This window comes from Mugil cephalus, chromosome 2 (assembly GCF_022458985.1).
Source record: "Mugil cephalus isolate CIBA_MC_2020 chromosome 2, CIBA_Mcephalus_1.1, whole genome shotgun sequence".
NCBI lineage: Eukaryota > Metazoa > Chordata > Actinopteri > Mugiliformes > Mugilidae > Mugil > Mugil cephalus.
Genome location: NC_061771.1, coordinates 22,939,119 through 22,996,521, shown reverse-complemented (window position 1 = coordinate 22,996,521; position 57,403 = coordinate 22,939,119). Strand labels below are relative to the sequence as shown.

General features: G+C 41.5%; 6 protein-coding genes across 7 annotated transcripts; 2 read left to right on the top strand and 4 right to left on the bottom strand.

Moving 5' to 3' along the window:
* Window positions 1–1,708: 1,708 nt before the first annotated feature.
* On the bottom strand, window positions 1,709–13,476 carry stim2a (tromal interaction molecule 2a). Its single transcript, XM_047579694.1, has 12 exons — window positions 12,677–13,476; window positions 10,577–10,716; window positions 9,398–9,509; window positions 9,194–9,305; window positions 8,971–9,086; window positions 7,350–7,527; window positions 7,089–7,266; window positions 5,923–6,084; window positions 5,714–5,814; window positions 5,367–5,620; window positions 4,939–5,131; window positions 1,709–4,835 (listed from the first exon to the last, which is right to left on the bottom strand). The coding sequence occupies exons 1-12, from the start codon at window positions 12,795–12,797 to the stop codon at window positions 3,416–3,418; spliced, it is 3,087 nt and encodes a 1,028-aa protein (XP_047435650.1). The 5' UTR covers window positions 12,798–13,476; the 3' UTR covers window positions 1,709–3,415.
* Window positions 13,477–15,875: 2,399 nt separating this feature from the next.
* Window positions 15,876–23,357, bottom strand: rbpja (recombination signal binding protein for immunoglobulin kappa J region a). Its single transcript, XM_047579570.1, has 11 exons — window positions 23,292–23,357; window positions 22,556–22,594; window positions 22,349–22,444; window positions 22,091–22,256; window positions 21,156–21,330; window positions 20,886–21,023; window positions 20,668–20,780; window positions 20,437–20,577; window positions 17,875–18,030; window positions 17,682–17,785; window positions 15,876–17,595 (listed from the first exon to the last, which is right to left on the bottom strand). The coding sequence occupies exons 1-11, from the start codon at window positions 23,309–23,311 to the stop codon at window positions 17,253–17,255; spliced, it is 1,491 nt and encodes a 496-aa protein (XP_047435526.1). The 5' UTR covers window positions 23,312–23,357; the 3' UTR covers window positions 15,876–17,252.
* Window positions 23,358–24,003: 646 nt separating this feature from the next.
* Window positions 24,004–36,292, bottom strand: hgsnat (heparan-alpha-glucosaminide N-acetyltransferase). 2 transcript variants are annotated; one of them, XM_047577988.1, is made up of 18 exons: window positions 35,705–36,292; window positions 34,826–34,941; window positions 34,592–34,728; window positions 33,608–33,726; window positions 33,429–33,498; window positions 33,103–33,172; window positions 32,696–32,796; window positions 32,245–32,321; window positions 32,103–32,133; window positions 30,877–31,037; window positions 28,022–28,137; window positions 27,780–27,901; window positions 27,385–27,511; window positions 27,155–27,241; window positions 26,985–27,062; window positions 26,758–26,828; window positions 26,093–26,205; window positions 24,004–25,486 (listed from the first exon to the last, which is right to left on the bottom strand). In XM_047577988.1, the coding sequence occupies exons 1-18, from the start codon at window positions 35,877–35,879 to the stop codon at window positions 25,305–25,307; spliced, it is 1,953 nt and encodes a 650-aa protein (XP_047433944.1). In that variant the 5' UTR covers window positions 35,880–36,292; the 3' UTR covers window positions 24,004–25,304. The 2 variants fall into 2 exon arrangements, with proteins under 2 accessions (XP_047433944.1, XP_047433945.1); XM_047577989.1 differs by having other exon boundaries at window positions 35,265–35,844.
* A 142-nt stretch (window positions 36,293–36,434) lies between these two features.
* LOC125003801 (dynactin subunit 6-like) lies at window positions 36,435–38,852 on the top strand. Its single transcript, XM_047577991.1, has 7 exons — window positions 36,435–36,564; window positions 36,751–36,815; window positions 36,942–37,047; window positions 37,181–37,266; window positions 37,378–37,425; window positions 37,525–37,667; window positions 38,516–38,852. The coding sequence occupies exons 1-7, from the start codon at window positions 36,536–36,538 to the stop codon at window positions 38,606–38,608; spliced, it is 570 nt and encodes a 189-aa protein (XP_047433947.1). The 5' UTR covers window positions 36,435–36,535; the 3' UTR covers window positions 38,609–38,852.
* Window positions 38,853–39,552: 700 nt separating this feature from the next.
* Window positions 39,553–49,835, bottom strand: gtf2e2 (general transcription factor IIE, polypeptide 2, beta). The gene is made up of 8 exons (XM_047577990.1): window positions 49,452–49,835; window positions 48,427–48,587; window positions 42,937–43,019; window positions 42,177–42,284; window positions 41,207–41,389; window positions 41,012–41,105; window positions 40,370–40,485; window positions 39,553–40,245 (listed from the first exon to the last, which is right to left on the bottom strand). Exons 2-8 carry the CDS (start codon window positions 48,584–48,586, stop codon window positions 40,126–40,128), a joined length of 864 nt encoding a protein of 287 aa, XP_047433946.1. The 5' UTR covers window position 48,587; window positions 49,452–49,835; the 3' UTR covers window positions 39,553–40,125.
* On the top strand, window positions 44,305–47,829 carry smim18 (small integral membrane protein 18). Its single transcript, XM_047577992.1, has 2 exons — window positions 44,305–44,505; window positions 46,650–47,829. The coding sequence occupies exon 2, from the start codon at window positions 46,655–46,657 to the stop codon at window positions 46,976–46,978; it is 324 nt and encodes a 107-aa protein (XP_047433948.1). The 5' UTR covers window positions 44,305–44,505; window positions 46,650–46,654; the 3' UTR covers window positions 46,979–47,829.
* Window positions 49,836–57,403: the final 7,568 nt, after the last annotated feature.

The following is a 57,403-nucleotide window of genomic DNA, read 5'->3' as shown; positions in this document are numbered from 1 at the left end:
GAAGATTTACAGACACCCCTGTAGTTTTTTTTTTTTTTTTTAAACCTTGTCAGCCCTCAGGGGCCCTCTAGTGGCCTGGGGCCCAAATGCCTGCCTTGCTCGAGGAGAACATCTCCCTCTGAATGAAGCTGTGATGCACCATGGGAAAATTGCTGTTGACAAAAAATTATCTATGCATATGTAGGTATTTAAGCAATCAATTACAAATTTAAAAAATATTACATCTGAAGTTGCTAATGAAGGATTTTTGTCACATTAATGCATCATCAGTCAGGATTAAATAACATATACAGTAAGTCTTGATGTAGAAAGCACACGAAAAACAGTCCTCTAGATTTTTTTTTTGACAAGTTTTATTCAAAGCAATTCTTTTTTTCCAATCAAATTCCAAATAAAGGAAAGTTGCTTCACCAAAATTCTTATATTACACGCTGCAAGATTTAAGTGCATTAGCTGTCGCACCGTACAAACAACACTGAGCATCGTTTTAACCATCAGACACGACTTCACACAAATTACTCTCTTCTGCTAAATCTTAAAAAGCAGCACTTGCGTTTCTAAAACACGGGACATGTTGCAGCTTAATGACACTGTATTCTGGGACCTGTTTCTTGGAGCCAAGATCAGATATCTGGGTCAGTCCTGGAGGTGACAGCCAAGCCAGACGAGGAGACAACATGACTCTACCGCGGCTGAAAAACATCAGCTGGAGCATACATGAGAAGCAGCCTTCTCTTGTTATTCGAACACGATGCCCACACGAGGAACTGATGGATGACACTAACAGAGAAAACATTACGAATCCTTTCTCCTGGAGTTCTCTGTACGTTATGACCTGCTGACTCTGATGAGGGCCTCTGCTACACCTAAAATGTGGCAAGAATGAATCCTTTTCAGTATGTTTCTGTCTGACCAGCTGATGACTACATGTTAGAGCAATGTGACCTAAGTGTGACAATAATGCATTGAAAGTTAAAATATACGAGGTTAAAATATACTTCATATTCTATTTAAAAATGTGCTTGTTTGCAAACATTGTATAAGGTCTATGTTGGTGATGTTGAATTTAGAGATGTTGGGCTAATTTGCAGAAATCAGATGCCAATTGTATGAAGGATTTAAAAGCTGTTTAAAGACATCCAGTTTTTATCTTACCATTTTTTGAATAGTTAACTTCACCAAATGCACTTGTACAGCAAAGATTCTTAACTGAACGTACAGTTTTGACACTGTCTAATTAAATACAATGGAATAAACTGAATGATCACAGTGTTTCCCAACCTGGAAGCCTGAAAATTAAAGGGGGGTCACAGTTTTGACCTCTTGACTTTGCTGTATAAAACCAGCAGTGTTCTCATTAATGCTGCAAATTAAAAGTCACATCTTTCAAAATGATAGAACATGCCGGTTCTGTTTAGGGTTCTGTTTCTGTTTTATTTCATTGTTGTACCATTTTTTTTATTATTACATCTGTCATCAAATAACAGCCTATTAAGTTTTGTGTCCATACCACAAAGTATGAACAAAAGTAAATAAATGAATATAAACATCTACAAGTCATTTCACAGTAAGAATAATAATAAGAATAATTACTGAATTATTAGCATTTGGAGAAAGGACTGACATTATCCCTGTAAACAATAAAAGAAAAAGAAATCCTCCAAATACTATTATAATTCAGGCAACAACAAAAAAGAAAAAAAAAATATTGGAGATTTTTTTTTAATTAAATGGGCGATAGATCTGAAACATTTCAAAACCTTTTCCTAGTGCACAGCCGTCAAAAATGCAGAAGGCATCACTACAAAGCTGTGACCAAAATAAAATAAATTAAAAGCAATTTAATTTGGGACAGCACGTGCATCAGGGAACAGTAATTATGATGCATTTGTCTACTTCACTTTACCTCAAAAGTGCTCATGTTGACCGAAAATAGTATTTTGCCTTTTGACTATTAAGGAGATTAAAAAATAAATAAATAAATCTCTACGCTCTGTCAAAGTCCTTAATCGCACGCTAACCACTTTCCATAAATACAAAACCAATTTTTCATTAAAATATTACTGCACAATACAAAATGATATAATAATAAATCATGGAGAAAATGTATCTTAAAATAAACTCTTCTCTGTTCCGGGATGTTTTATTACTAGTCAACTGTCAAACATATTTAAGAACCTTTAAAATTTGATTTCAAACCTGAGTAAAAATCAGTAGTCAAGCCTATTAAGAAACATGATACGATCATAAATAGCAGAGGAGCAAACACGTCTAAACTCGTCTAATCTGTCTCATTGGGACAATCAACATGTGGTTTGATTATTTGAAAATCAAAGCAAAGAAACAAAAACATATCACTAATTAGAATTTAAATTGCTTTACATTATACTCTCCACAAATAAAAATAAAAACCCAGAAAGATTATTACTTTTGTGATTGTATGACTCCCTATTACTTTATTCTATTTCGCAGGAGGTTTGAGGTTGAGGTTTGCTAAATCCTGTAAAACCATGTGAGGATCCCTCTGGCCAGCCTTCAGATTATGCATTTGGAACTACTGGAAGTTATGAGTGTATTTTATGTGTGACAACAGTCTTCAGTGACAACAACAAGAAGCGACATTTGGTATTTTGCTGCATTGTATGTGTGCATTTTCCCTGTAAATATGACGAGCTCTAATGATTCTTGTCTTATTTTTGAAGCTGTCTTCATTGCCTCACATAAAACATGCCAAAAGCTGAAAATAGTGACTCACAGGACACTGATTGCTCTGTATCTACGTGCATCGGCCAAAGACACATAGCTCGCATAGCACGAAGCATGGTAATAGGGCTAGTCATGTGATGTTGTGACCACTGGAGCTGGAGTCCAGCTGCCACATATAGTAAGTACAAAATAACAGAACTCAGATCAGATCAACAATTCTCTTTGAAGTGAATGCATTAGTTTTTCACTGTAGCAAATGTCTTAATTCGCAATTCAAGTTCAATTCAAGCATTACCTCTGTTGTAAAGAAGAGCAGCATCTGTAAAAACACAATTTAATCCTTCAACCATAGGCAAAGCATAAAAATATCAGCATCTAAAATAAATATATGGCATCGACCATGTGTATGTAAGACTTAATAAGAGAAAGTAAGTTATGTAAAACCTATTGAATACTATATGTCTAACTTAAGTGTTCAGATTGAGATGTCATGAATCTGTCAGTGCTTTAAAAAGAGTAAGAGAATGGAAACTAAAAGATGTTATTAGTTTATCTCCTTAATTTAGTTTTACTTTTGACTCTGGAAGATTATGATTTCTAAAACCTTGTGCTTTATCACTGCCAGATCTCATTAAAGAGTGTCTAAAGCTACTTTCTGGTTCAACAAAACCTCAAAAGGAAAACAAACTAAAACATTCTCAGCTGACTGTCAAAGTTTCTGAAGTCCACTTTGAACCTTCTCTGGAGATGAATCATGTTTCTTTTTAAAAAGATTTTTCAGCTTTAAAGATTTCTTGCTCTTCTCCTTGATCTTCTCATCTCCAGTGTCAGGGGGTGATAGGAAGACAACCGTTCTCGCCGGCCTTGGTGGCTCCACCTCTGCTAGTAGCCTGCTCTGAGGCAAGTTAGGTGTCGAAGCAGAAAGGCCGGACGTGGAGTCGCATGACTTTTCAAGGATGCCGTCATACACAAGCTTGCTCAGTGGGCCAGCGGAGTAAAGCTCTGATGAGGACTGCCACGGCACCTGGGAGGTTAACATAAGGTCTGGCTGTTCGGTTTTACCTGGAGATGAATTTGATTCAGATGCTGCAAAGTCTTCCCTTAGTGTTGCTTGTTGAGATGTTTCCATTTGAACATCAACCCAGGAGAGTTTTCCAGTAGGAGTGTCTATGGAACTGTCAATGTCATCTCTTGGCATTCTTGGTATTCTCCTTCTGAGAGCGCCAGAAGACATCTCAAGTTCATTTCTTGGCATCCTTCTACTTGCTGGCTCCAAACCAAACTCTTGCTTCTCTGTAGAGGATGAAGTATCCCTAAGTGCTTCAAATTTCTCTCTGGGTAGCATCTTTATAGTAGCAGAATCTGTATAATACTCCAGCTCATCTTTAGATATCTTTCTTGTTGGTGTTCTGGCAGTCTCGTTCATCGGGTCTGCCCTCACTGAGCAATCCAGCTGGCATTCCCCTTTATTCCAAGAAGACATCCTAGAACCTGTGTCTTGTGAAATTCCCATGGAATCTCTTGTAATCCTTCTACTCTCAAATAAATACTCGCTGTCATCTCTTGTCATCTTTCTTGAGGCACTGTCAATTGAAACCCCCATCATATCTCTTGATATCTTCCTTCGTGCTACATCTGATGATTCATTCCAAAGAATCTTTCTCATATCCAGAGGCATATCACTTCGTTCTCTGTACATATTCCTTGTGGGAACGTCCACCAGGTCTACGACTGAATCTTTCTCCACTTTTCTGGACAAAAACTCTACGTCTGACTCAGAATCTGAAATCCCTTTCCTAGGTGCAAGATCCATAGGAAGTTCACTCTTGTCACGAGAAGTCTTCCTTGAGTCTGGGAAAGACTCTTCTGTAGACATCTTCAAAGGAGAGGTTTCCATCTTCCTGCAGGTGGCTACATCTACAGAAGCTCCAAGCTCATCCACAGTCATTTTGCGAACCGGAGATTCAAGAACGGCTTCTGCATCTTTACACAAGATTGAGGTGTCTGTGAGCAAATAGGTTTCCTCGTGATAGAGCTTTCGAGAAGGAGCATCGGTGGGTGAGCTAGCGAACATTTTGCCAGGTGAGGAAGTCACATATTCTGAGTCTGAGTACCTTTCTTGGGAATCTCTATTCGTGAAAGGGAAAACAAAGGAAAATAAGGATAAGGAGTGAATAGCTGCTTAAAATTAGCAGATTCTAAAAATTCTCTAAAAGTTGTATGAAGACATACTGCTTTTTGAGAGTTTTCCGGTAGAGCCCCTCTTCCTCATCATAGCAAGGGTAAGGGGCCCGGATGGGGATAAGAAGATCCGGGTCCTGGGAGATCATAGCTGCTGGTGGCTGAGTGATGACACCCGGACGACGTGGCCGACATAAGGTGGAGCCGCGTGTTTGAGGAGACCGCTTAAGTGGCTGAACTGGAACTGGGAGGGAAACCAAAGATTTGATCAATGCATAAGTAACAGAGAGTTGTGGAGCAAACTATGTGTACGAATAGATTTCAGGCATGACAACAGTTGAAAATAGCACACCACTATCTGTCTGTGCATCTTTACCAAATAAGTGAGTATAGGATCATGGTGATGGAAAATGGAGGCAAATATAAGATGATTCCATATGGGACTCGACAAAAAGAAATTCATTGTCCTTGGCTCTTACCTGTCATCTGTGCTAAGATTGGAGAAGAAGACTCGTCCATGAGATCCTCTACAGAGCCCTGGATGGAACTGTGACATGAACAAGACGTCTGGGGCACGCGTGGAAATCCGAGGGCAATTGAGTCCGAGTAGAGGTGGGCAGTGAGGTGTGCTAGGCCAGGATTCCTGATGATGGGATATCCACAGAGGAGTTCGATCTGCTGCCAGCGATGAAGGCGCTCCCGCAGGCAGGCCGTTACCTCTGACAAGGCGTTCCTTTGGGAGATAAGAAGACCTTGGTCATAAAATGTTACATAGTTGTTGTGGTAGACGCAAATCAAACCTGGAACAGGTTATGTGTCAGCTCACTTTGCTTGTAGGATCTTGTGGTCAACCTGGTCTAGAGAGGAGCTGTGGGCGACATGTAGTGTTCCCAGCACAGAACTCCTCTTCTTCTTAATTCTCTCTGCCTGCGAGAACGTAAAAATGTCAGTCAGTTGATAAGCATTTAGGTAATTTTGTTAAAAAAATGGAAAAATGTACTACTTCACAAAGCTGTCTTTCTTTTTTGGCATTACCTCTTCCTTGGCAGTAGCAAGCTGTAGTTCTGCGCTGTGCTTTTTAACATTGTAGTACTGGACTTCTACCTCATGTGTCAGTTGTAGCCAATGCTGAAGGACCTCTGAGGCAGTCCAGCTAGCGTACATGTCCTTCTCGGCCTGCTTCAGTGCTCCACGGACCTGAAGAAGTGGCATCATTCAAATGTCAAAAATCAGGTGAATACACAGATGTGAACTTACGTAAAAGTCAATGCCGTGCCCATCCAAAAGACCAGGTTTCAGACTGATCTGAAGACTCAGATTTCAAGCTTTTCTGCTTTTGTGATGAGCTTGCACCAGTTTGGCACTGATTTCTTTACACAGTCAACTGCCCCAGGTGCACAATGCCCAGGAAGTCACGCTATTTCCTTTGTAAATGTACATGTAAGGCAGCCATCTTGAGAGGTATTGCAGGCATTTACTAGGGATAGATAATGATGCTGGCACCGACGCTGACGCAAATGGTAGTAACCAGACCAAAAAGCAGATTTCGGCGCTTTAATTTCAGTGCCACTGAATTTTTAATTACCGTCCCCTTAGCTCTATTGCTGTGGCAAAAGCTGAGAAATATACTGTCTTTGATCATCTGCAAGACACCACACCACACTTAGGACTGTTTGTTGTGAATTTTATTTTATATCAGTTAATTTATGTCTTTATGTTATTTAAATTAATATTCTGTTCAACTTGCACATCACAAAATGGCAGGCACCATTTAAGCACCCGCACCGCTTCAAAAGTGCTGGTTTGGCATCGATATTGAATAAAACCTTAAGGATACCCACCCCTAGTGAATTCATAAAGTTTATAATGTTTGCTGAATAGAGACGTCTAAGTGTAATCGTTGTTACTTCGTATGCTCATGCTGTCCAATCTCGTATTTTTCAATGTACTAGGATTTGAAAAGCAGCAAGAGACTGAAGCAGAGCTCACGAGCGAAGGGTTCCTCCAATCCTTCCAGCCTGAACTGAGAGGCTGCATCACAGGCAGTATGAGACAAGTTATGATTTATTTGAACTGTGAATTATTCAATGCTACCCTACTGGAATATGAATACCAAGTAGGAAATGCTTCACACTTTCCGAAAAATGGGTGACAAGTGTCGGCATGTGCCAAGTTGCCTCTTCAGATTTTGGTGTGTCTACCTGTTCCAGCTCCTCCTCTGCGTATCGGAGGCGGCTGAGCTCGCTGACAGCTCCCTGCCTCAGCTCATGCAGACGGTGAGCCTCCTCCTGTGCTCCCATAATCTCGTCTCTCATCTTCTCCTCCAGGTTCTGCTTTTCCTCTGCCACATTGCGTTTTTCTTCCTGGGCTCGCTCTAGTCTGATTGAATGGAAATATTTTTAGTTAAATCGCACAAAGTAGAGTCAGTTGAGGTAAAGAAAGAGAAACTGCTGCATGCTTACTGTTCCTGCAGGTCTATGAGGCTCTGCTCAGCCGTCTGCAGACTTTCTAAATCTTTCATCATCTTGGTTATGTGGACTTTGCTGGCTTTGTTCTGGGCCTGGGCAAACCAGCAGCCTCCGACTCCCATCACCACCGAAACTATGAGCAGCAGGTCCTTCATGTAGTTATGAGGTGGGCCTATAGTGGAATGAAAGGTCATGATTACTGAGGATGCATGCGTCAAAATGAACCCTTAGGGATCCTAGCATATATTTTTGTATACTTTTGATTTGTCTTTATATGCTTTCTATATCTATATCTATATCATCTACATCTTTATTTTATCCACTCTTAACACAGCAGTATTTTTCCGGTTTTGTATATGACGAGCATTTTGAAAGAAATGCCACCTGCCCATCCCAGTTTTACATGATCTATCAACGTCAAACAAAAACTAAGAGAAACTTTCAAACTGTACTTTCAAGTGAAGTTGACAGCAGCGCTTGAGGTGACCTAGTTTTTTTCTTTTTTTGTCACGGTGCTTTGAAAACGTCACATGATCTTATCACAGCAGCACCAGTGATCATAGATTCACAAAGGCAAAGGATAAAAATATAACTGTGGAGGAAGCTAAAAGGCAGTTTCCAAAAATGTCAACCAATTTAACAACTTTTCAAGACAGCTGGTTTTGCACAAGATGCGTGAGATCATGCAAGAATCAATTTTGGCAGGACTCAAACTAGGCGCTTGTGCCTGACGGTGTAGGTACCAGACCAGCTCGTCGCATCCGTCACTTCCAGATGATGCCACGTAGTCAGTAGGGATTGTAATGTCGCGTTTTGTAAATGGAAAGTGGAAGAGAGGATAGCAGTTTTAGTTAGCTCCTGCTGTCGAAGCACAGAAACTTAGCGGTTTTGTTTAGTTCTTTTATTCTTTGGATAAATTGCTAAAAGCTAAGGACAAAACTCATGAAGTCTTTTCATGCCTACTATACAAGTCTGAACTCAGATTATTTTGTTATTTTATTACTTTATTTTTTATGAATCTAGCTTATCTAGTTTACATATTGTTTGAATAATTTGTGTGTGGTGACTTTGTGTATTGATTGCTGTGTATTGAGTGTGCGCGGTTCATGAGTCGTGCATTTTTTTTTTTTTATTGTTGTCACGTTATTGTATTGATCTCGATTATTTGATACAGTGAGATATTGAACACTGATGTTTGGTAGTATCATTGATAGTAGATCGCCATTGGCAAAGTGGTGCAGTGGTTAACTCAAGTCCAGCAAGAAGGTCTGGATTTGAGTCGGGCCTTTCTAGGTGGCATTTACATCTTGTGTGGGTTTACTCCGCCGACTATGTTATTGTTGTGAGGATATTGATTACGGTATTTCTGGATTGCATTATAAGATTTTCCTGCAGGGCCACACCAGGATTTACAAACCAAAATCACTACTGGTGGCTGTCTAGGAGGATGACACTTGACATCTGTTGAATTCACACAGACAAATGGTTCATCAAATCACCTGCCAGGCATTTTTTGTCGGTTGTTTGAAGTCATCGAGCACTTGCCCTTTTTCTAACAGTTTTCAAACATAACTTTTGAGGAAGGAAAAGGAAAAGCGGGAGGATTGGTTCTCACGTGTAGGCGGTCCAAACAGAACTACATCCAGTGCTTTGATGTTGAGCTTCTGCTTGTCTCTCTGGTCCTGGACTCTCAGGTGGCCACTCAGGAATGAAGGTTCATTAGCTGCAATCCTATGAACAAATGCCGTTGTCAGATCAGGTTTAATGGGTTTGTTGCACATAAAAATACAAGTGTTTTTACAGTGAATTTCTAGGATATTCACATAGGTTATTCTAACCTGGGGAGCGTGTTTCCGTTGACCTTAAAGTCTTTAAAGTTCCTCTCGTACTGTGGCAGCTCAACAAACTGCTTCAGCCAGCGGAGCACCTCGTCTTGGGTCCAGTTATGAACTAAAGAAGTGATCCAAAATGAAATAATAATCAGATAAAGTGGTACTCCATATTATTTGGGCACGAGCATACACACACAAACACACACACACCTTCTGAAGACTTCCAGCCCCTCCAGAGCTCCTCGACTGTGATGTGCTGGTCTTCCCTGTGCAGGTTGTTATGTTTGTTTGTCTGTTGCTGCTTCATGTCTTCAATGATGAACTTCAACGCCAGCAGATAATAAAACAGAGCGAGCAAGTGAAAATATAAACTTTTTCAAATGCAGGTATCCTTTGTTCAAAAAAAGAAAAAACAATCTGGCGGGCGTTCTGGTGTGTCCTTAACTTTTGAATGAAGGAATAATTTGTGAGTAAGGAGTGGGTGATATTTATTTAGTGTGTACTTTGCAAACTTCCGTGATGGTGCGTTGGGGCTGTCTTGAAATGTGTCCCCGGCTGAGGCTTCGTATGATGGCTGCAGGAATTTTGGGATTTTGATGAGCCCAGACCCACCCTCTCCCCTGACATCTCTATGGCGACCGCAACCCGAGCCCCTGGATACTGTATCTCTGAACTGCATTCTGGAAGGTGGGGGCATTCTTGAATTTTGGGTTTACTACCAATGTCACTTACTCACAAATAGAGACTCAGAGAGTCTCTTGGCAAAATTTACAAAGTAGTCCCCCTGAAATACAAAAATTGAAAGCAAATGTGCAACATAAATGAATAAGTGAATAAACACGCGGTAGCTATGTCTTTACAGACGTACAGAACCATGTGCTGTGATGAATGCACTATTTTACATAAATAGATGCTTTGATAATAACAGTATTATTTTGCTTTTGTTAATTGATAATCGTATAAAACCGCTTTATAAAATAATTTTGTCGAAATGGCAAAATGGTTTAATAAGTATGTCGTCACTTCTTTCCAGTATAGCAGTATAATGTCACCATGAATGTTTTCACGTTGTTTGTGGAAGCTACAACAAACTGGCTGAAGAAAACGGAAACTGGAGTCATCAAACATTAAGAGGAGCTATACTCCTAAGTATGACTGTGAAGGTCATAGTGTTGCAGTAGTCTATTAGTGCAAACCAATTCTGTCACCAAGCCAAAAGCAAAGTTATACTGTTGCTATCCTTGAAGGAGCATTTGACTCTACCAACAGCCAGGGCACCTGTTGTTGCACGGATCTACCCTGTCTGTCTCTTTCCTGCAGGAGCACACGCCGGTAGGGATTTACAACAACTAAGAAATAAATATATGTCACGAAGAAAGAGATTTGTACCTCCACACTCTCCTCCACCTCAATCCCGCCATCTTGGTCATCGTCCATCATCTGGTGGATGCTCTGCAGGGCCTCCAGGCTGTAGCGATCAGCCTCGCTCATACACGGCGGAGTCACTGTCATGCAGGGATCTACATGGGCTTCACATTATATCCATTGTTACTGTTATATCACCGAACATGTCCACACAACCCCTTTTTATTTGCTGTCCAAGCAAGTTTAAGCATTTTTGCATGGCATCCCTCTCATTTTCACCCCCTTGTTTTCAGTCTGTCTCTATTTATGTCAATGCAACTTAAAGTTCTACCTACAAAAATGTAAATAATTGTTTAAATAATGGAGATATTACAATATTTCTATGTGCATAATCACTAAAAAACACTTATTGCTGTAAGTACTTATTAAACACTTATTGATTGTAAGTGAACTAAGAGATGTTTTGCCGTGATGATGTTTAAAAAGAGGACAAGCTACATGCTCAGCTTCAAGGAAAAAAGAGGGATTTATTTCGGCCCAGGGCCTTTGTCAGGACAGTCTGGGGTGTGCATTACTCTTCTCCTACCAAACACTTGTACACAAACGTGCTGTTTCCAAGAACGGCTGATTTATATTCGTCGTCATAAAAATATATTTGTTACTTGTAGCTTTGCGGCTCGGTCTTTAACCTAAGCGCTTTAAGAAAATGCGCACAGAACGCATTAACTGCTGCAGTTATCGAAAGTTCAAGTCATACTGTATGTTCCTTTCTGGAGCTTAAGATGTGCGGGAAGATGACGCATAGCTTTCCGTTATTTGTTTACTTGCCGACTGACTCAGAGCCCTTTTTTGTCTCTGTGACTCTAGAGTTTGGGTGCTCCAAAGAGCAACGGGCTGAGGGTCAAAGGTCGGCTGGTTAAATCTACGAGCAGCCAGCTCAGATGACGCTCGCCACTTCCCCCCCAACACGGTAGGGCCAAATTAACCTATAGGAGAGAAAATCACTTTTGGAAGAAAATATCAGTGAATTGTAACTTATCTGCACAGTCCTGAAGTGCTCTTTTTAAAAAAAATTTTAGGTGGCGCAAACCGTTTTGCAACTAGTGCATGTGTAGTAAAAGTGGCGACCGTATGAGTGTGTAAGTGCAAGATGATCCTGTGACACAGACCACCATACGGCTCGATAAGCACTCGGTGTGAGAGGGTCTCTAGATGTAAGAAAGGGCAACAATCACTAGACACAGCGTGTGATATTTAATAAAACGTTTGGTTCTTTTTTTGATGTAGGAACGACCCATTTAAAATGTGCCCATATGTTTACAACCTCACAAACATTTATGTCGTCAATATCATGAAAAATGTAGTGGTTATCTATGAGAATAACTCTCTCGTTCCTATAGCCACAAGACACATATCAAAGCAGAGACACTGATCCCTTGGTTGTTGATGAAACCTGCATTTCTGAAGAGTGAAGAAACCTATCAGCTGGATGGGCTATTAAATATCAGCAGTGTATGCAAAGGCCTTCAGAACAGTTTGTGTACATACTGTACTGCCCCTTTCATAATAATATGATTCATTTCAGGGTGAGGATGTGGTCTAATGTAGCGTTTAGGGTTAGGATAATCCTATGATAACTGATAAAGGAAAGTGGAGATTATAGTAAATCGATCAATATTCTCTAAGGTGATGGGAAAGGGGAGGACTGAGGACTCAAAAACAATACCCCTCGAAAATGTTTAGCACGATTGAGATTCACGCATTGTTTCCTATATGTGGGATAAATTAAAGGGTTATCTTATTTTATATTCATCTTAGATGTTGCGCGTTAAGTGGTGCTTTTAAATAAGGCCGCTTCTTCTACCTTTCTGTCAGTGGCACGGACAAAATGGGCCTAAACACAAGCTAATTGTTTTAGTAAATTGAGAAATGAGTAGCTGAAACTGACTAAAAGTTCATTTAGAAAGCAGATTTCAAAACAAACGCATGGCTGATTGGACACCCTTACAGGGTAACTGGCGCAGTGCCGTCGGTGACCGGTTGTTAACGGATTTCTCTGCTTTGCTCAATTTTCTCATTTGGTTCAGTTTTATCTGTCGTCTGCTCATTCAATTGGCTACATACCTGTCGGGTCGAAACCGGCGCCTCCGCCGGGCAGAGTGAAGCCCTGGATGTCCCCTGCGCCGTGCGCCGCCAAGAACAGCGCAGCGGGGAGGACGAAGAATAGAGGGGACAGAGGAATCATTTCAGAAGGTAGATAATATCCGGTAGTTGAGAAAACTTTTCAAAAGAACGCAAACATAACCGGCCCCCGTTTAGGAGACACCAGTGTCAAGTCTTGCGAGAAGTGTTAAGCGATCTGTGTTGCTATTACTGGTGCTGCCAGAAGCGTGATGTGATACCGATGTGCACTTGAGAAATCGGGCGAGCCGAACTGGAGTGCACTTTGAAATGGATGATAGCGCGAAGAAAACGTTTCCAAACACGTCAAAAAGTCTGCACTAGAAATCTGTTGAGGGACCCAAACGCACGAAGGCTGTGCGTAAAAACTCTCCAAGAGGAAAAAACAACAACAACAACAAAAACAACAAAAAACCCAACAGGTTCTTCTAAGATGAATCCATTCCCGGTTTAATTAGATCTTCGCGAGACTGGTGCATTCAGATAAAATCCATAGAAACAAATAATGTTTTTAAAATGCAAGAAAAGGGATCCTGATCAGGGTGCCCGGGCCTTCTCTGGCCCTCGTGTCTAGACGGAGTCCGTTTGTGTGGGCCTTCAGTCTTTTTATAAATGGCTCTTGAGCCGTACGACCAGCTTTCTGTTCTCTTGTCCATCACTCATTTCCCAACGGAGACGTAGATGTGACGTATTTACGCGGAAATGGGCCCCCCCTTCCTCTCTCCCTCTCTCTAGCAATATGGGCCCCCTCATAATGTCCCTGAACCCAATTCCCAGCACAAACCTATACTTGGAGGAAAACATTCTGGTTTGCATCGATGTACTGTCCTTAATCTGACACTAATTCCTAGATAATAGCCCTATGGATGGGAAGTTATCTAGACTATCATGCCAAGAATAGCATGACTCATGTCATACAGCCTAACTGAACAAGAGTTGCACTCTTGTTCACAGTTCTTTCAAAAGGCTTAACAAATGCTTGCGCACCTGTTCGTCGGGTTTCTGATGTCTATATGCGGCATTGCGATTTATTAGACGCACGTGCAGAAAGACACTCAGGTAGAAACATCAAGGGGCTCAAGCAGGCGGCACAACACACATGCATGCAAACTTTAACAGTAACAAAGTGTTGGGTTTCATTCCAGCAACCCGACCCCCCAGTTCAAAAATAGCGAGTCGTCCTCTAGCCCTTGGAGCATGCCCAAGTGGCATGTGTCCAAAAGGGCCCCAGTTGGATTTGATTAAGTATAGACTATATGCATTTTACAAGGTTGCATCTGCTTTGGGACATGGATGCAAAGGCAAGGGGAAAATATGCTTATGAAAACCCGGCACAATGAAAGAAATAGACCCCAAAATACATAAACATTCATCTTAAACTAATTTTTAAACCCCTTAAACCTCAGCAGACTGATTTACCAGTACCTATAGAGTAAAACACTTATTCCATAAACTCCACAAAGGAGGTGGAATGATGACACAATGAGGTTATTTTAGCATACCTTATATCAGACCTGACTTGCATCACCCGACTGTTAACATGGAGCAAGAAAGAAGGTGGATCCCAACAGTGAAGCATGATGGTGGAAGCATCATGCTGTGGGGGTGCTTCGTTGCAGGATCGACTGGTGTCCTTCAGAATATAAATAAATGGCACCATGAGAAAGGCAGAATATGTGGACATATTAAGGCAACATCTCAAAATCTTTTTGAAGCTTGGCCTCAAATGGGTCTTACATGTAGAGGATGACCCTAAGCGTACTTCACTGCACTCACTGTATTCCCTAGAGTTGGATAAGTGACAAAAGGCACTTTTAAAGCAATCAAGGCATCGTCATAATCCGGCAGCACAGCTGTTAGCTTTAGCTTAGCATAGGTGCTGTAATGAAGTGTTGTCACTTGGCCAGTTGTTCGCAAAAGAGATAAACTCAAACGTCAACGCAATTAACACCCAGGAATAGCGTAGGCAGATATGGACTTGGGACTATATTCCGATGAAGCACCACTACCAGACGTGAAGACACCACGCAGCACCTGAAAACCAGTCACGCTGGTGTGTTCAGGTGCTGCGTGGTGTCTTTGCACCTTTATTAGGGTCCCCATTAGCTTCCACCAAGTGGTAGCTAGTCTTCCTGGGGTCCCACATAACAAATTCAGCTATGAAAATAAAAAAAAACTGAAATTGTGCTAAATAACTAAATAGAACAACAAAACAGATTAAATATAATAATTCAGCAAATAACTGAAGTCACTCTAAGTGTAAATAAAACACCAATAACCAATATAGTCTCCGAAATACAGCACACAAATTATGAATCTATACAGTGACTTACCAAGTACTTAGCCATATAGGACTATAGCAATTTATGTTTAAGTAACTTCTTAAACTACAATCAACTACTGATGTTTCTGATATTACATGGGAGCATATTCCAAGCCAAAGCAGCTCACTAAGGTACAGTCCTCATCGTACAATTTGTTTGTGGTCTTGACACCACCTCATGACTTGTACTCACTTGTCCAGTACAGAGGCAGCGGTGCTTTGCCCAAGTCTAGATCTGTCCTCACTTATCCAACTCTGGGCGATACACTGAGTGACTAAATTCCACATATGGGTGGTGTAGTATCCTTTTAAGGACAACAAAGTTAAGGTATTTAAGTAGCTATCACAAAGCCCTACAATCAGTTTGAGTTTTTCTTTTTCTTTTTTTTGAGAGTAAAAGCTGAAATAAATCTTTCTAGCCATTATTATCCTGACATCCCCCTTGGAATATGATCCTAACTGAGCAAAGACAGTATGTTTATGAGGTTTAACTGTCAGGTATTGTGCAAAACGGAGTTGGAGAGAGGGTAGATGTATAGAATAAACTGAAAGGATTTCAACACCAAGAGGTGTTGTTGATGTAAATAATGCGCATAAAATCCGCATCCTGCTGAAAACACAAATACAAAAAAAGTGATTCACATCCTTTTTATGAACATTTACTGTTATTTACATATCACTTTGACGTCATGTACAGTACAACACACACAAGAAGCGTGGAAATCAGGGTAACGTGTGAGAAACGAGACAGATACTGTCGGTACAGTAGTGGTAGTAGTTAGGGCAGCGCATCTTGACTTACTTTGATAAGTCAGTGCCTTTTTTTTGTTTTTTTTTTGTTTTTACTCTGAGCTGATGTTGGTACCTCATCACATACAGTATGACCTAAAAACACATTCACGGCCGACCACATTTGCAGCCAGAGGTCATGTTTGACAAAACTTCAGCTTCAGAAAAAGTCAACCCCGGTCATTACCAGGGTGGGATTACTAAGAAATCGCTACAAGGCAAAGATGGTAGTAAAGCTCTGCTTCCGAACACATAGGCACAGTATCAAAAGAAAACTTCAAAGCCCCTCTGAATTACAGCTTTGACATTCCTTCAATGTCTTCTGGGTTGTGCGAATACACCCAGGAGAACAGAAACCCATGTTTTTTTTTTTTTGTTCAAAGGAGGCACTTGCTCGGGAAGAGAAACACTGCTGCGTTCATAGCTACGCTCACAAGAGAGGCTGATTAAGTTCAGATTTGAGTTTTAGCACAAGAAGAGCATACTGATTAGAAAGCAGAACGCCCTGATGCGTACTCCCAAACTCACACGTTCTCTCTTATGCTCATCAAAAGTGTGATCTTTTACGGGAAGTGAAATAAGAAACTGGTCAGTGGCCTCGAGGAGCACGCAAATAACCGTCTTTTTTCTCTAAGGCACCACCTTAAAAACAAAGACAGATTTTTTCATTGTTAAAAGGTTGATCACTATTAAGTCAGTAGGCATTTAAAAAAAAAAAAAAAGGTGAGGAGACATATGGAGACGTCGTTGTCCACCTTCACCATTTCAGGAGCTGACAGCATCACAAACTATTTGGTAAAGTGAAGTTACTATGCAGTATCATACAAAAAAACACCATGTCAAAATGTACCTCAGCAAAAAGCTTATAAAATATAATATGAATAAAATAATATAATAATATTCCTTGGTCCATAAAAACTATGTTACTCTTAAAAAAATTTCCCTTGCTCACAATCGTTAGATCAACGTGTTTTTCAATAAGAATATTTGACCATGGTAGTAAGAAAGCAGAGTAAAAAGTAGCTTCCAAACCCTCGAGTGTATAAAAAAAAATGTTATTGTACAAATGTCATTGCTGTGAGAGTTAAGATGTCATACACAAGGTTGTTTTTTTTTTTTGTTGTAGGTGAAGATCAAGGCAAACAAGTTCCTCAGATTGGGGATTATGACATGTCCAAAGGTGTCCACAAGAGGGCGCTAAAGTAAAGGGTCAATTATCACAAGTCAGAGCTTGTCTTTTTTTTTTCCAACTCTCAAGCATTTCTCTTGATTTCACAGTTGCCTCATTGAAATGCTTCTTTGCAGTTCTTCCCCGGGTCCATGGGCCTCTTTGGAGTACATGCCAACAGCTTTACACTCAGTCATTCATTGCACGCACACACACACACACACATTTAACTAACGCTACTATGACAGGACCGACATAGATGACGCAGACGAGGATATGCCTGAGTCAATACTGCCGTAAGCCCCGTGGCCGTCCCCTAGGCCGCCCAGCGAGGACGAAGGCGTGGATGAAGACACTGGCGATGATGAAGAGGTGCTGTGCGTCCGCAGAATGGCCCCGGCAGCGCTGCAGTGAGGACGGGGCCCCGGTTCAGGGGTGTAGGTGAACGTCAGGGCGGTGGAGTAGATGATCCCGTCGTTGCGGACGAGTGTGACGGGGACCTGGACCGGCTGCCTCACCCAGCGCCACCCCTCCCTGAAGGCAGAGATGTCCGGCACCACACACAGGATGATCTCCCCGCATCTAAGGGAGCAAACGGACGAGACACTATTAAGTATGCGGGGCATAACACGAAAACACGCACACGTGAAAACTTAACACGCTCCTACCTGTACAAGGTGTCCGCCTCCACGTCCCCGAACCACACTCTGAGTTTAGGGGTGAAGTTCTGTCCCGTCAGCTCCAGCATGGCCACGTCTCCTCCGCCATTTAACTGGGCACAGAAGATAGCGTTTATTTAAACATCCCAAATAGGGGAAAACTTTAAGAGGCTCTCGTACAACAACAACAGTGTAAATGTACCTGCAGACTTTCCACCACAGGGACGGGGGTGACTGGTGTTGGGACGGGGCCCATGCCTTCGTAGAAGGTGTACTCAGCTTTGTCAGTGCTAATGATAGTCCAGGAGGCTCCATCATTAACAATATCCTTGTTAGTCTCTTTGGAGCACGGTGTGGCCTGAAAAAACATGCAAATTAAAATAAATAAATTAAAGAAATAACACTTTTTTTTTTAATTTTAACACATACACACACACACACTCTTGAGGAGGCTTTCTTAATGTCTGGACTCTCATATCTAGCTCTCAAATGCTAATTAAAGTCTGATGTGGGTGCTAATTTCACATCGCACGTCTGTGGTGAGCAGCGTTCTCACGGATGGCTAAATGTTGTCTGGGTCATCACAGAGGGTTTTTTTTCTTCCAATTTCTCTTAAGATTAAAGTAGTTGAGTAGTATCGAAGTAAAACAACAAAATGGTGAGAGTTTGGCTCATGGGAGTCGTGTTCTTCCCGAAGATGAAAATACAACAGGAGCAGAATCTCAAGAAAATAAACAAGCGTGAGGCTAAAGCTAGAATGGACTAAAGCCATGACGATAGCTAGCTAGTTAGCCTCGAGCTAGCGAGATTATCCTCCTGAAACATGAGCTTTTGTTTGTTATGCATTTTTAATTTCTCTAAGGTATTTTGGAAAAAATCATGTCCACACACGTGGACACAGGGATTATTATTTCACTGTATACGATAATAAAGTCACCAATATGTAACAAAGTATAAAACTGAACATGGCTGTGCAAAGACAGAAAAGCAAATGATGAATTGCCAATTTCCTCAAATGAGTATTTAGACAGATTACTTTATTTATCCCCGAAGGGAAATTAGGTAATAGGTGAAGTTATAGGTTGTTACTATTGATAAAATTTGTTACGTTTGCGAGTCATATTAAACTAGAGAAGTTAATAAGCATAAATAAATAAGTTTCAACTGTAACATTTGATGAGGTTGTTGTTCTCTTCTCACATGATCGGCTGCAGAATGAATTCGCTGAAATTCTCGCTATCATGTTCTCGCTACGCATGTCAAATGAAACAGTATAACCTGACACAAACCTGAAACTTAATGTCCCCATATGAGGACACATGGTCTCATTAGCTCATAAAGACTAAACTCTGTATCACAGTTAAGGTTGGTGAAAATTAGTAATATTAGTGGCTAACTAACATTAGTTAACTTAATGTTAGCTAGCCAGCTAGCGAGTTCACGTTCGCTAGCTAACTTTAGCTGCTGCGTTGGGTCTCAATGTTGGAAACTCTCTCTGTTGTTATGTTTTGTCAGTTTACATAAAGTTGAACACAGCGTCCCAACAGGCTATTTAAACTTGTTTTGTTTTCATTGTTCGTTTAGCATATTGTGAATGGACAGCCTACTCCTGAGGCTAGTGCACCGTACGTGCACATATTACTTTATCTTGAACATTCCTGTCCTTGTACTGCTGTTGATGTGTGCTGGCAACATTTTCAGGTTCTGTTTTATTTTCCACTTTGGGAACATTTGACATGGAAAATACACAAATGGGGTTTCTTCGGCAACCGAGTCGTGAGTGCTCCTCTAGCGACCTACTGCCAGATAAAAAGAAACGGGCAACAAGCGAATCTTTGCAAACTGCAAACTCTTTCCGCATTTTTTCCCTCCGCGTTGCGTAACTCACAGTTGAAGCCCTTCCCTGGCTTGTGGCTGTAATGTGTTGTAATGTCAGTAAAAAAAATATATATATATAAAACTGCATTTGCACATGAAAACGCAGTGCAGAACAACTACAACTCCCAAGATATATGTCAACGAAAATATTCCAACGCAGAAAAACCCTTTTGCTACTACAATTCTGATTTGTACCACTGGAAGTTTGTTTTTTCTCAATAGCAACAGCATTTCAGTGTTTCTATGGTAAATAGCAGACTCTCATTCAACTATTCCTGAGATGGGATTAAAGAGCAGAGAATAGGACCAGAACAACTGTCCAGCACAAAAAGGCCTACGTTCATCTTTTTACCACATCAGTTTTAGAATTAGAGTTTCTTTTAAATCCATATTTTTATTTACTCCACGACGTTCCCAGTTTCCATTTAGACAATAAAAAACGCAGATTTCGAAAAATTATTTGGTATTATGCAAAAAAAGAAGAAATGTATACTTACATTATAAAAGAAAAATGAATTACGTCCTTCGTTAAGGTTTACAAAGTTTTTCCCTTTAGAGACTCAGGTATAAGAGATACGGTTGAGAAAAGCTTTTTGTTGAGTTGTGGGGGCTTTTACTTTCACATCTTAATGAACTAGAATAATGATGGTTTAGAGTTTAAGCTTTCTGTGGTCAAAATGTTATTCTTTGCTGAGTGGCTGATTGGTTGTGTTACTTATCCATTTTTCTTTTCTCTTCCTTTGTTTTTCTTGGCAGATCGTGCACCTGGTGTGTGTTTGGATAGTAAGCACATGTGTGTGTGTGTATCTCTATATATATATACACACACATAAATAAAAAAAGACTTAAAAAAAAATCACTCAAACGTGCGCGTGTGAATTCGCACCTGGAACTGGATGATCCTCTCCTGCGAGAGACAGAGATACATCCGGTCCGTGTCTTTCAGGTAGAAGGCACACTTGTGAAGCTGGGACACTGGGTCGTCTGCCTCCAGCAGCGCGGACTGCTTGTCCACTTTGCGAATGACCTGAGGAAACGAAGCCCGTCGCACAGACACACACACAGTCAGGGGCGAAGACATCTGGAGACAGACACCAGAAGCGTGACGTCATCTTACCAGTCTGGGCAGGGCCATGCCGGTCACAGAGCAAACCAGTTTGACCGTCTGGCCGTAGTGGATGTAGCCGTCTCTTACAGCAAACTCCTCTCCTTCAGACTCCTCATCGTCCACTAAACATAATGACGGAAACTCTCTTTAATATCTGGCTATTAAATTAATAAAAAAATAAATAAAAATGGGGAAAGGGAACGCAGAAAAAACAAGAGGTGACTCACGGAGGTGGATGTAGAAGGCGCCCCACTGTTGGGAGCTGGCGTGAAAACTGCCCCCCTCCACATGCAGATACCTGGTACTCACCGTCTGGGAACGCAGGCGGTTAAACAAGGCCACCTTCGTCCCAGATGCTATACACACTGGAGGGGGGGGGGTAGGGGGGGAGAAAGAGGAAAAGAGAGACCAAAAAACCGCAATGAAACGTCAGGGTGTGGCGCGGCCGTACAGCTGCCTCCCACCAAGCGTGCACAGAAGAACACACTGCAACTCACAATCTGCGTTTTTCAAGGACTGTTTCTTCTTGGACGGCTTGGAGATGACCTTGATCCGCTTGCTGAGGAAGACTCCTATGTTGGAGCTGTTTCCGTACAACATCTTCACAGACAGCATGAAGTGCTTCCTTTTATCGGAGTCGCTGATATACAGCGTCTTGGCCGTGCAGAAGTGCTAACCGCATGGGAAAGAGATTTAAAAAAAAAAAAAAGAAAGAAGAAAAATAAGGGGATTTTTTTGGTGTTTTTGTTTGTCACCCTTTCACTTCCCTCTTATCTCCCACGGTGGAGCGAGTTCATTAAGGGCAGCGGCTCAAAACCAAAACAGGAGAATATGCACGAATATCAGTAACAGTGTGTGCAAGACAACAGGACTTTGCACACGTGGGTGGAAGTGCAAAGCAAGGCTGAATATTTCGGTGCCGTGGTTAGCTTGAGCGGTTCATCAGTAATGAAGCACGGAAAGAAAACGAACGGACAAGCAAATAGATCACCGCTTAAATTAATTAATAACTTAATTAGTGGACAGATACCATGAAGACTTCTGAGTCTGAATTGTGCTGCGAGTTATCGTGAATTAAAAGAATGTTTTTTCCAGCCTGTAAACTGATGATTAGATGAACCACTCAAAAGTTGCAAAAATGTCATAACTAACTCTCTACAAGCTTCACATCGTGCCTCTATTACTGATAATTTCACACAAAACTGAACAATACTCAACTTTCTTGCACAATTTGATGTTAAACACAGTTCAAATCATGTTTTTTTTTTTTTTTTTTAATTTGTATCCAAACCAAGATCTAACGTGTGCATGCACCCGGAAGGAGGGAGGACTTTGCCTTTCTGCAAAAATGCCTCGTTCAAATACAAGATTCACACACACACACACACACACACACACACACACACACACACACACACACACACACACACACCTTCCCCTCCAGATTGAGCTGCTGCATCTCCTGCTCGCTGTTGCCAATCCCAATGAACGCACACGGCTGAGCGTCCTGCTCGGTGCAACCCTCCCTCTCCATGCTCTCCAGCTTCTTCTGCCAGCCAGTGCCCAACAGGTACACGCACGGCGGAGGACAGAAAAACCTGACGGAGGCAAACACAAGTCAAAAAAACAAAAAAACAAACTCCCAGTGCGTGCGTTTTAAATAAACACAAGATGCTGAACTCAAACAAACCTTTTCTCATTGCCGTACGACTTCTGTGCGACTTTGGCGTGCAGGATGAGCACCGTCTGGTCACCCTTCTCCTTCAAGTAATTCCTCATAGCCTCCCTGAAAAACATGCACACGCGTTATAACACTTTTTGACGCGCGCTGGTATAAAAAAAAAATGGTTTCAAGTGTCTGGGCTGTGAAGGACGTGCTCCATTTCTTTCCCTCTACCTTGTCAAACGCTGAGGCTGCGGTCGCTCACCAAACTTCCTGCCAAACAAAAACATCAGTGCAAGGTGTTTACACATGGTTGTGGGGGAAAAAAAGCTGAGTGGTGAAATGAAACTGTATCAGTTCTTCAAAAAAATGAAAAAAAAAAATGCCTCAACCTCATCTAAAGGTGCATTATGGTTTGCCTGTTTTCTGTGTGAGTTTTGGATTTAGAACTACTTCTGCAATTTACAGTAACCCAGATTTAAGTGTGAGCTGAGCACTTTCAAAGTAATATTTTGAACAGCTGCTTTTTAAGAAGGCACATTTTAATAATAAATTAATAAATAAATAAATAGTAGGTTTGTTTTAAACACTTATAACCCAAAAATGCTACATGACACTGTACTTAAAAAAAAAAAAAAAAAGAAGGACTTAAGCGAAGCAGACAAAAGAGACTAGAGGACCGTCGGCTGTCACGAAGTTTTCTGCAACAGTTTAAAACTTTGTTAACATCGTACGTGCGAGTTCACAGAAACGGCAGAGAAACCAGGCACACACTACGAAGAATAGTTTTGCCCAACTCACTCCCCACGGAGCCACAAGGTAGATCAGAGCTGCGTGGGGTGAGCGAGCCGAGAGCGAGGCAGCGGGACGCGACACCCCGACACATCACCGGAAAACACCACGAGCTGCCACTGCTAAGACATTTTTCATTTTTTCTTAATAACGTTAGACTTGGAATTTCAGCACTTACCCCGTAACAACGGGCGCCATCTTCCGAATAACTCCCCCCCCCCCTCCACCCCCAAAAGAAAAAAAAAAAAAAAAAGTCCAACAATCGCGAGATCCCTCCCCCAAGTTCCCCCCCCCCCCTCACCCCCCCTCTCTCCTTAACCAAAGCCAACGGCACAAACAGAGTGGGAGGAAAAGAAGGGAGAGAACGAGGGGGAGGTGTGATGGGGCAAAGGGGTGAGAAGTAGGGGAGAGAGGGAGGGGGAGGGGGGGAGGGAGGGGCAGAGGGCAGACGCCAAAACAACAGGCGTGGGAAAGTTGCAAAGTCGCGCGAGAGTAGAAAAACTCTCACAATAAACATGAATGGAGATGGAGCGGCGGTATCGCGAGAGGATGAGGCGTTCTCACAACTCGCTTTTTTTTTCTCCTCTCCCTTCTCACACTGTAACTCGATTCCCACGCCTTATTGAGCAATAAAACAGACTGCACCTTTCCACACCGCAGAGCTGGAACCACCGCAGCTATACGATAAATGATCTGCAGCACTGGAAAGGCGTGCAGTTATGTGAAATCCTCCACATGGGGTTTGATAAGACGTGCAATTATTTATTTTATTCTCAAAGAAAGTTTTTTTTTTTTATTTTAACCAGAGGAGGGTATATACAGCAAGACCACATTACAAATAAATAATAAAAATTAATAAATTAATAAATCGACATCAAACTCAAAGCCAATAATATTTCAGAATAGATTTTATTAAATAAATGTAGTTGCAAATAGTGTAGGTAAAAAAAAAAAAAAAAATGTGTACAAAAGTTCAACAAAATAAAGGAAATCAATTAAGACAGTACTAGATGAGCAGTAATTCCACAATCTGTCACAGCATATGCCCACAAAACTGTTATTAAAAGTAAGGTTTACATGAATCCTAAAAAAGGGGCCACATTTATACGATACAGCGCGGGCAACGGCAACAGGGTTAAGACACTGCCTGGTTTTATACTGTACTTTAAAATCTCATAATGAAACCACTTTATATGGAGATACACAGCACGAGCAACGAGTTCGATGATGACACAATAGCTAGTGAATGTTTTGGCAAGATGAGGGCCAATCATTTCTGCCACCGCTAAACTGAAAATATGCGTGTGAAACCATAAAAAAAAAGGAGGTTGTGTGACGATTTTTTTTTTTTTTTGGAAAACCTGATCAAAAAATAGACACACTCACTGGTTCTGCATTTACCAAAAATGCAAAGCCAGCAACCCCCAGCAGACCTCAACAGTCAACTGACACGCCGTCCTCTACTTCCCCTCAACACTTGGTAACATCCAGCTCCTTATGTTGACCTGATATTGCAAATGACGTTTAGACTCAAGCGCAACTGCAAACTGATGAACCGCGATTAAAGCCACACCAGCATCTGAGGAATGAGATGCTGCAGATGCTGCACCGTGTCCCCTCTTGTTTACTTTTATCAGGTCCATCTTGCACTGTTGATGCAAGATAACGCATTCTTGGTGTCATTTTTTTTTTTGTTTCGAGGGTACATCATTTACAGTCCTCCGCTCAGGAGTCACAAAACCACACCTAAGTTTCAACAGTAACTGAGATGGCAGCGGTGATTGTGCCACCGTGAAGTCAACGAGGGTTTGTTGAACCGCAACTGCAACAGTCGGCCGCCGTAGTGCGCTGTCCTAGAATAGGGATGAAAACCTTTGTCTATAACACACAGTCAGTATTAATACTTTAGTTATCATGTTTACAAACTATTCTTCCTGAGTGAGAGAAGATATCTGGCAGGTTCTCAGCCGCTTTGTAATTAAAGACCTTTGAAAAGAGGTGTTTGGTCCTATAAAGTAGTGAGTGACATTCAAATAAACGAAGAGGTTTAGAGAGAATCATTGCAGTTTTGACAAAATAAATCAGTTTTCCCGTTTCGCATATATAAACATTTTAAGTTTATATCTCCAGCAATCATGATGTAAACAGTGTCCTTCGCTTTTGTTTTTTCCCGTCACTTAGGGACACGCTTCTAAATTTTCCAGAAAATCTTCTTTCTGTAGAGCACATAGGAGATGAGGACCCAACAGGAAGTTGCTAAAAGGTTCTGGATGAGGTGCTCGACGTGGGACTGGCTGTTGACCATGCGCCAGCGGAAGGGAAAGTAGTCCTCGAACACTTCATGGCCCACGTACACAAGGATGGAGTTCATGCCTGCAGTCAGGAGAGAATGAAGCAGAAGTCACAATCACAGAGAAATGCAGAAAGAAATGACGAATGATGTAAATTTACCAGATTTCAAGTCTCATGCCATCCTCCACAAAATCACTTAACATCAAAATCCATTAAATATTGTAACTTAATTTGGGCGATAATAGATTTTTTTTTTATTAGTAATGAGCTCACAATACTAAAATCATTCACTAATTAAACTCCTTTTGTCAGATAACACACCCAATCAGGCATAACATTATGACCATAATATTGTGTAGGTCTCCCTCCAAAACAGTTGTGACTCATCAGAGAATGGACCTGGGTCTTCTGAGGGCGTCCTGTGATGTCTGGTAACAGGATGTTGTTATTTAGTTCTTGCTAAACTGTTTTTGTGTGTGTGTGTCTGTGTCAGGCTGCATCCTGCTGGGGATGTCTGCTGCCATCAGTGATGTCATTGCTATAGCGTGGGGGTGTCTGGTCTAAGTCCACATGAACATCAGGACCAGATGTTTCCCAGCAGAACATTGAACTGTCACGAGATGGTCAACGTTATTCACTTCTCTCGTCAGTGGTTTTAATGTTGTGGCTGGTCGGTGTAGTTCTTACCAGGGTAATAGAAAGGTGCCCCAGACCACCACTTCTTCACGTCTACTATGTAGTAGACCACCACTAGCAGCACAAAAGCAAAAGAGGCCAGTGTTGTCACATAGGACAGAGACCTAGAGGTGAAAACAAGAGACACATATGGGAAAGTTAAACACACAACACTGGAAATATTTGTTAGAAAGCTACTTTCATACGAGTCACAACAAGGGTCAGTACTTAGTGGTGATACATTTAAAACCCAATGAAATTGAGAGTTAAAACAAAAGAAACTCAGGAGGAAGTAGAGAACATGAAAAACACAAAGAGTTTCAGGATGTAACATAAGTATACGCCCACGAGTGCAGGATGAGTCATCAACGTTTTTAATTGATTTCCCAGAAACTCATTGTAGGTCAAAGCACATAAAATATCGTCACCTCCCTAAAATAATGGCCCTTTTAAAATCCCTTTTAAAATAAAGTCTTTTTTTTTTGTGACAAAACTATTTTTAATAATAAATATCATATATTAAGTATTTGGTTCAGTTTTCTGTGTTTCCTGAAAAAATCGGGAAAAAAAGACTTGGGCCATTATTTTGGAGGATGTCGATATAAAAACTGTTATAAAAATTTAATTAGACTTTACGGGAACTTTATAGTTCAGTAAAAACACGTGACAACACGTACCACAGATTCTTATTGACAGGAATGAAGCCCTGGTCTGTGGAACACTTGGTCAGAACAGCCGATATGATTCCCTGTGGGACACAAGAGAAATTAAAACTATTTGGAAAAGGAGAAAACTTATACAGAGAAATATATAGAGATACTTATTTTAACATTAAGTTTAATAAACTCAGTAAGACTAAACTCCTTTACAGTCTACATACTGTATAATATTTATGTTTGCTTACCAATAAGAAGCCCCACACGAGGAACCTCGAGATAATGCTTCTGTGAACGTCTCTGTAGTGTAAAATTATTTTCCCAGCCTGAAAATACAAATTAACAAATGAACTGTTTATTATTGTTTGAATAATGAAACTGGGCATGTGGGAATAATTAAAGGGAGGATGGACCAAACCTGTAATCCAAGAAAAGCCATGAGGATAGAGTTGATGCTACCGAGAACACCCTCTGGATCATATGGCATCTGAGTTGCATAAATGACCTGAAGCGATATGAAAACAGAAACAGATTTTCTACCCTTGCATCACTTGCAATGTAAGCAACGGTTGTGGTTAGCAAGTGTGTGCAAAAGACTGTGCGTGTCTCCTCCCTGTACGTTTGTTTGTTTTGGTGGAGGACACTAACCCGTGATGTGGGAGTCTGGTGGATGTGGCTTTCTCCCAGGAGCCAACGGTCAATGAAACCAGCTGCTCCACCAGTACAGTTAGGATACAGGCCCATGTCTCCAATCCCACCTGGACCCAGGTAGCCTCTGTTCCAAAGGAGTGGGGTGAAGTCATTCAGTCATGTAGGATTATTTAACAAGAGAAAGAAGTTCTCAAACTCTTCATATATAGAATAGAATTACAACCCAAAAGTAAATATATGTCTTGTAAACTTGTAATTCGTGCTGTTGAACAACCAGTAGCACTTTTCACGAGGACTGTCAGAACCACAGACAATCAAAACCTTTTCAAAATCCTGCAGCTTTCTGAGCATTTCCCTTCTCACATGCACACAGAAGCACACACTTGACTCACTTTGGGCAATCTGGTACAGGAAGCAGAAAAGTGAGGCACAGCCAGAGGACTTCTAAAAGAATCACACACAGCCAGGCTGGCCAGTAGAGCAAGATGTCGAGGAGAGGGGACCACCAAGCCTCCTGGAAGACAAACATACGCGATCCTCAATCAAACACTTGTGTGTGTTCTCCTTCAAAATATATTTAGCATAAAATAGCAATAAAATCCAAAGAGAAATAAAATGAAGTAAAATTGCTGACCATTGGAAGGATGTCAAGGTGGCCTCTCGCCACCAATAAATCCAGGCTGGCTACAACCAGGTACGACCAGGCGAGGCGCTGCAACACACCTGGGATCCTTAGGTTGTTGAAGGACACTGTGGAGTAGATGAGAAGGTGCACGGATTCAGACGAAACAGATCAAATAAAGAGAGGAACAAAAAAAAAACACTGCAATTGGGCAGCTGGTATTTTTTTCTAAAGATGTCTGACACTGAACAATGTGTGAGGAGCTTCATTACATTATACTGATTAATTATTGATTAGCTTGGCCTAAAATATAAACTACCTTAAAGAACTTCATGCTCTGAGAAGGAAGGCTAATAAAAGCAATCTGAAGTCCTTTAGGAACATGTGTAACTTGGAGTAGATGAGAAGGTGCAGAGATTCAGACAAAATAGATCAAATAAAGAGAGGAAGAAAAGACCATCGATGATGTTTTCCATCTGATGAAACAGAAATCAGTGCGGTTCTATCTGAAAACAGCTGGCCTCTGAAATCAACATCAGCCGTCTCCAGCCCAGAGAGAATTTAAACTTTAACCTTAGACAGAGGTTTGATTAGTTTTCTCCTCATCAATATATTGTTATTATATAAACTCAATCTGAGCAATTTGCTTCCAAAACAGCTAAAGTCTATATGCATGTCATGATATCTTCTTTTTTACAACCTGCGCACATGCAAAAGAAAATACAGCAAAACATAGCAAATCTCTCTTGACACAGTGTTCGGTTAAAATTTTAGACGGGAAACTTCTTCACTTTCATTACCGCAATGTCCTAAAAAACTACAACATTCTTGATCTAGACAGCTATCAAATCTTTATGGATGCCTGCCTTGAAATGCTCTTGCCCTCCACCACTGAATGAATTCATCCAGAGACAAAACACTGAAGGGATGAAGAAGGAGAGTTCTAACTAGAGGTGACGGTCGTGCATCGAGGCGCAGAATTAAATTCTCCCAAACGGTTTCATCTGTAAGAGGAACACTAGAACTGCTAGAACAAGACCTCCACACAACCAAAACTGTGACAACTTTAAAAAAAAAAAATAAATCTCAAACACTGGCTAAAAATAAATCAGACATGTAGCCACGTAGCCTAATTAGTTTTCTTAATCTGATGCATAGTCTTTGGTTCTTGGTCCATTAATGTTTTTTTATATATATATATATAATTGTGGGTCAGATGTTTGGTCATAATATTGTCTGTTGTGATACTGTCTGTCTGTGTCTGGCTCTGTAATTGTCTACTGTTGTTTTGAAGTTTTACAATGCTACAGCTAATCATAAAGAAAAACGGCAGCTTAAAAAGACAAACAAAACAGCCAGAAACCAGTTGATAAAATAAGAATTCTATGAAAAATCAGAAGAAGAAAAAAACACACACACACACACAAAGAATAACTAATAAGCTAAGCAAAACGCAGCTACTGATGAATCTTTCAGGCGCACTTTTTTTAAAAAAGACGTGAATAATAGATGATCAGACCATAATAATCAGTCGCCGTTTTTCGGCCACTTTACGATTATTTAAGAAATATAGCCGGACAAAATTTCTAAATTTAAACAACTGCGTTTATTATTAGCAAATATAAATAGCTAAAAGGCTTTCTCGCTAAAATTTGAACGTCACACATCGATTGATCACATCGTGGTTAGATTAGTAGGCCCGTACGGTTGATTGCGGTACTTTTGCCATGAAGTCTGTGAGATAGAGGATAAGAATCCAAAATATTTTATTTTATTTCCTTATTTTAACTTTCAACTGGAAAACAAGATGTGCTCTGCTAACACCAAATGTCAATCTACAAGCCGTTTGAAGGGTTTATATCATTGGTTTAAATTCACAGACATTCAAGGCCAACTGAGGCCACGCTGTCAACATTATGTCCACGTCAGCGTGTCCAGCACAGGTCTCCGAGGTTTAATCATTAAGTTAAACTATCGACATGACATGAGCCAGTGAAGGACACGGACCAGTTTGTGTACACATTTCGAAAATACATAACTGACAGTTGCTATAGAAATTGCTATAGAATTGCTATAGAAATTGCTATAGAAACGAAGAGGGCTTGCTCTTTGATGACGTCACCATGAGGTCATCATGCCGTACGGCCACGGAGGAACCGAGGTTTTAAATACAGGTCCTCTGACAGTAGTCTGTCAGAGTCCATCTTTCGATGGACATTTTAGGACCCCTCACCATCACTGTATGGAGGGGGGTACGACTCTGTGCCACTGGTCACAGAGACAACAAATCAGCTTTTCCATGAGAAAAGACACCTGATGGATGTGGAGACTTTGCGGAGTCTCTGCCTGCACCCATCGGGTCTCTTTGCTGGTGGAGAACAGATCTATTCAACAGACAGACAGACAGACAGACAGACAGACAGACAGCTAGATAGATAGATAGATAGATAGATAGATAGATAGATAGATAGATAGATAGATAGATAGATAGACAGATAGACAGACAGACAGACAGACAGACAGACAGACAGACAGACAGACAGACAGACAGATAGATAGATAGATAGATAGATAGATAGATAGATAGATAGATAGATAGATAGATAGATAGATAGATGCATCAACAATGACCACAGTCTAGTTGTTTCCTCACAAGGAGGCATTAGGTAAAGAGTCTTACGGCCTGAGGTACAAATAACCTCCTCAACCTGTCTATGGACACACAATGACACTCCTAGATGGTGGCAGCCATCACCATAAGAACAGTATTGTCGACTGTGTGTTAAAAAACACAGTTTCTAGCCGCCTACATGGCATGGGATAACATGGGAAACGTCACACAAGTGAGTTTGTGAGTTTACACTTACAAGGTCCCTGGCAGTAATTTGGGTTAATGACAAAGAGGCCGATGATGAAGAGCTGCATGCTCCTCCACACAACTTTCTTGAACAGGGAGCAGCGGGTGGAGCCCGCGCGCAGCAAGGAGTTGATTGACAGCGCGATAGACGTTCCCATTATGAACACAAACCTGTCGGACGAGGTAAAACACAATGTGTAAGAAAATGATGCAGGCGAGAGTATGGTACATTAGATATGAGTAGTCTTGGACTTCCTGGCTGAAAGCTGTGCTCAAGGATCCAAGGATTTTGGTCTGGTTCATTCCTTTGTTTTTAGCTCGATGTGCAGTATTAAATCCGGCCATGAAGAAAGTTTAAATAAAGAAAAAAAAAAAGTCTAATCTCAGACTAGTCTAAACTAAAAGTGCAAGACATGTCATCAAGTTTTTGTTTTTATTTTCCTGCATATAGTTTACAATTTATTTTTTCTTTGATGCTAATGCTAATTAGAAAATACTTTATTTACATATTGAAACAAAACGTTACATCAACATTGCAAAAATATATAAACTGGCTAATTTTCACTGAGATATTTTCTACTTAAGGTTTTTTAACTGTAAATAGTAGATTACACTAAGAATGCATTTTTTCTTTTTTTACAGTATGTATCTTTAACAGTTATTTTCTAAAGTAGGAGTTTATTCTCACACACTCTGACAGAAATCTTCACTACACATACCTGCAAAGGGGTTTCTTAATAAATCATTAATAATAAATCATTTATAGCCTGTAGTACATGTTAGTATAATTTGTTCCTAAAAGTATTGCATATATCCAGTACATTGATATATTATATTTTCTGATTTATGCTACATAGTGACAAAGAAAGAGATGTCAGACATAAAAACCTTTCCCTTTTAAATGCTAAAAAATCTTTCCATGTTCCTTGTTCCCATGTTTAAGAATACAAAAACCCTTTAAGGAACATTTTGGTTTCTCTGGAAAATGTACTGCAATACATGAGTTTTCTTTCATGTGCAACAACCACAGTGTAAATTGAACAGGGATGAATGATTTAATGGTCATGATACTCATTACACACAGTACATTCAGTGTTCACTGACTATTTAATGTGTGAAAATAAAGAGCATTCCAACACCTCATCAGTTCAGGAGTAGAGTCAATTTCAGTACAAAGACATGGTAGGAAAACATACAAAAAAAAAGAAAAAAAAAAAGAATCTAAATTTAGCTTACCAAGGGAAGACAAGATCTGCAACTGTAAGGCCTGTATGGTGACGAAATGGAAAGGCAGGCTTCAGTATCAACAACAACAACACAAATACCAAGACAGATTACAAAGATAAGGGAACTTGAAGTTTAACAGGGTCAATCTCACCATTCCAGCTTTCGTGTTTGAAGAACCAATAACGTCCTCCTCCGTAATTCACAAACACCATAATGACTAAGGAGATACTGGAGGAAACAGGAAAAATACAGCATTTACTGAAAAGCGTCGATCATTCAGGGAACAAGCAGAGTTACACATATTACATATTTGCTTCAAATAGTGCACTGATCAACAAATGACGGCATTTAGGCACCGGATCCATGATGATATTGTCAGTGGGCGGCCACTAATGCTCGACAGTTCTAAAAATTAGACGCCAAACTGGCACTCTGGCATGAAAATCTTATGGTAGATAAGTCATGATGGAGTATAATGACAAATCTGATCATGTGGTAAATGGGTTAATTCTGTATCGTTGACTGAGCAGGCTGAGCTTTGTGTGTGTGTGTGTGTGTGTGTGTGTGTGTGTGTGTGTGTGTGTGTGTGTGTGTGTGTATACCCTCTAAATGTGTCCAGAGATCGAAGTCTTTTACTGCTGCCTGGTTGAGGAGGGAGGATGTTGTCAGTGACTGGTGCAGCTATCTGAGGGTAGCCCAGTTCCTGAAAGGAGATACCGACTTTAACAGGAAACGTAAACGCTTCTGCACCAACTTGCACGTACTGCTGAACGGCATTCTTGAGCTCCTATTTAATATCCTTGGCTTTATTTAAAAAGCTAACAAAACCTTTCACAGTGGTATGTTCTGCTGAATAAATATACATGTATTATGATATATACTCTTACAAAAAAGTCAGTCAGTATGTTACAAAATGTTAAATTTTGTTGGAAAATGCAAATAAATAAAGATGCTATTTTATTTAAAAGACCATCACAGCAAATACAGTTAGTGTTTGGTCATCACTCACAGAGTTGATGAGTCTCTCTGTCTCCATGGAGCTGCCAAATCTGAGTACGAGACTCTTCACCACATTAAGTCTGGACAAGAAAAAAATTCAACCAGTTTACAAGTGATTCTGTGCACATACACGAGCAAACAGTTCGACCTGGAGACACGATCCTCTGTGCTTGTTATACATGTTTATACCACAACAACGCAAAACATCTGTAACTAATTCAACACATGATTTGTCGACTTTCTTTTATGTCGCTTGACGTGGCAGAGTAGATAGTCTGATCACATTTCTACTTAGGATTTATACAAAATAAACAGACAACAAGAAAATAAGCTTACTCTAATATTCTTCTTCCAACAGGCATGACCAAGGCCAGTCCAGCAAAGATCAGAAAAGCGACTAAGATCGCTGTAAAGAGAGAGACAGAGAGGAGGATGATGTTTAAAATGAATCTACGATATGGGTGAATATAGCATCATGACAAGTTCCTGAACGTGTTCATGCATGCGAGACCCACGTATGTAGCTGTTCACGGGGTCCGCATCAGTCACCACGGAGCAGTTGGCCGCTGAGGAGTTGTTCAGATTTTTCACCCACAGAGAGTAGTTCCCGTGCTCCCCAAAGTGGAAGGGAACCCTGGGAGTTTGAAGATGACAGACCAGCAGCAACTGAGCAAAACTTCACTGACATTTTCATTTGAGAGTATATGTAAATGGTCACATTGAGATAATTTACTTAAATTATACAATCTGTCACTGAAGCCCGTGTTGCATAATTAGGCAGTTGGTATTTTTTCTAAAGATTTCTCATGGCGTCTCAAATTGCCACTGAACAATGTCAATGAGGAGCTTCATTACATTACGTTGATTAATTATTGATCAGTCTGGCCCAAACTATGAGCTACCATAAAGAACTTTTTGTTCTGAGGAGAAAAGCTAATAAAAATGAATCTTGATATTGATGTCCTTTAGGAACATGTGCAACTTAAATCAGATTAATTACGCTGTCACAGACAGTTCCTGCAGACTTTTACATTATATTCGTAGCTAATACCATCACACATTTCCACCGATCAGGCATAACATTATAACCACGTTCCTAACATCTAAAATAGTTGTGACTCATCAGAGAACGGACATGGGCCTCCTGTCTGGTAACAGGATGTTGTTAATGGGCATCTCTGTGGATCATCCCTCGGATGCTTAAACAGTTTGGGCTTTAGGTATTTTTGAATGCCTTCTTCTGCTGTTTTTCATGTTTTCTTAGGCTGTTTGTGTGTCTGTGTCAGGCTGCATCCTGCCGTGTCATTGCTATGGGGTGGGGGTGCCTGGTTTGGTCTAGGTGGGTGTAACATTCACACGAATACCAGGACCAAATGTTTCCCAGCAGAACACTGAATTGTCACAAGATCAAGGTCAATTTTGTCAGTGCTTTTAATGTTGTGGCTCATAAGTGCATATAGAAAAGCCTTTTTTTTTTTTTTTTATGAATGTAAACATACCTGCATAGCTCTGTGTTGACAACAGTGCCGTTGACCTGTAGAGTTATTTCATGCTGTGTGCTTACAACAAAGTTTACTGAGCTGGGCTGGCCGGGGCTGGGCCCTGCAGGTACCACACCTAGCTCCTGGTACAAACACTAACCGTACAAGAAAATAAAACAATAATTATTATGATCAGCATCCAAAAACAAAACACACAATCAACTGGAGGGGAATATATGTGCATGAGCCTACTTGGTAGCAGCGCTTTGACATCCACGACACCACCAGCTCAGAGTCCAGCTCATTGTTGACTGTCAGTAGCGCCTCATCCATCTTCAGAGCTTTGTGCTTATGGTGCCTGAGATCAGCTGGAGTAAGAAGAAACAGCGGTAGATATCGTGCAGATCTTTATAAATGACACTGTCTAGGAGCTTTCGACACAGCAGTTTTCCGTTGCTGACCCCACCCAAGACTTTATTCAATGAGCAGACACCACTGACAAGATTCAAAAGAACCAGAAACGCATAATGTTTGCCATCACACTGGTTATTACTCAAATGCGCATGAGCAAATCACTACTGCACGTTGACGTATTGAACATATCGGAGATAACCACACGGAGGGGAGTCGACGCGTTTCTTCAAAGCCTACAAAAACAGATGTGCTATGAAACACGCTTTGAGTAACTTACCTCAAATCTGCTCGCTCGTAGCTATAGTAATGGACGTGAAAGTGATCCCATACCCCCAATTCAATCGCAAGCTGCAGCTACAGCGAGGACGAGGAAGTCTTCTGACAGAGCCGGAGTTATGGCCGCAGAGCCCAGCGGTCACATGCTGAATTAATCCGTAAAAATACCCCCCTGGAGGGAAGTTCAAACGACTCGAGCTCAGTCTGTGGCTGTCAACTGCTCCTACAGTTGGTGCTAATGCTAAAGCTAATGATTCGACCCGGTTCATAGTTAAAATAGTAAAAGAAAACAACGTGTCAGTCGTGGTAAATATTCAGCTTTTTCAGCTACGTAAAGATTGTTGCTGAGATTGGGGAACAAGCCAGCTAGCTCAGTAGCTTCCTAACATAACCACAAATCATATCCCTTTTTTTTTTTTTTTTTTTTTTAAAGTTACTTACATGTAAATATTTCGGCCGACAGTGGTGCCGCGAAAACGGCCACGAGCAAAGCAATAGCAGCAAAGAAACCCATATTATTTTCTTCAGGTTGTGTTTCCACCTTCGGCCTTTTCTGCTTCACCCCTGGCAACGAAGATATGTGTTTTGTGTTTTCCTTTACTTTCTTTTTGGCCATAGCAGGAGGCAGATCCCACCTCCGGTGCTTCCCTGTTTTGATATTGTAGTGGACGCGACGAGGGACAAACTTACTATTTTTAGTGACGCTACCTGTTCAGATCGCAGGTAAAAGTCCAAATGTCACAGCAAAGCATGTCTTGCGCTCACACCAGCGTTTCACTCTCATATAAGAGTTATATAATACAAAAATTGTATTTTCACTTGTAAATATTAGGGCTATTTTGACCGAGAAAAGGCATTCAACTATACAAACATAATAGTCACATAACAATCTCTACATTGTAAAAGTAACATGGTAACATTAGCCTCAGATACAACGGCAGATGTCGCCTTTCTCTCGGATCAAATGTTTGTCATGTGATAAACACATACACAATTATAGGCGGGGTTTGTGGTCAAACTCTAAATAATGATGTTGCAAAATATTTAAGTTAACTTGTTTAAATGTATATTCACATATACCTCTGTCTAATAACTTTAAAAACTACACGAGTTTCCAAATTATTTGAATTCCAGTTTCTAAACATTAAGCAGAACTTATTATTTATATTATAAGTTCCGGTTGTCGATGGACGCATGCGCATTCGTGGCAAGGATTAGAAATCGATGACTGAATGAAACAAGGGCGCCTCCCATCCAACCTCAAATATCACAATGACAGACAAACAAAGTGCCCAGAAAAGGTAATTTAAACTTAACTATATAAATTACGCTTAACCGCTCATTTACTTGTTTCGTAAAATGTGTCTGTATAACTACAGCGAAGTCACCATGTAGCTTGTTGAGTCCTCTTAGCGAACTAGCGAGCTAGCCACATTAGCTAGCGTTTATAAACACTTTTTTCTTTTTTCTTTTTCTTTTCTTTGCAGTGTCAAAATAGCCGCCGGAGCGGTAGTTTGTGTTGAAAGTGACATCAAAGGAGATGTTACCATTGGTAAGAGTTTCTTTTTAATTAATTTGTTGTGCTAAGTTGAGAAAACCTGCATTTCTCCACCTCCGAGCCAATCAGACCATTCACCTGTGATCCAAAATACCCCAACTATGTATTTAATGTCCTCAGGACCCAGGACAGTGGTTCACCCAAAGGCTCGGATCATTGCAGAAGCAGGACCCATCGTGATTGGAGAAGGCAATTTGATCGAGGAGCAAGCTGTTATCATTAACAGGTCATTTAAGATCCATTATAGCTCAGTGTGACAAGTATTTCACTGCATTACCCATCTTTGAATATGTGTTAGCATCAATCTTCGAATAAACAAGCATCAGGATACACTAAAGCTTGTTTGTTTTGCTCCACAGCCTTCCAGAAAATATCACACCAGACTCTGAGGTGGAACCGAAGACTATGACCATTGGTGTCAACAATGTGTTTGAAGTTGGCTGTGGTATCCTTTTGGCTAGCGTGCCCACTCCTCACCCATAAGTGATTTCAAATGATAATCTTCGGATAAATCTTGTCTACAAAACACAGGTTTGCCTTAACTGACATCAAACAGTATCACAAGCCCTGAAAATCGGTGACAACAACGTGATAGAATCTAAAGGTGGAGTGTTTCCGTCATTGTTTGACATGTGCAGCAGTGAACAGACTCTTTAGGACAAAATACTCGGTGTATTAAATGTCCCCTGTTTTTATTTTCCAGCTGACGTTGGTAGGAATGTGATCCTCACCAGTGGCTGCATCATCGGCGCTTTCTGTCAGGTCAACACCTGTGAGGTTATACCCGAGAACACAGTCATCTATGGCTCTGGATGCATGAGGCGGGTTCAGACGGAGAGACCACAGGTATGGAAGTGCGTGACTGGGTATTGTGTGTTTACAAGGGGACAGATTAAACATGTGTTCCTGTTGGTTAAGAGGTGCTGCTGCTTTACCTCGGATAGCTGGAGATATTTGCAGAAAGCTATTGCCTCATGGGTTCTAAAAACTCCCATTATGATACAACAACTTGTGAATGGTATATTTACCTAGGAGTGTTTGAAAAGGAAAACAAACCTTTGTGGTGTCTCCTTTTTTGTGAAATTTGAATTAGAACACTGTAAAATAACCAAAAATAAATAGTGTTTGTCCTGTCTGCCTACATTCAAAAGCAGTGGTCCTTTAGTGCTGCACATGATGTGAAAAAAATGGCATAAAAAAAAACTTTATGGCCTCCATTAAACATAAAATAGTTCAACAGACTATCATGCAATAATGTGTCGCAGACAGCATTGTATTTTTTTGTACCATTGCTTATTTCTGTCAGCCTCCTCAAGCAAATACTGCAACATGTGACTTATCTTTGATATGGAGTAGGTTTAAGACAGGGGGTGTCAAACTCATGTTAGTTGTGGGGGCCACATACAGCCCAATTTGATCTAAAATGGGCCAGACCGGTAAAATAATAGATATAATAACCTATAAGGAAGGACAATTTGTTTTATTGCAAGAAAGAACAAGTAAATTCAGATAATGTTTAAATTTAATAATAAGTGAGTAAGTAAAAATAAGTGCAATTCAGGCACATTGCTGTCTGCTGTTTAGTCCTGGGACTCACTGTTGTGTTGTTCTCTTCTTGCTAAAAGAGAAGTCAAATTAGGGAAAGCAGTTATTTTTATTAATAAAAATGTGCGCCTCTGTTTTTGTCATTACAGCCGCAGACTCTTCAGCTCGACTTCCTGATGAAGATTTTGCCAAACTACCACCATCTGAAGAAAACCGTTAAAGCAGGTCACAGCGGGAACTGAGACATAACTTTATACTTTTTTTGTTGTTTTTTTTAAGTTGGATTGTAAATGGCCGGCGAACCCGCGTTTAAATAGATCTTGCTGCAAAACAACATGTATGTATATAATTATATAATATGTTTCTAGCCTGAATAATTTTTCCTGACTGATATTTTCTATTCTAAACTGCAACAGCAGATCAGGTTTTTAAACTTCATCATGCTGTGCCTATGCACCATTTTGTCATTAAATAACCTAAAGTGTTGAATGTCTACTTGATGTGCTGATCTCTGAGTATTATCTATTTATCAGTGTTCTACTGATATGGCTTAAAATAGTGTAGATTATATGAATACACACGTTTACAGTGAATACCCAGTGTCAAAATGATACAAACTCACAAAAAAATGACACGTCCAGCATTTACACTGACCCTCTGAATTCTATATTCTACACACTAATCAGCCATAATATTAAAACCACTGACCAGTTAAGTGAATAGCATTGATTAAGTTAAAACGGCACCTGCCCTGGGGTGGGATATTAGAATAGCAAGTGAACATTCGGTTCTTGATTTTATTTGCTGGAAAAGGCCTCATGTTTGGACGGATGTGTGGTTTACCTGAGGAAGAGATGACAGCTGTATGCACTCCTGCAGGAGACGTCTTGCAGGAGTGCATACATTGCTCTGGGCAGCGTTATTTTGGGAAACGCCGTCTCCTGTCTTGTCTTATTTGTGGATGCTACTTTGACATGCGGCAGGTAAACACTGTTGCAGACTCCGTTGGCATGGCAACAGTGTTCCTCGGTGGCAGTGGGCTGTCTCAGGGTACAGTACACCCTGCCGCGCTGAAAACACTTTCAGCTGAAGGCGTGGCCTTGACCACTCAATCCAACTGCGCATCTGTGGGATTAATGTTGATTATTGAAAAGCACAACTCTGATCCAGGAGAAGCGATGCACCATTGTGTAATAATGTCCTTTATTAAAATCAGTTCAAAAAGTCCTCATTTTCAACCCCCACGCCTCGGTGCTACGGTGTAACATATTTACATGTTTTGAATCAGAAGTTGAAGATGTTTGATGCCGGCCGAGGCTTCAGGGCGATGCGCTGCGCACCACACGGCGACTTTCCACTGCAGCTCCCATTAGACGACGGGAAGCAGCCATCAGACAACTGTTAACCATTGAAATAAATCTTTTCACACGCCTCTTTGCAACAAACTAAATGAAATGAGGGCAAAATGTATTTACACTTTAACAGTATGACTGTGGCGTCCCCTGTCAGGAGTTATGTGTTTTCAAACAGCATCTTTGTACTTTTTTTTCCTCCTTCCAGCGTATTTCTGGTACGACTGACTTAGAAAAAAAAAACAATTCCACAACACAGTTGCTATTGACTCCAAGTAATTCACAGGGGGAATGGGAAGAAAGTAAAATAAGCTAGTTTGTCTGACATCACAGACTGCCATTAAATGTCTTTATCGTAGTGGGGCCAGGGTCTCCTCCATCTCCAGCCGTTTTTCAGTGAGAAGATTTCACTTCTTCACAGGCACTCCGTCTGAATAGTCCTCCAGCACTCCCGCCAAATGGTTGTTGTGGGTCTTGAACTGTCTCTTCCTCTGGCCACTCTGCTTCTTTCTCTTCTGAACTGGTAACTGCACGGGGCACAGAGGGACAACCGGAGCCGATTATGACGCTCGATTACGTGTAAACTCCAATACCGAGTGTTAAAGGCTTTAGTGAAACTAAGAGACACGTTGTTAACAAAATGAAACTGACCACTTTCTTTGGTCCTGTTTCTTGCATGGAGGAGATGCCTTGTTTCTTCAGGTACTCCTCAATCTTCTCCTCATCGATGGAGTCGACCGGGACGCTCCTCCACAGCTTCTGAAATTCTGCAAATGAGATAAGTTCACGGATTAAAGAGCTGGACACCGAACGCAGCAAATAATGTAGGGAACTAAATCTAAATGTGGATATAGATCTTAGTCTGATGTCCCGTTAACTATAAGAAATTAAATCAAGGTTTAAACTAAATGAGCTAATTTGAATACACCATAATGCACGGTAAAGGGTTTTGGCTCTTCAGTATTGTGAGGTATTAAAGTACAGACTCCCAAAATATAATTAAAAGATTTACTGCCGATGAAGCCTGGCTGCAGTGTCACCTCACATTACCTCTATCTGAGCACTTGAACACACCGCGAGGCTAACAGCCAGCTGGCAAAAGAAAATAAACTCTTCCAGGAAAATGGAAAAGCAAATTGGAATCATCAAGTTTTAAGAGGTAACCTTCAAGATTTATTGGATATACGAACCTACAGCGGACAAATCTTTTAAATGCACGGTGCAGGTAACGGAAGAAGAAAAAAAAACACAACACAACATCACAAGTGACCGACGAAGCCGACTGACGCTCACCTTCATCTACTGCAAACTGGCAGTGCTTGTCATTGTAGAAAAGGATCTTCTTCTTGTCTGGTCTTGTCACAAAGATGATCTGATCCCCCAAAGCCTGTGAACCGTCACAAGAGAAGCCATTTGTTTGTTGTCCTGAGTGTTTAGTCGGTACATTGCTGACGTGCATTTGTTTTAGCTGAATGATATCTGGGTTACCTTGATGGCCTTGGCCGAGTTGGGCAGCCCCTCCTCCACGTCGTCCAGCAGCACTCCTCCCAGGCCCAGCTGGTCGTGTTTGTCCAGGAGTCTCAGTAAGGCTTTCTTGTCCTTCAGGTTGTACTTGGGCTTGAAGCCGTATGTACCGTCCCGGACGTCGATTTTTGGGTTGTTGACCAAGGCCTAAGAGTAGTAGCACATTTATTTCTTTAAATTAAATGAACAAAGATTTTATATTAAAAGTTATGAGAAATAAATAACATTTAACTTTTACAAACAAATACACTACGGTAATATCCAGCTGCAGTTCTTATCCAAGTATTGTAGCTTTTTACTTTATGCGTGTTATTAGTGCGTTGGCTTCTATCTCTTCCAACATACAAGGTACACACACACCGATCAGGCATAACATTATGACCACTCTCAGAGAATGGACATGGGCCTTCTCGTACCAGGCGTCTGGTACCAGGATGTTGTTAGTGGGGGCCTTTGGGTCCTGTGGGTTGAGGGGAGGGGCCTCTGTGGATCATCACACAGATACTTGATCAGTTTGGGATCTAGTGAATCTGGAGGCCAGGTCAACACCTTGTGCTGTTTTTTAGTTGTTCTTAAACCGTTTTTGTGCGTCTGTTTCAGGGTGGAGTGTCATAACTATGGGGTGGGGGTACCTGGTCTGGTCTAGGTGGGTGCTACATGCCCAAGTACCAATTCTGTTTTCAAACAAATGTTATGTCCAAAAGTTTCCCAGCAGAACACTGAATTGTCACAAGATGATGAATGTCATTTATTTCTCCTGGCAGTGGTTTTAATGTTATGGCTGATCGTTGTATGTGTGATAACTCTTGCATCCACTCACAGATGACTGTGAGAAGTATTTTTTGGATTGCAAGTGAGACAGAGGAAGACAAAAGTAAGTGCACTGCTGACAATAGATGACACAACTGTGGTGCTGGAAATGAATGAAACACACCTCAGTCATGAGCCACTGTTTCTGTTTCATGCTGATGTCAAGAAGTTTGGTCTCGTCCAGAATCTCCTCCAGAGTCAGAAAGTGTGTGTCGCCGTTCTGATGCCTGGTCTGTGAGTTAAACAAACACACAAGGACACACACAAACAGAAAAAAAAAATCAACAGTGTGAAGTCATTCAAAGCTCCTATTTTAAAACATAAGAAGTTCTCAGTCCTGTAACTCCGACGGTGTTTTTGCCAAACGTGAGCAGCAATTCGGTGCCTTACGTGCAAACTGTCAAGTTATTTTACACAGCTCAAAACTCTGAATTCAACAGATGGCACAAAAAATTACACACTTTCAAGGAAAATCTGTCAAGCAGAGCGTGAGCTCTGCAGAAAGGGATGAGTCAGACAGCGAGTGTGTCAGGCACTGGGTGCCTCTTTAGAGCCACGGCACCATAAACAAGCTGTTTACATACAAAAAGAAAGACTGAACACCAAATGTTACGCAGCAGACACGACTTCCTGACTCACTCGCTCAACTGATACAACCGACAACAAGTTTTTAGACAACAGAGCTTTGATGGCGATGACGACAACCCTGAAATCTAACAATGGAGCGGGAAGATGTTTTGACTTCTTCATTGAACTTGCAGAGGAAAAAGCCACCGTGGTCTGAAGCACCTCCTATTGGCTGATGCAGAAACCTAACAGAGCAGAGTTCCCTCTACGATAGAGTGCGTTTGTTAAAAATAAATAAGTAAAAATTGATAAGTTACCTTCATGTAATTGACTATCTTGGCCAGGCAGCCAAACTTGTATCCAGAACTCGCCTTGATGTTGATGTTGCCATTACTGGATTCTGCAAACAAAAAGAGGACAAAGAGGTTAAACTGTGTTTAAGTGCAGGTTGACTCTAGAGAACCACATGCAGACAAAAATGTTGTGTGTCAATGTCAAACAAAGCATCAGTACTTCATTTGTTCTGCCAGATATTGTCATTATATACACTGTTTTTCACATTGTCAACACTCTTGTAGGAAAAACCATGAAAACTGTATTTTCCCGTTAGCATGGTTCCTAATATTGTCTCCCTTGTTCCTCCAAAACAGTTGTGAATCATCAGAGAATGGACATGAGCCTGTGGTGTCAGGCAATAGTGTGTTGTTTGGGGCTTGGGGCTCTGTGGATCATCCCACAGATACTTGATCAGTTTGGGATCTAATGAATTTGGAGGCCAGGTCAACACCTTGTGCTGTATTTCATGTTTTCTGAGGTGGTTCCTAAACCATTTTTGTGCGTGTGCCTGTGTCGGGTTGCATCCTGCTGGGGGTGGCTGCTGCCTGTCATTGCTATGGGGTGGGGGTGTCCGGTCTGGTCTGGTCCAGGTGGGTGCTACATGTCTAAGTAACATCCACATCAATGCCAGGTCCAATTGTTCCCCAGCAGAACGCTGCATTGTCAAGATGGTCAGTGTTATTTATGTCCTATTAGTGGTCACAATGTTGTGGCTGATCAGTGTGTGTGTGTAAAGTAGTAAGAACAACACTGTAGTTTTTAATGAGAAGTGAGTCAAACCAGAATGAATAATGTATCTGTCGGGGACATAACACGTTCTTCCGGCTGGTGAGTATTTAGGGCAGCGGGACACGTATGTGGGATTTAACCAAAACATGCCACAATATCCACACTGATGTGCTCATGGTAGAGAAGGGACATGTCACACAGTGAAAAAAAAACATCATTTAACAGTAAAAAAATAACGCAGGAGTCGTTTATGAGAGAAGTCTAATGAAAATAACATGAATTGTGGCCAGCTGGTTCTTCTCTCTGCTGGAGTCCCAGTAATGCCGCTGCTCCCCCGTCGATGCCGTCTGAGGTCTGGACTCGGCTCCGGCCAATCGGAGCCGACAACACAACTCTGAATCATGAATGATTCATGGTGTGGGAGGGAGCTTCTGTTGCTGCGAGCCGCACCGGTGGGCAGGGAGCTGTGATTGTGACAGGCCGGTCAACGAATGGTGCAGAGGCAGGGCTAACGGAGCGCGGCCAATGGCGGAGGAGAGCCGCTGCCCGTTTTCGGGCCGAGGCACGAAGAGCTGCAAGGAGTGGCGGCGGTGGAGGAGGAGGAGGAGGAGGAGGAGGAGGAGGAGGAGGAGGAGGAGGAGAGCGAGTGAGCGCACAAGTGACGGCTGAAAGTGCACGAGAGCGTGCTGAGGAGGAAAACAGGTCAGGGAGTGAGCGTGGAGGAGGGAAAGAGTGGAATACGGAGAGGAAGGTGGAGCACCGAAAAAGAGGAGAGTGTACCCATTGACCTGCATCTTGTCAAGACTGAGCCGCGCACACAGGTGAGTCTGCATATTTTTCTGAAAAGCATCCTTTGGCTGGTGTTTACGCGTTTGACGTGCACAGATCACAACAATCCAGATACGAATATGAGCTGAAGGCTGCTCTTGATTTCACTGTGAAGCTGTGACTATTTTGTTGTTTTGCCAGTGTTTCCACCATTGACACGCAGCAGATTTATTTAACCATTAATTCTTAATTAAGCATTAAAAAAAATCTAAATATCTAGCAATGATTTGTGGCAGATGTAATTTAATTCCACACAATTAACCATGCAAAGATCTTTAGGTTTCGATTTCATGAGATGGAGGGCAGGACTGTACGAGCGCGCAGTGGATTAAATAAACATGCATCCGTCTGCCTGCGTCTCCCATCTGAATACCAAGCGTCAGAAACTCTGAAACGCATCTCGTCTGCGTCCACGAAAACACGAGACTCGGCGCATCTCTCGACACAAATCGATGAGGGTCTGGCGGCCGCGCGGGGCAACGCCGAGTGCTTCAAGAGTGTGTGTGTGTTTGGGTGTAGAGAGAGAAATGCCTAATCCTGAAACACCTTCAGAGTCTGGCTGGGGTGGGGCTCATTTAGGGCGAGTTAACAGATGCTACGGGGAAGCCAATCTGTCCCTACGGGGGCGCTGACAAAAGCAAGGAGGCTCAGAGACCACGAGGAGGGGGGGAGGCACGACGAATTGGTAAAGGAGGTTGTTGTCATGGCAATGAGCTGAACTGAAATTAATGTAATGAGCTGGGTCAACAATAAGTGGCTGTTAAACGGGGGGTGGGGGGGGGGTTAACTTGCATCGACGCGATATAAAATACTACAAACATTCACCGCTCTAAACGGATGTGAAGATTTAATTCAATTTTTACGACCTGCTGACAGTAAAAGTAGTTAACTGTGCGCCATCCTGTAAGGGCCGCGATTTTTGTGGCTCATCTCACCAGATTTCCATACAATAATACAACAGACGTAGTGTGAGCACGTTGTCGGCGCGCTGTGCATTCTCAATGTGACAGACCGGCGCGTCATAAAAAATGAATCCATGCAACGTAAGAGCATCACACGTTGCCTCATTTCTCCTACAAACACATTCCAAAAATAAACAAAAAATGTTTTTCTGCGATTTCAGGTGCAACAGTTTGTTTTTTTATTTCATTTAGGGAAAGACTTTTATTGCTTGTTGTTTGTTCTGAGGCGAAAATGCAGACTGAAGCCACTACAACTATACGGACTCATGTTACAGCCTCAGAGCAACACATGGCAGCAAGTTACATTCACAGAAGAAGCTCTTGCGTGTCTTTTGCAACGTGCACGGCAAAACACGCACGTTTATCCGACATGAATGAGTTTTAAGATGCCAACACACCAGGAAAAGAGGAACACTCAAATAATCTGGGTCAGCTGCCGCGGTCTCAGCGTGTGACACATAAACATCCACGTGTGTGTGTGTGTGTTAAGAACAAACGTGCGAGCAGAGAACTGGACCACGGTTCCCTCTGGATTTCAAACGGGAGGCGTCGGCCGAAAATGTGGACGGGTTCGCTAAAGAGAAATAAATGATCTGACATCTTCTACATCTTTTAGTTTCATTCAGCCTTTTAGGCCTCAGCGGGGGCTCTTCTCTTTCGCTCAACGACATAAAATGCTTTCTGTAAAGACGGATCGGCCAGGAGGTTTTGTTTTGGGTCAGTAGATACGGACACTGCATACATCCTGTAACGGCGTGATACCCCCCGTGACTCATAATGTAGTATGAGAATAATCACATTACAGCAAATTACTGATGGTTGCATGAGAGGAAATGGGTTTCCCTTTGTGTCCGAGGTCTTTGTGCGATTATTTTTCCTCCCAATAGCACAGTACATTTGCAACTAATCTACAGAAATAATTACTTGTTTTAACATTTGTAATTGTCTCAAACTCTTCTAAAACATCAAATCACCTTCGCAAAAAAACAAGAGAATCCTGTGTGCGATTCCCCGAACAGCGGTCCGCCCATTACTTTCAGTTTGCAATCAGTCTCCCAGCATGACAACCAGAACATAACAACCATCGCTTTCACATTTTAATCTGAGCCGCGCTGACGTCCTCACAGCCGTTAACAATCTGCCTCTCTTCTTCTTCTTCTTCTTCTTCTCTCCAGAAATCATGGCTAACCTCACAACAACCATACCCCCAAGCAGCCTCCCGGTGCACCCGGAGGGCGTCCCCCTGGCCCACGTCTCCCTGCAGGTCCAGGAGGTCTACCCGTTCCACGACGGCTGGAACGTGGCCTGTTTCGTCATCCTCCTGCTTTTCATCCTCACCGTCCTGTCCCTGGCGGCCCTGGCCGTGCTCTACGAGATCCTGGACTGCGGCTGCTGCGCCAAAGGGAAAACACACCACCAGCTGCAGGAGGAAGGGCCGGGAAGCTGCAGCAAACTGATGACCAGCATTTGCAAGGAGCCAGAATCCCACACCGAGGTGGTATAGGGGCAGAAACGTGGGTTTCGTTGCCGTGATGGGCAATACCCCAGAGTTCACCCCGATTCCACCAAAAAAAAAAAACAAAAAACGACTTTTTATGACTGCCTAAAAACAGTTCAGTTGCTCACAGTTAGGAGCAGGCCGAGAGAAGAGGCACAACAATGTACAGGAGGAAGGCGACGGTGGTTTGGAGTGGATCTAAATTGCTTTTCATATCAGTTTTGAGAGAATCTTTACACATCCACAGCAGAACCCCGAGAGACATGTTTCACACCAGAACAACTATAAGAGAGAGAGATCACCCCCAGTAGAAAATAAATGATAGGGACACACAAACACACACAAGTTTGCAGTGCTTCAGATTGGATGTTGTGGTAGAATGTGTCACATTAAGTGGGCCTTATCTTCCTCTGCTTACTTCATCAGAGCATAAAGTTGCATGGCCAAAACATTTTAACATGAATAAACCCAAATCTGACCAAATATCAAAGAGTTTACAATAACAAGCATTCACGTTCAAAGACGTCTACCCTGTGTTTATTACACGATAATTGTGGCCTCCTGGATGCTAATCATGGATGGATGCTTCTGAGACAAGTTGTACATAAAAATGCCGTCTGAAGGACTTGAATCGTGTGATCAAGCTTTGCTGGACCTGATAATAGCTTTGAATAAAACCTGTATTTTTTCCTCTTATTCAGTAAATTGTACGCCAGTGTTGTCAAAATGTTTAGCACTGCAGTATTATGCCATGACAAGTTTGGTTACCGCACAATAGTTCATGTTTTACTGAGCACAGTGTATGATTTCCTAATTATGCCTTACCGCAAAATGCCTAATAAACTGTCACTGAGTTATCCGTGTTTTTTTTTTTTTCTGTTAACAGAAGCTCGACCGTCGCAAACTCACACGTGAGGCCAAAATCCGACGCGTTCGATTGCTCAGCGCATTTAGATTGATCTCAAAATCAAAAGTCATTAATGATAAATTGATAAAATCGCTCTCAATTTCTTAGCAACTAACAAGGCATTCGAGATTTTTAGGTGGGCACATGCACACGGGGGAATTAGCTGGCATGAAGAACTGTGAGTGACTTTGACAGGGACCAATGTATTATTACTGTAGGCTACACTGGTGAACACATACTGATGACATTAAGGCAGCATAAACCATGAACCTGCTTGCAGGGCGACAGTAAATTGATTATTAGACTGAAGGGTGCCAACCCAGACGAAGCTGCAAAAGGAGGAATGTTAAGAATTAGTTTTGTGTCCTCTCAAACCGTCTGCCGCCATAACTTGCCTCTGCACTCTGAACTGTTGAAGTGCAAAAGGAGGAATGTTAAGAATTAGTTTTGTGTCCTCTCAAACCGTCTGCCGCCAGTAACCATGCATATTCACATATGCATCACGGTACCAATGAAGGTGCATGAAAACACTGTAAGCTTCGCTTACCAGTGCCGTGTTTGAACCCAGAGGAGCCCTCTTTTTCTACTTTGGGTTTCTTCTTCTTGTGTGACCCAGAGTCGGACGCAGTCTGTCTCTTCTCTACAGTTGGAGTGGAAAGCGCTCTCTTCTTGAACAGCTCTCGCTCCCTCAGTAGAGCTGGATCCATCCTGGCAGACAGGTCAGAAATACACCAAGATCAGAAACAGTCGGATTAAAGACGAAACATTGAACGACTCAACATAGACATTTGTGTGATTACTTCAACATCAGAGAAACAGTCTCTGTTCAAACACAGACTTCTTGTTATAGCTGACACTTAATATAAACTAAATATTGTGCAGCTGATCCTTACACCCATCATAGCTCCCACTTTCTGCATGTTCTTTCTGTTTTGCCATTTGCATCCACATCAAATACTGTGCGCACAGCACAGCACACCAGACCAAACCAGACATGGTTGTTTACAGAGCCACTGACAAACACAATGTAAACTAAAATAACAAAGGACTTAGAGAAAGAGCTCCACTACAAAGCAAGACCCACTGGCGATGCCTGTACCACCTAGTTTAAGTGTTTTGGGGGATTTTGTGAGGTGGAGGCCGTCGCTACAGTTTTCCACCTTGTGTTTGGGCGCAGCCTGGCATGGAAATGTGTTGCAATCAACTTCTTCTCATTTATAGCCGTTACAAATGTAAACAAATAAGCTGGTTGGACCCTTAACTACGTATTGTGTGGACACGAGTAAGAATTATAGCACTAAAATATAACAGCGAGTTAAATAGTCTACCTATGACACAAACTAGTTCGCTTTAGTGAAGTGGCTAGCTAAGTTAGCTTCTAGCTGTGGCGTTATACCGATAATATAAATGTCTACGAATAACATCGGCTGTTCTATCTGTGGTTACCGACTGCTTATATAACGCACATGTGTAACAAAACATACAAACGTAACTAAAGAGCATGCCACTGGGTGAAGAGTTAACCTAGCGTTAGCATGGTGAACTGCTCAATGTTATGTTGGTGAACGTTACCTTTGTTCCTGTTCTCAACCAGAGAAAGTACCGGGTTAGTCCAAGAGGACGCGGTAATCACGAAGCAGATAAAATACGAGCCTTCTTCAGCAAAACGACGTCCCTCCACGCTGATTCAAGTGTATTATGAGTTGACGTTAGCCTACTAACTTCATCCACATCTCTTTTTCACTCATGCTGCACTTCCGTTTGTTGCGGTCGTGTGCGGACTGATACTGAAATATCGATCATTCCGATCCCAATGTTTCAAAACCTTGGAGGAAAATCTATTATTGTTCTCTGGTTTTTAGTTATTTGTTGTCTTTGTATAGCTTCTTCTAAACAAGCGAAACACAACAAAGTCAATATCCTACCACCAGGATCTAGACTAAATAATTTCCGGTTGACAGGAACTACTTCTCCTTCCGTCTGTCAATAATTTTCCTCCAGCTAAACAAAAGAGAAGAAAAAAAAATCTCCAGTTATATACTCCAGAACCACTTTATTTATATATTCATTTTTTTGTTTCATTTATTTATTTCAGTTTGTTTTTCTACTAACATTAAAAAGAAAAAAAAAACAATTAAAACCACACGGAATTCTATATTGTATGTAAGTGATTCTTCTATCTAGAGCAACAACACACTCCGAGTGACAGTTACATTAAATGAGTTGAACCAGTTTTTGTTTCTCCTCTGAACACATTAAGTTGTTGAACACAATATTACATAGATAATACTGGAAAATCCCAGCATTGATTTTAGCAGCGTCGGTGGTCGCACACCAGTTCGATGTTTCTGGAATCTACAGCTAATCCTCAGATAACGTAATCACGCACAGCCACGCAAAGAGAAAACTCACTGCGTTCTCATCAAACCATCATTTACACTGAAGAAAGAAAAACGATTCTAACAAAACTGACCGTAAAAATAAGATGTGAAAATCTGTGCATAACACCCATGCATTAAATCCAAGACACGTAAATGATTATTGTTGTTGTTGTTATTATTATTTAAATATATAAGAATGTTATTATACCGTTTTAAAAAATGCAGGAAAAAAGTAGCAAAACAAGCAGAAATGAAATCTGTCGCAAAAGTTTGCCATATTAATTTATTAGACTTGTAGAACAGTTCTAGATAATTTTATTAGAAACTGTCCGGATCTTGTGGTACCTTCAGCAACCATAAACCGCTATAAAATGCGGCGCCTGCTCTTCTTTTCAGTTCAAATAGAAACATTTGCATTTTAAGTACCGTATAATGGCAAGAACACTTGAAAATATAAATATAACGACAGAGGGAGGCGGATTTATTGTAAAACAAGTTCAGTACAGTTTTCATGACGATATTTCCCCTAAAGCACGATTAGCAAATTGCTTGAAAACAAAACGAACAAAAAATACTCAAACTGTGGATGTTATTTTACTTTAAGAATGTGCTATTAGGACAAAATTAGCTACTTTAGCTTTTACTTGAAATGATATGCAGCGTAAATGACTCAATGTCGCCCTGTAGTGGTTCTTTTAAGCCACTGCGTTACATTTCTCTGATTTTTCCATCGTTATTTTAGTAATAATGAGACAGTGTGAAAGGCTTCATTAACGCAGGAACATGGTAGAGAGGTAAAAAAAAAAAGACAAACACAATGTCAGAAAGAAAACGCAGAGGAAACAAAGAAAATGAAAGGACACAGTGCTCTTGATTGGCGGCAAACCCTGCATACCACAACAAACAAGTGAAAGTTTCTGTAGCCTATATTTATGTTTGTTTATTTATTTATTTATTTTCTTGGGCCTTAGTGCAATACCGACAAAAAACAAAACAAAACCGACAAACTATGAAACCATAGTGGCAAAGACAAAAGTCACCTCAAGTACATCAAAACCAGAAACAAACCAAATGACACCTTTTGTATAATTGTGTGCAAACTTACAGGCTGCAGTTCAGAAAATGGAGAGAAAACACACCAGAGTTTAGCTATGAAGCCCCTACAGCACATTACGGAATATTAAAACCTAACTCTAAAGGAATACTCTAATGGAAGTGAGTGTTTGGAATTAGTCCAACATTGACCAAGAACACTATAACCAGAGACCACTAAATGTCTGCAATGTCGTCACACTACAAGGCCTTTCCCTTCACATCATTGTGGATAAGATTTGTTCAGGGATGAACCTTTTTGTTTAGTTTACTTTTATCGTCCAGTCTCTGTTGTAACATTAATAATTTAGACCTTAAAAGGAGAAAAATACCAGTTATTCTTAAAGCAAATTAATGTCCTTCTGAACCCGGCATCCTTTCAAAGAAAAAAAAAATTACAACTGAGTCATAACCCTTCTTGCAAATTGGTCAATAAACATTATTAAGCCTTACCTGTGCTCCGGAGTTGGTGCAAGTTTTAAAAAGGCCCCAACACAGATATATTTTCTTAATGATCGCACCGTAAGCTGAGAGAAGGCGTGAGATGAGGTCTCTCTGGAACCAGGTCACCAAAGACAACAGAGAGCTAAGCACCCGTTAGAGAGTGGAGAACAAGTCATAGAACAGAGATGGATCATGGCACACAGCTCGAGCTGAAGGAGGGGAAAGAAAATCTAATTAGCACCCAGTGGTTTCATGTGCACGAGCTTCCATACATAGACAAGATGGCGCAGAATACAAAATACATGACGCGTCTTTGTTTTACTGTTGAATTAAGAGGCAGCGTCTTTCGACCTCAAAGGCTCTTTAGATGTTAATATAAAGCGTTTCACTGCCTTCTTTTCTTATTTTGAATGGCTTGAAGATACTGTCTGTGTTGTCTTTGCTCCGCGAGGCGTCAAAGTCTTTGTTCCACAGAGCGCCTGGTGTCGGTTGCGTGTGACGTTTTTGCGGCCTGTCAGATTAAAGCCCCCCAGAAAACTCTGCTTCAGATTAATTTCTTCACAACATCTTATTGATTTATTTAAAAAAAAAAAGACAGAGAGAAAGATTGAGATTATCTGCTGCATCGGGGCCGTGTGGGCGGTTTTGATCTGATTTTGATCCGATTTGACCGAAACGCACTTGGAAAAAGGAAACCGCAAGATGAGGGAAATTACAGAAATCTTTCATGTGGGGCTGATTCAATTCATCTGATGGACACAGGAGATTATGCAACTAACACGACTAATTTACAGATGCTATACCAGTTACGTATGACCCCGCCTAAGAAGTGTGTGTGATTCAAAGATTCAAGAGTCAAAGAGTTTATTGTCATTGTCCCTGTACAATGAAATTCTTCTTTTGCCTTCCACAATGCCTAACAGTATAGAAAGCCTTAGAAATGGAATATAAAAAGATACATATAATACAAAATATAAAATAACTAGCTCAAATATCAGTGTGTAAGTACAGTCACTTTGTGGGATTTACTGTCCAGCCAAGGTCTTCAGTTTAAGGCAAGTGCCTGCACATGAAAAAAACAAGTTATTGCCTTTATCAGACTATAACAGGAAACATGTTACGATAAAAATTGGAGTTCTCATTATCCGATTGAGACTCCCAGATAATGCGATTGGAATATGATTTTCTCCGGCATGTATAAGGTAACCACAGTTTTCAATCGGACAACGTGTGTGCTGGTGTGTGACCCTGGAACAAAAACATCCAAGAAAGCCAATTGCAGAAGAAAAAGGTAAACAGAGCCGCTAGAAGAACCGTCTGAGGGACAGCGCGGAACTTATTTGCACCAGACGTAGCGCGAACATTACGTACGAGATTAAAAAATGTACTACTGTCCCTATGGTTGTTGTTTGAAATGCCGGTCCACCGCATGAACGACTCTTGTTTATTATATGATGCAATAGGTCAACCGGAAAGTGAGCCGTATTAACGTGGTATTAGCCTGCTGAAAAGACACATAGTGCCACCTAGTGTTGAGGAGGAGGACATGTTCCCATCAGTTGTTCGATTTTTTTCCGCTGCATGTAAACAGGGACAAGGACTGTAGTCAGAAAGTCGAATTTTGAGCATAGCTCGATTAAGCTCTGCATATAAAAGCAATGCAGTGATGGACAAACAGTGGCTGATGAGGGATCCTCTCCTTCCTCATGTCCACTATCATCTCCATGGTCTTGTCTGTGTTGACTGTGAGGTTGTTGTCCTCACACCACCTGACCAGACTGCTCACCTTCCCCCTGCAGGCTGCTTCGTCCCCATCAGTGACACAATAATAATAATAATTATAATAAATTAGATTTATATAGCGCCTTTCCAGACACCCAAGGACGCTTTACAAGAACAGAGAAGGCAAATTAGACCAATTGGACAAAACAGACAGGACGAACAGCAGAGGGTGAGCTAACTGAGAAAGTGAAGACTGGTTGACTGTGAGCCAAAAGCCTGGGCAAACAGTAGCCATCGGGACGTCTGGTGATGAAGGCAATGCCGTCCACAAACTCACCCGAGGCGGCACAGTCGTGGGTGACCGTGGTGTAGAGCAGTGGCTCTCAACCTTTCTGCATATTTTTTGATCTATCCTGAGGACCTCCCTATTCCTCAGGTTAGATCAAACGTTAGCTTCATTTCAAGCACTAACCTGAACATGCAGATGTTTCACAATAAGACCATTATTAAGAAATGAATCGCGTACGTCCTCTGAAACAGTGAGGGTAAGATGGATGTAGATTGTGTTAAGTTTGTATTAACTGCGTCATGCAGTAACTCTGAAGGATCTGGAGTGAGATCTCTTAATAAAATACACTAAATTGCTCTTGTGAAACAGATGTGATTAGAGAAGAAAAAAATCCTGTTCCCCTCTGTAGTTTAGATAGATAAAGGTCTCATTTGAGTAAAATAATCATATTTCTATAAATGTCATATGATCTTTTTAAGGGATATTACTTTCAAGGATTTAAGATTTTATTTTCACACTAGGGGTCTGCGGACTACAGGAGTGGAAGATGGGACTGAGGTGCCAGTGTTACTGGAGATGCTGGCTGAAGTCCTGTCCCTGCCATTCAGAAAGTCCAGGGGCCAGTCACAGAGTGTGGGGTTCAGTCCAAGTGGAGGGTGATTCTGTGGGGTATGATCATGTTGAAGTGTGGCAAAAAAAAGCAGAAATCAACTAAAAATGGCAAAAAATAAAAAATAAAAAGTTAATTTTTAAAGTTTGTAGTAAATTATTCATCCATACATCACATCCTTTTTTTTTTTTTTTTTTAACACACAGTGATATAAAGTACCTGACATCAAACTTTTATACGCCTTCCCTCGTCTAAACTGTACGTGCCGAACAGCTATCTGTGATGCTTTTGTCATAAAAATGCATGGGTACAACGGACGCTCTGATCTCACTGTCAGATTAAGTTTTTGATGTGTTTTGTGTTCTTTTTCTTTTAAAAAACTCTTTTTTTTTTCTTTTTTTTTAAAGGCCGGCGCAAACACTGGAATATAGAGTGTGTTATTAGCAACTCTGCAGGGATATTAAAATTTGAAAAGAAGCTTTAGCGGATGTTTGTGCACAGCGGCGCACCGATTTCTGGTCAAAGTCCATCTTATCGTATATCCTCCATCCCTTCCTGCCTGTGCCTTCATATCAAAAGCCTAAGATGTTAATAATAAACAAAAATCTCAGTGTGATCTCTTGGTTAGGCGTATTATTCAAAAAAAAAAACTAAAAAATGACAAACAACATAGCAGGAAGCTCTTTATATGTGGAGGCATCAGTTCATCTGAGATGCTCGTTTGGACCATGGAGCAAATTAGCATCTCCAAAACGCTCAATTAATGATTTAGCGGGCTAGTCAAAGGAGTGAGTCCGCATGAATGATTAAACATGTTCTAACCTAATTTGGGCCCTAATCCATAATTGATGAATTACAGTGTTTAGTCGGAGGGAGCGGGAGAGAATGAACGAGTGAGGGATAAGATTTAGACTTCGGAGAATAGTCGAGGCTTGAAGTCACGAGCGTGGATTATTCCTCTTCAGATGCTAACCTGCGCGGGCCGAGGTGTGGCCGCGGCCGACTGGGCGCATCCTGCCAGACTGGAGGGAACTGGACTTGAGATTAGTTGCATTTTCGGGAGCAGCCGGGGCCCTGTTTGTCAGTCTGCCCAGGTTTAGAATCCGGTTGCTTCTCACAGACGAAACAGGGAGAGATTTATGAGTGTGTGTCTGTGTGTGTGTGTGTGTACAAACGCAGGCGGGTCGTGCATCACGTAGTACAGTAACTGGAGGAGACAGAGACTCTAGAGGTGTGGAGTAATACCAAAGAGGCGAGACGAGTGAAGACCTGGAGCGGCAGGCAAGCGCAAATCCTTGTGGAGGAGAAAATCTCAAAGTGACACCTTTCAATTACAACCGTGTGAGGAAAGTGTGTCTCTGTCGCGCGCGCTGTGTGTGTATTACCCGTCAGCACTTCTGGGCTCCACTGACAGTTCCTTGTCACAGCTTCTGAATTGAAAACACTTCCCATACACACACACACACACACACACACACACGGCATCCTCCCGGTTTGCTCTTTTTCCTCTCACTCCGCCTCGTTTTCACGTTTGCCTTCTTCCTGCGTCTCCCAGGTTCCCGGGGCCGAACTGTTGCCGCCACCGCCTCCGAAAAACTAAAGGGACGGGAACCCGGCGCGCTACTGTAAATTTAGCGTGGGCACACCCACGGGTGTGAGAGTGGATGATATGTGGATGTGTGTGTGTGTGAAATGGATGGTGTTTTGCAGATTTTAATCAGGAAGCGGGGCTTAAGGCACATTTATTTATCACTTTGTTTAAAACGGTCAATACAGGAAAGAAATATAAGGACGGAAGGAGGGGAGAAAAAAAAATCAATAGATGTGAAACATAGAGCCTGTATACAGAACTAAGTTCTGGAGCTAATTTGCAGTAAAACAAACTACATGGACACCTGAAGTGAATATACACCAGTCAGGCAAAACATGTTTAGGCCTCTCTGGATCAAATACTTGTTCCTAAACCATTTTTGTGTGTGTGCCTGTGTCAGGCTGCATCCTGCTGTCATCAAGGAGCGTCATTGCTATGGAGTGGGGGTGTCTGGTCTGGTCCAGGTGGGTGCTACGTGTCTAAGTAACATCCACACGAATGCCAGGTCCAAAAGTTTCCCAACAGAACACTGAATAGTCACAAGGTGGTCACCGCACACACATGCAACTGGTCAACAAAACTCATCCCAAGACCATTAGTGTAAATACAGTGCACTCCTCTAACAGCCTCCTCTCCCACTGTGAGAGTTTTCCCGCTACCTGGCCGTGGGGATTTGCTCCCATTAAGCTGCAGAGGCATTAGTGAGGTCTTACACCGATGTCGGCAGATAAGGCTCCAGCTTGCAGTCAGCGTTCCACTTTATCTCAAAGCAGCTGCGTGGGGCTAAAGTCAAGGCTCCGCGCCAGTCGGCTTGTGCTTCCTCCCACCTGAACGCTGAGAGTCCACTTTTATGCGTCGCGGTGAGTACAGGTGAAAGTCTGCTCCACGCTGTAAAAAAAAAAAAAAAAAAAAAAAAAAAAATAGAGGCACATAGAAGCTGTTACTTGAAGTGAAGCTCAAACTATGAAAAAAAAAAGCTCCAAGCACAAAATACGCACAAGTATGATAGTATATTCATTGATCCCTCATGGGGGAACTCTTTCAATACAGTGGCACTCGTTGATTGCAGCACACAAAAGCAATTTAGGAACAACTAAAAAAAAAAAAACTAAAAAAAAACATGAAAAACAGCACAAGGTGTTGACCTGCCGTCTAAATTCACTAAATCCCAAACTGATCAAGTATCTGTGTGACGCACTGGAACAAGCCTGATCCACTGCCTACTATTAAAGGTAATAACAGCGTGTTTTATAGCGGCAACTGTTGGGAAACATTTTTATCTTTGATCATTTCTTGTCAGTGTGGGATGGATTTTGGAAGTTACAACGACAGTAACCACAAGGTGGCAGTAGAACAGCGCCTTTTTCAGCTGCAGCCCCGGCCAGTGACTCATCC

What these genes read in the sequence shown, in the direction of transcription:
- stim2a (XM_047579694.1), bottom strand. Translation starts at nt 12,797, where the DNA reads ATGATTCCTCTGTCCCCTCTATTCTTCGTCCTCCCCGCTGCGCTGTTC. An exon ending in CGCCGGTTTCGACCCGACAG is followed by an intron (nt 10,717 to 12,676) that starts GTATGTAGCCAA and finishes TATAATGTGAAG; the next exon opens with CCCATGTAGATCCCTGCATG. An exon ending in AGGTGGAGGAGAGTGTGGAG is followed by an intron (nt 9,510 to 10,576) that starts GTACAAATCTCT and finishes CTGGCGTTGAAG; the next exon opens with TTCATCATTGAAGACATGAA.
- rbpja (XM_047579570.1), bottom strand. Translation starts at nt 23,311, where the DNA reads ATGGCGCCCGTTGTTACGGG. An exon ending in CAGCCTCAGCGTTTGACAAG is followed by an intron (nt 22,445 to 22,555) that starts GTAGAGGGAAAG and finishes CATGTTTTTCAG; the next exon opens with GGAGGCTATGAGGAATTACT. An exon ending in AGAGGATCATCCAGTTCCAG is followed by an intron (nt 18,031 to 20,436) that starts GTGCGAATTCAC and finishes ATGTTTTTTCAG; the next exon opens with GCCACACCGTGCTCCAAAGA.
- hgsnat (XM_047577988.1), bottom strand. Translation starts at nt 35,879, where the DNA reads ATGGCCAAAAAGAAAGTAAAGGAAAACACAAAACACATATCTTCGTTG. An exon ending in GTTGGAAGAAGAATATTAGA is followed by an intron (nt 33,173 to 33,428) that starts GTAAGCTTATTT and finishes TTTCTTGTCCAG; the next exon opens with ACTTAATGTGGTGAAGAGTC. An exon ending in CAGAGAGACTCATCAACTCT is followed by an intron (nt 32,797 to 33,102) that starts GTGAGTGATGAC and finishes ATCTCCTTTCAG; the next exon opens with GAACTGGGCTACCCTCAGAT.
- LOC125003801 (XM_047577991.1), top strand. Translation starts at nt 36,536, where the DNA reads ATGACAGACAAACAAAGTGCCCAGAAAAG. An exon ending in AAACAAAGTGCCCAGAAAAG is followed by an intron (nt 36,565 to 36,750) that starts GTAATTTAAACT and finishes TTTTCTTTGCAG; the next exon opens with TGTCAAAATAGCCGCCGGAG. An exon ending in CAACGTGATAGAATCTAAAG is followed by an intron (nt 37,426 to 37,524) that starts GTGGAGTGTTTC and finishes TTTATTTTCCAG; the next exon opens with CTGACGTTGGTAGGAATGTG.
- smim18 (XM_047577992.1), top strand. Translation starts at nt 46,655, where the DNA reads ATGGCTAACCTCACAACAACCATACCCCCAAGCAGCCTCCCGGTGCAC.
- gtf2e2 (XM_047577990.1), bottom strand. Translation starts at nt 48,586, where the DNA reads ATGGATCCAGCTCTACTGAGGGAGCGAGAGCTGTTCAAGAAGAGAGCG. An exon ending in TGGGTTCAAACACGGCACTG is followed by an intron (nt 43,020 to 48,426) that starts GTAAGCGAAGCT and finishes TTTTGTTTGCAG; the next exon opens with AATCCAGTAATGGCAACATC. An exon ending in AACAGTGGCTCATGACTGAG is followed by an intron (nt 41,390 to 42,176) that starts GTGTGTTTCATT and finishes TACTACTCTTAG; the next exon opens with GCCTTGGTCAACAACCCAAA.